Consider the following 72089-nt stretch of genomic DNA (forward strand, 5'->3'; position numbering starts at 1 on the left):
AATATCTATCATAATGGTGCAATATTTTTTTCATAATGTTTTGTACAAAGTACTGCTTTCCTGTACCTGATCTTGTTACATTGAAGATTTCTTCCCCTTGATAATTTTATCATTCTTGCACTCAATGCTTACATAAGGGTTGTAACACGGTTTAGTAGACACTATAATTATGTTGCAGACTTGATGGAAACTTTAAAAGGATGTATCAGTGTCTTGCTGATCATTAATATTTAAGTAATCCCCCCTGCCATCTTCCATGATTTTGCATTCGGTACTCCATGCCCTAGACTTTCAATAAAGATAATGGTATATGCGTAGATATTTTTGATGTGTCTGGTACTTTGATGACAAGTGTTTGTGCTAGAGATGCCCTGATTTTGTAATTATGATCTCTCTTTCTCCATGATCGGAATATATGTTGAATTCTCATGCACATATAACACTTAGGGATTAAGGTAATTATGGTGTGGAGGCTGTCTGCAGTTGCTTTTATGATGAAACTCATTCTTGGACCGTATCACTGTCATTCCATACAATGAGAAACTCTGCATTAAGATGCATGATAAAAACAACAGGCTGAGTGTTAAGAATGAGAAGTTGCGGAAGTTGGCCGAGGATTGGAGCAAGTGAGCTAAGTATTACGTTGCCCATAATAGGATTTTAAAGAGAGAAATCAACATGGCCAGGAACACAGGGGGAAAGAACCTAAACATTTCAATTAATACAGCAGGGCTCTAGGCCACAACCTTGCATTTTTTAAATTTTGAAATCCATCCTATGGTTTGGCTTGCACGAGGACGTGAAAGAAGATCAATGTGGGGGAGTGTTGAGCCTCCATTTTGCCTAGATTTTCATACTTTTTGTTGAATAACTCCTATGCCTGCACTGGGTGTTTATAGTCATTATTATCCTTTTTATGCATTATTGGCTATTATCTAGAGGCATTTAGAGGTAATGTGTTATTGTTACATGAATTCTCTTTGTATATATGATTTGATGTGAAATTATCACTAATAATAAGTTATCCTTGTGGCAGGTGCATAATTCTTGTTCCAGCAGTTTAGTTCTTGCTCCAACAACACAGTTCCCATTCCAGCAGTGCAAATTTTGTTCTCACCTCCAAGGTTTTCATACATCGAGCTGCCATGATGGAAAACAAGCATATGGGTATTTAAGAGAAGAGGGTCGATATGCTGATGTGTTCCTTGATCGCACCCAAGTCTTCCAGATAGTGCGTAAAGCGATGGTCAAAGTGCTCGGTCAAACTGCCTTTTAAGCCAAAGGTTGTTAATAGTATTATGGGAATGGTTCGATGTCGATTTTTGTATTTATGGGAAACTATAGATCAATTTGAATTTGCTCATCAAATCACATCTCCTTATTTTGGTTTAGAATCATTGTATAACTCCAAACTTGTATGCGTTGATGACCTTGGATCCAAATATCTGGGAGGAAACGTTGTTATAGATATTAAGGCTGTGTACTGTAGGGATATAGTTGTATTATGTAAATTTTATTTTGAGAGGCAAAAATCATTTTTGTTAGGCAAGGAAGGGAGGAGCCTGCTTGCCCATTGGGATGATCCCTAGAGGCAACCACTTGAGCGAAGCTCTGCATGATACTACACTGATGTAACAGGACTTCAAAATCAATACAAACTGGGCAATGAGCTGGGTGGTTTGGGCCCACCAGCCAGTTCGTTGCCCCATACCTCTTAGGATTTTTTCTGCATTATATTTTGATAAATGCATAATGTAAGTGTGATTTGATATAGCTCTATAATTTCATTCCACAACTCTTCCTTATGCTTTGATCATTTGATATTTGTAATTTCATTCCATAGTTCTTTTTCATTGCTCTGATAATTTGAGTTTGATTAATGATTTCATTGTTTTCTTGGAATGCATTTCTATGAAGACTAAGACAAAGTATAGGTAATGAATGTTTCCTTACTACATCTCTCATTTTTATTACAAGTTAAGTGCAATACTTGCCCTGATCTCATTTGTTGCATAACAAGGATACAATGGCTTATTAAGAGTTCTGGTTGATTTAACTCATCGTGTATCATTCATGACTGCCTTAAAACCATTATTTTAGATATGAAATTGATCCTCGCACTCACTCCTAAAATCTTAATAATCAAATGCTAAGATTAGCATGAGGAGAGATTGTAATCTTGTTTTATTGGCAAAGTGAAGTGCTCACAGAATTCTTAGAATGTCTTAAGGTTAAAAGTTGTGATTGATATTCCTTCATGCTACTTTAAGCAATACACATATCTTGTAGAATATTTCTGTGTTGAAGAGAAAGTACTTAATGATTTTATAAGATCAGGGTGAGCTTGAAAGCAGCAGGAAATGTATTTATCTTATTTGTTCCTATTGCACACTTTCCTTACAGTTGAGTATTGAATTGTCTCCAGAGAAGCAATGTATATATAGTCTAGATTCCTTTTAAAGCATTCAATGGTTTTCTCAGATTAGTTGGAATGAAGTTGCTTTATGCTTCCTAGTTTTATTTCATGCTTTCCATTTTTGCAACTTATTTGAGATGTTTTGAAAACTGAATCACATTCTTTATTTCTTGAATGGTTTGTCAATTTGAGTGGAATCTACATTCCCTTGTCCCCTGGACAACTGAGGTATACTTTCTATAGGAGTCACTCAACCCAGAAGAGGAGCCAGAAGTAGATTCACAGTGTGTTTACTTTTCTTTGAAGAATCTTGTTCCTTTTTTTGAATGATGCCTTTGAATTGTTTTCAAGAGCTTGATTTTTATTCCACAGATCCTTGAGATCATATTATGGCATTTACTGTGCTATGCCTCTAAGTTTACCCAACCGGATTAACAATTTAAATTTGGTGTAAATCTTGCATTTATACTGCTCCACACAATCTATAGGTCTAGGATACAAGACAGAGCATGAATGATTGAACACTCTTATGGAACATGACAAGAAGGATCACTATCTTCTCCCTTGAACTTTTATAACATCAACTAGCTCTTGCATCCATCATCTTAACCATTACAAGTAAATAGATGAAACAACCATGACATGAACTAGTCAATTAACCATTTCTTATAGCCAGCATAAAACCATGGAAATAACAGTGAGATAACAACCATTAAATCCACATATAAACAAATACAAAAGCAAGAGAACTTATCTTTTATTAACCATAGGCAAATCCGACCAGTTTGGAGACTTCCACGTACCATCCGACCGTAGACATGGCTTAACCAAATCTTTCTTTCAGCCAATCATCCTCGTGTCATATTCCAAGCATGAATGTATGATTTCATGGATAAACCAATCCAAAATCAACCAAGGGAATCCAGAGGTTAAACCACCTCCACCCTCACCAAACTATGATCATACCAAACTGGTGCTTTGATCACAAAACCGAACCGAACTTGGAATGCCATCCGGAATCCATCACTATCCTTGAGGAATTTTTTGTCTCCTTGTCTCTCAGGCTTTATCGCAATCTAATCATGGATCCCTAGGCCCTAAAAGGAGTCTATTATCTCGAGCTTTACCATAATCCACATTGGATCACTAGGCCCTAAAACAAGACTCCTCCCTCAGGCTTTACCATGTAGCTTGCCAAAACCGGTCAAAGGATTCTTAGGCCTTTGGGAATGAACCTTGAGACCACCTCCACCACGGATTCTGAAATTCATCTGACAAATCCAAAGCTCAAATCTGAGATAAACATCCCAACACACCATGGCATCCGTAAAAGGCAAGGTTAGGCTGAAAACCACTGTCATAACCTGACAAAACCATGCCACCAACAACAAGAGAACCATACACCAACATGCAAAGCCATGCATGTCAAAACCAGTTAGGAAATCACACATGTAGTATGCTACCTTCAAGTATTCCTATTGAAGCTGCTTGATCCCGCTCTTCCTTTCTTGATATTTTCTTTCCTTCCTTTCCTTTCATTGTCCTTCCCTTGCTTTTCGCTTCCTTGCTCCAAAACCTGAGCAAAAGCTTGAGCCAAGAACTTGCCAACATCCTCATAAGCCTTTTATCAATGAGGCCTCTATTTTCTTCATTTTCCATTATTTTCCTTTAATTTCCTCCTCACCTGCAACATGTGACCTTTCACCTTACTTTTCTCCTAATTTCCTTTATTTTCATAAATAAATGTGCCAAAAATGCCTTTTTTCCTTTTAATGTTTTTGCCATTGCCTTTGCTAATTTCTTTTGCCATAATAAACCGAATGAACACCCACACAAAGATGTCTTGCCCAACATTAAGCTTGGAATATATGTCCCTTACTCGTGGTCTTCTTTTGCCTTTGTTAACTTTTATTACTTGAAATTTTCACTAGGGTTGTTACAGAACCCTCCCCCTTAGGGACCACTGTCCTCGGTGTTAAACCACACCAAGACCTCAACAAAACCACTGAAAAGAAAACATACTGCCCATTGAGCTTTATAACTTATCTCGTTGCAGTATTTTACAATGAGTGACCTGCTCAAAAGCAAAACATCATGACATCATACTGCATACTGGAGCTTTATAACACAACTCATTGCAGTATTTACAATAACCACATATACACACATGCGCATTTTCTAGACCATTAAATAAAATGATACAATGCTTGTATCAATCAATAAGGAAATCTAGAGGATCACACCTCCACCCTCAAAAGTAGTACCAAGATTCACCTCCTTCCCAGGAAGTCTAGAATCCATTGTCACAGTCAAAGTTGCATCTAATGTCTAGCGTTATAATCCTGTGTCACTTGTTCTCTCATTGAACAGTTTCCGGCTCATTGTTCCAAGGTGCACTCCCAATGTGCATCTAATTCCATATAGCAATGCTAATGACCAAAACAAACATATCCCCGACCTTCCCTTCTCTGCTACAGAGTCCCTCGGGTAATCCGGTCACCCCCTTCCGTGCAATCACTCACCTTCCAAGTTCCCTGGCATCCCCTATCTTGGGCAATCCATCCCTTGGCAAGCCTTCCTCGCGTCGAAAGATATAAAAACCAAGGCATATACTTGAATCAAAACCATCATATCGGTCATAGCATGCTCATGGAAATCAGTGGACACTATTAGGTACCAATGTCCCACAATGGCCCTGCTCCTGAAGTTCTTAAACAACGTACTGTTGCATGTTCCAATTTGTTTTGTTGTTGCAAATTCTTATAGTCAATTTCAACCACCCAACTGGGCATGTTCATGCATTCTTGTTCTAAGCACATAATTTCCATTATATTCAAAATAAATTGAAATAACTTCACATCATACCTCATTGGTAGCTCATCAATAAGGTACACTTACAATCATGTTTACTTCATGTCACAACAAGTCAAACTAACATCTTTGACCAAATCATCATGTATAAACATATCACATCAGGTTAGCTCAAAACAAACCCATCATAGATCAAAATCATAAATCACATGTAATCAACATAGACCGAAATCGTAAATCACATGTAACCATCACAAGCCAGAATCATAAATCACATGCATAATAAAACTGAAATAAAATATTGATACTTATCCTTTAATCAAATCTTAGTTTCTACCTTTGTCCTTACTATGTACGCACTCCATATTGGTTTCCACACCTAACAAACACCTAGTGCCTTCTCCTCAACCATGTACACATACACATAGTGTGCATCACACACATACAACCAAATATGGCATACAACACCATGCAATACATGCATCTACACCTGACATACAACACATACGCCTACACCCAGTGTACAACACAACACAATACATACACCTGCACCCGATGTACAACACAATACATATACGTACATAGAGTACAACACAACGAATACACATGTCACTATACCCAACTACACAGTGCACATACATATTACCGCATGCCCTCAACACAACATGTATGACATGCACATAATACCACATGTACATCAGTACCACATGTACAACACGTACACAATACCACCTATACACAACACCATATGCATAACGTGTACACATCATCGCATGTACACGGAACCACATCTAAAATGTGTACACAACGCCACATGTACATTGTACCACCTATACAATGTGTACACAATGCTAGACGCACACAACAACACATGCACGACATGTACACAACACCACATGTACATAATACCATATGCACAACATGTACACAACATCACATGCATGACATGTACACGACACTACATGTACATAGTACCATATGCACAACATGTACACAACACCACCTACACACAACACCATATGTACAACATGTGCACAACACCACATGCTCATAGCACCACTTGTACAATCATTCACACAACACCATATGTGCATAGCACTACATGTACAACATGCACACAACACCACATGTACATAACACTGCATATCCAACATGTACATAGCATCATCTATACACAACACTGCATATCCAACATGCACACAACACCATATGCACACAACGTGCATATCCGACATGTACATAGCACCATCTATGCCCAACATTGCATATGCAATATTCACACAACACTATTTGTACTACCCTGTACATAAGATTGCATAACAACATGTACACACACTATATATACACAACACCATATGCACACAACATCACCGATGCAACATGTACAACATATACAATATATGCACAACAATAGTACCACACATCCAAAAACATACTGTCTCTACCAAGCAATCTTGCTTCCAGCGTCTCTCTGCCATCCATGCTTATCCTAGCATGTCGCACATCACACTGTTTTCATTTCGCTAATGTATCTCTCAGCATTAGCATGTCCATAATATAAACATAGACATAGTATAGTTGCATAATATCAATTCATATCCACATGATATTGACCTCAGAGATTTGTCAGGCTAGTCTTCCCACTTCATTCCTCATGAACCAGAAACCTCTTCATGTCATTCACCTGCATAAGCAATCATTCTTGCACAAGAACGATCCTTGATGACCTTGTGAGAGAGTGACATAGATATATAGATACATACATATATATAACATTAGAACAAAATGGTCATGATCTCGTCAAAAAATGACATACCTACCTACATACATACATACATATATAAACAAAGCATAATCATGATCATAACATAACTACTAGATAGCATAAGGTCAAGGTTAAGCGAACTCCCTTTATTTGTTCACACCATGCACAACATTGAGAACAATCATTCCCAACATAGGCAAGGCATCTGACACCTCAGATCCATTTACTTCACCTTTCCTGTTAACTTTCTCATGTTTGTCCTACCACCATCCATTTACACTAACGGACCCAACCAACTTAGCCGAATGTCATACTCTTGCCTTCAACTGCCTTTATGCATGCGTCGACTTCATATGAGTCTTACATCATTTGTTGGACTTCATTCAGTTGTCCCCAAACTCCACTAATTTTACTCTTTCCTAACTAATTCCAAAGACTCAAAACTAAAAAGGCAAGCACAAGAAACAAACAAGAAGAAAACCATGAAAACCAATAACAACATGACACCACAAACAAAGTGGCATGATCATGCTCTAGACATAGCAAAATTGCAAATCAAGCACAAGCAAATCACAAAAGACCAAAAGAACAAGACTAACCACAGACACCATGACTCAATCCCCATGGTTCCCGTGCTTCCACGGGAAAGCTCAACCTGAGCCTTCTGCGAGATTTTTGGCAATCTCCTTTTCCATGCAATCCCCTGCATCATACTTCCATAAACACATAACTATTAGTGCTTAGGTAAACATAAGAATACACCAGTTACCTTGTCTTGTTGCGCCAAGCACATTGCCTTGTGGCTGAACACGTCCATGCCATCTCTCAAGGGATTCCAATTCCCTTGACAGATTCACCTGTAACTATAGATTAGCTAATATACCTGTCAAATACAAGTTAGTGAATCTAGCACATATCCACATAATGTCAAACAAAGTCAAGGTTAAGAATATTTCATGTATGCAAGGCACTCATTCATTTGGAATTAGGGTTTCCAAACATAGCCAAAGGAATTCTTTTCCAATTCCTTTCTTTACCCTTTTTACCTTGTTGCAATCGAGGCTTACTATGTACTGCCACATCACCCAACTGTTATTTATATAAACACATCAACTATTACATTGGCATGCTAATATCAAGCATGTTTCCCTGCAACTGCTCACACATGTCAACCACATGTTCCAAATATCAGGACAATCCTTTCTATCAATTTGAAATCAACCTTTACCAAGGCTAACAATCATGTCATAATCCATAGTCAACTCATAGTCATTAGACATAATGCTACAATTGTCACCTATTACACTCAAGTACATGTCAACTATCTCAACACATATGTGTTAGTACAATCATCTTAAAACAATATCATTTGAACACATACTCATATTATGCAATTCAACAAATTTTCAACCAAATTACAAACATACCATGTTAAATAAATCAACTAGACAACATAATAGGCACCAAACATTCAAACACCAAATATATGACATAAGAAACCTCATACCTTAATGTATCTCAGGGGAGGCTATCTTGTCTACACAATCAATCCATACTAGTATGATATAGTTTTATGACATATCAAATAAAACATAAATAAGGTCATGATATACATAATAGTCACTCGCTGGCATGTCCACATCATAAGCTCATAAGCATTTATCATTCATACATAATAATCACATCTTCATATTCAGTCTAGATTAGTATGACATAATATCACAACATATCAACTCATACTTGAATGTCATAACCCTAACCATCTGCATAGGCCAACCCAATTTAGTATTATACATATAGCATCAAGATATTAATGTAATAACCATAATCATCAAGTTACTAGCATATAACAACAAGAAGTTAACCTATAACATACTTATCAATAACATCTAACATAATCATCAAACTAACTGTCATATAACAACAAAAATTTAACCTATAACATACTCATCAATAACATATAACATAATCATCAAGATATCTAACATAAAACAACAATAATAATGCATACAACCACAGGTTACTATCATTCATGACTATTCGACACATGTACATATAACTACACTAATCAACTAACATCTATCATGTATGTAGCCATAACATCAATAGAATGAAAAACATACACATACCATAATGCATATAACAATCCTTAACCTACATACCTGCATGCCCTAACATACAAACCTGTATGACAACGTGCTCTTGCCTCGAGGTCAAATGCTACAACTTCACTTTAATGATCTGCATCTTCTACTCTATCTCAGCCAACACATTAGCATCATAACATACTAATAACATCATGATGACTTAATTGCATGCAAGGACCTCACAATGCATGCTGGAACTACTATACATGCATAACTATAACCATAAAAATGCATGCATAATAACATATAGACACCGACATGCATAACAAATTCATATACAACTGACATGCATTCATGACTAAAGCATCCCAACAACAACATCATCAACCTTCACATGGCGACACTACAACCATGATCAACACCATGCAAATGCAACAAGAACATGGACTACAAGCATAAGGAACACATAAGCAACCAACATGAATGCATGACCAACATACAACCCATCCCGTCTGAGGGGTGAACCATGCTCTGATACCACTCTATAATCACCCTCCTCCCACATCTACCCAAGTAACTGGCTAATTGGGGTAAGCATACGATGAGAGGCTACTATGATATGATTCAACCTCCTTGGTGACCTTAAGTAAATGGAATCAACAGAAACACACCAACCATACCTTCCACATCAGCAACCACACCCCAAGGAGGCATCCTGCCCCTGGGTCCCACTGACTTTTTTGACCTCTTGACCTCTTCACGCTTTCATGCTATGGGCATGCCAGGATCCAGGGATCTCTAGACACTCTCACAAGCCTGCATGCCTATGTCCAAGGACTTTTCCCAACAGACATGTGCCAACATACGTGGGATTTATGGCACTTTTCTAGCCCATAATTCCGGCCGCTACCTAGAACTTGTTGTAACTTCTAGAATCCATCAAACACATGATGATAATACTAATAAACCAAAAATCAACTCCACGACTAGGCCTGACCATCCCCAACTGGGACAGACATTCTGTTAAACACTTAGCACAAATGAAATCTACAGGTCTAGGATACAAGATTGAGCATGAATGACTGAAAACTCTTATGAAACATGACAAGAAGGATCACTAACTTCTCCCTTTAACTGTTATAACATTAATTAGGTCTTATATCCACCATCTTAACCAATACATGTAAATACATGAAACAACCATGATATGAAATAGTCAATTAACCATGCTTACAACCAACATAAAACCATGGGAATAACATTGATATAATAACCATTAAATCCACATATAAACAAGTACAAAAGCAAGAGAACTTAGCTTTTATTAACCATAGGAAAATCTGACTAGGTTCGAGACTTCCACGTACCACCCGACCGTAGACATGGCCGAACCAATTTTTTCTTTCATCCAGTCACCCCCGTGCCATATTCCAAGAATGAATGTGGGATCTCATGGATAAAGCAATCAAAAAACAACCAAGGGAATCCAGAGGTTAAACCACCTCCACTCTCAACAAACCGTGATCACACCAAAATCGGTTCTTCGATCACAAAACCAAACCGAACTTGGAATGCCATCTTGAATCCATCACTATTTTTAAGGAATTTTTTGTCTCCTTGTCTCTCAGGCTTTACCGCAATCCAATCCCAGATCATTAGGCTCTAAACCGAGACTAGTCTCTCAAGCTTTACTGCAATCCACACCGGATCACTAGGCCCTAAACCAAGATTCCTCCCTCAGGATTTACCGTGTATCCCGCCAAAACCGATCAAGGGATTCCTAAGCCTTTAGGAATAAACCTTGAGACCACCTTCGCCCCGGATTCTGAAACCCATCCAGTAAATCCAAATCTCAAAACCAATATAAACATACCAACACACCATGGCATATGGAAAAGTCAAGGCTAGGTTGAAAACCACTGTCATAACCCAAAAAACCATGCCACAGATAACAAGAGAACCATAAACCAACATGCAAAGCCATGCATGTCAAAACCAGCTAGAAAAACACACATGCAATATGTTACTTGCAAGTATTCCTGCTGAAGCTACTTGATCCTGCTCTTCCTTTCCTAATCTTTGCTTTCCTTCCTTGTCCTTTTCCTTATCCTTCCCTTGATTTCTTTTCCCTTTATCCAAAACCTGAGCAAAAGCTCGAGCCAAGAGATTGCCAACTAATCCTTAAAAGCCTTTTACTAATGAGATCTCTATTTTCTTCATTTTCCATTAATTTCCTTTAATTTCCTCCTCACATGCAGATTGTGACCTTTCACCTTACTTTTCTCCTAATTTCCTTTATTTTCATAAATAAATGTGCCAAAAATGCCTTTTTTCCTTTTAATGCCTTTGCCAATTTCCTTTGCGATAATAAACCAAATGAGCACCCACACTAGTATGTCCTGCCCAACATTCAGCTTGGAATACATGTCGCTTACCCGTGCTCTTATTTTGCTTTTGTTAACTTTTATTACATGGAATTTTCACTAGAGCTGTTACAGTGAAATTATTTCTACATTTCTTGGACATCATGGGACCAAACCTGCTTTAGTTGGTAAAGGAATCACAAACTGCATGTAAGGTTTCGGGTGTTATAAATTCCACTTTCAACACATTGATTCCAAAAGTCTCCAGGCCATCATCTTTTATCAATTATAGACTATATCAATCTACAATATCATTTATAAACTAATATCAAAGACTATTGCTACTCGTATAAAATATACTCAGTCAAAACACATTACTCCATAACAATTTGGGTTCTTAAAGCATCGATAGATTCAAGACATTGTGGTTATAGCACAAAAAGGCATACATTCTATTAAGACTAAAAAGAGGGATGTTATATTATGAAAATTGATTTGATAAAAGCATATGATTGTGTAGACTGGAGATATTTGAGGATGGTATTACATAAGATTGGTCTTTCTTTGATGGTCATAGATTAGATTATGGCTTGTGTCACATCAGTTAATTTCAATGTTTTAATTAATGGGGTGCCTACTTGTTTTTTTAAGCCTCCGTGGGGATTAAGACAGGGATGTTCACTATCACCTCTGTTATTTCTATTGATGATTGATGGGATGAGCAGGTTGATTTATGAGGCACATACTTGTGGGACTTTCTTAGATCTTCAAATAAAAAAAAATATTTCCATTACCCACCTTATTTTTGTGGACGATGTTCTCATTCTGAGGAAGGCCTACATTGTGGAATGGAGGTACTTACACCAAATCATATATTATTTTGGGTATGCATTGGGTTTATACATGAGTAAATCAAAATCTTTGTTGATTGCAGTAGCACGGGGGGTGAACTATCTATCAGGGATTGTTAATGTTTTTGATGTGGCATTAATCCACTTGGATGTGGGCTTCAAATATCTTGGTTTTCTGAAACCAAATAATTATGGTGTTAAAGACTGGTGTAGGTTGACTGACAAATTCGAATGCAAACTATCATCATGGGCACATAGAAAGTTGACTCTAGGGGGTATACTAGTCCTTGTTCAATCTATCTTACAAAGTATAATTATTTAATAAATGCATCTATATTTTATGCCCAAGAATATCATCACAAGGATTAATTCATTTATTTCCAAGTTTTTATGGGTCAAATCCAAGGATGTCCACAAGATCCATCTTGTTTGAATGGAGGCAATTTCTATTAGGTATGAGGAGGGAGGATGGGGTTTAAAGGAAATTGAAAACAAGAACTACTAGTTAAGAGCATGTGGCATGCAATATAGGGTAATGAAATCTAGCAGAGGATTATTAAGGAGAAGTACCTGAGAAACTTATCATTTATGTGTGGATAAAGGACGGGGCCTGGGTTCCTAGCATTGCCTCTTACATACAAAGCAATATGATAAAAGTGAAACAATGGATGATTTGGCATTTGAGATGAGAGTTAGGATCTGGTATATTGGTGGAGGTAGGTCTTGACCTATCTAAGGTTTTCATGGAAACGATACATTACCTGTCACTCTTATCAGACACATCCATAATTTGGGTATATATTACTTAAATTAGATTTAGTTTTCACATGATCACAACAACCTATTGTTAGGTCCCTATACTACTAGTGTAACCCCTTATTGTTATTAGTGCAAGCCCCTTATTATATTGTTGTGCCCATGTAGTACCCATATTGTTATTATTGTGCCCCATAGAAGCCCACTATTGTTAATGTTGTGCCCTTACATTATTATTGTTATGTCGGCTCTGATTATATTATGACCCCTTAGACTCTTATACATAGAAAGGAGGTCTTGTAATTTCTATCATCCAAGAATTGTTCATTTTTGTAATGTAAAGAAGGTTTCCCCCTTGAAGAGGCTGATTTTTAAGTTTTTGATCTATCTTTCTATCTTTTTGTGAGTTGGTTTCATAACATTTGGTATTAGAGCTTTGGATTCTAGGATTTTGCTGCTCCAAAATACGTAATCGTGGAATTTTCGCTATAACTTTTGTTCTGAGATGTTTCAGAAGCTAAACAAAAAAGAAATTTGAGACAAAATTGTTTTGAACCTTGGGTCCGAATTTCAGATCTTGTATCACTATATGTTAGGAGACATGATATGAGGAAGTTAGGGTTTTTTCAAGCTCCAGAATTCCATCTCAAATAGGTCAGCGTGGAATTTTCTCTATAAAAATATTTCTACGCAGATTCAGACTCTGAAATTAAAACCCATTTGAGCCAAAATCTTACTGAAGCTTGGGTCTGAATTTCAGATCTTGTCTCACTATATTTTCAGAGATATGACCCAAGGAAGTTAGGGTTTTTGCAGGCTCCCAAATTACATCCCAAACAGGTGACCTTGGGAAAATCGTCATAACTTTATCTCTGAGTATCATATTGAAATTTAGTAAGAAGTTATAGAAAGAGGACAGACTGTATTTTCTGTGTAGCGTTTTCAGGTCTGAAGGTTGAAACAATGACACGTGGCACTTCGTACAAGTTCACTCTACTAAAAAAGTGTATAATCATGTCATCTTGGGAGATTGGGCATAACGCTTTCTTGGAGAATCCAATTTCAATCAGACTAGTGGCGTTGGAAAGATGACTCAAAGGGATATCACATTTCGTAATTTCAGACCTTGGAGATCCGAAATTTCAGAGATACCTCAGATTTAATATCAAGCTCCTATAAAGTGAAAAAAGGTGTATAGTTTTGCATAAGTTTGGTTTGAAAAATTAGTTTGAAGGGATTCAAAGGGCATAGTGAAGAATAATTATCATTAATTGATGCCTCGAAGAAAGAAAATGGTAACACCTAGTAAGCAACTTGAAAGCTCTAGCATGACTCATGAAGAAGAGGAAGAAACACAACATGATATATCAAAATTATGAGACCAAGTGCAAAAAATTTCACTCTCACAAAAAGTAACATAAGCTAAGATGGATGGTTTAAAGAAAGAGGTGGAAGATAATATGGATGGTTTGGAAGCTAAGATGGATGGTATGAAAGACAACATTGAAGATTGGAAGAAGGACATGGAAGGTTGGAAGGAAGGTTTGACAAAGTTGCTACAAGAAAGAATTCCTAATGGCAAAATGGTAGTAGAGAAAACTCAAAATGAGAAAAAAATAAATGTTAATCATAATTCGAAGAATGACAACATTGAAGATTTGAAGAAAGACGTGGAAGGTTTGAAGGAAGGTTTGATAAAGTTGCTACAAGAAAGGCTTCCTAATGGCAAAAAGGTAGTAGAGAAAACTCATGATGAGAACAAAATAAATGTTAATCATGATTTCATAGACTCTAACGGTCGATTGAAGACCCACCACGTTCCAAAGATCCATATGAAGAAGTTTGATGGAAATGATCTTGTAACATGGATACTACAGATGGAGCAATATTTCGATCTCCATAATGTGCAAAACACACAAAAGGTAGGCATTGCAACTTTATATTTGGAACCAAATCAGTTTGTATGGTATTGATGGCTTTGCTCTCGTAAAAAAATTGTAACTTGGGCAATTTTTACGGAAGAAATGATAGCACATTATGAGGATAAAAAAAGCAACATTTTTTTTAGCCAATTGATAAATCTCAAACAAAAGGGTTCAATGATGGAGCACATTGAAGACTTCCACAAACTGAATATAAGGGTAAAAGATATTCCAGAGGAACATAAGATTGATGTGTTCATAGGGACTTTAAAGGATAACATCCAACATGAGGTTTGCCTTTGGGAACCTGATTCATTGGAGAAGGCATTCAGGTTGGCAATAAAAATGGAAAGCAAAATTATTGCAACAAGGAAGCCTACCACTCACAACTATAAAGAGGGAAGTGTTGTTGCCCCTAGCCTTCCACAACCTACAAGGTTGACACCACAACAATTGGAAGAAAAAAGAGAAAAATGGCTTTGTTATATTTGTGATAGAAAATACATTAAAGGTCATAAGTGTGTTGAGAAGAAATTAATTTACAGAGATTGTAAAGAGGAGGAAGAAAAGGAACAAGAAACATCAAAAGAAGAGGATATACACCATGAACAAACCCTAGAGAAAGAAGAAATGAATCTGACCATATCTTGTAATGCATTGGCCGGAATTACCACTCCTCAAACTATCAAGATAGAAGGACATATCAAGAAGAAAAAGGTAATAATGTTGATTGATTCGGGCAGTACCCATAATTTTATTCATTGTAAGATAGCCAAGGAATTGAATTGCTTCCTATATCCAACACCAGAGTGTCAAGTGATGGTTGCAAGTGGAGGAACCATAAATTGCTCTAGAAAGTGCCATAATATCAAGCTATCCATGGGAGAATATGTATTGAATAGCCCAATGCTTTCCATTCCAATGGGTGTTGTTGGTCTTGTACTAGGAGTCCAATGGTTACAATCCTTGGGTATAATAGCTTTTAATTTTCAAGAACTTTTCATGAAATTTTATTTAGAAGGAAAGGAAGTTGAATTAAGGGGTATCATAGGGAAACCGAGAAAGATAATAAGCTCTAACAAAATGACAAAGCTTCTAAATAAAGAACAAAGAGGTGCAATTGCACAATTATGTTCGCTAGAGGTTCCCACATCGAAATCATATATTTCTCCAAATCTCCAAAAAGCCTTGGACAATCATTCCAACGTATTTGAGACTCCCAAAGGCCTTCCACCTATTTGTGATCATGATCATGCTATTCATTTGATTCCAGGAAGTGTTCCTCCAGACATCAAGCCTTAAAGATATCCATATGCCCAAAGGAGTGAAACTGAACGTATGGTTGCATAAATGCTAGAGGTTGGTATAATTATCCAACCAAATTCGATAAACGAAGCAAGTGATGAATGGAAGAATGATGAAGCAGGGTGGGAACCCATTCAAAAGTTCCAAAAGATCCAAGTTCACACAATATTGTAAGAACTTGTTAAGGAAGGAAAAATCATATTGGAACCTGAAGCAGTCATAGAATAGAGAAATCGACAGCTATGAAATCGATTAATTTCAAAGTATCTCATCAAGTGGAAGAACTTACCTGCTGAAGATTCCACATGGAAGGATGATAATTTTATATAGAAGCATCCATAACTACTCAAGCATTGAGGACAACAATTTTTGAAGGAGAGGGGCGTGTTAGGTCCCTATACTACTAGTGTAACCCCTTATTGTTATTAGTGCAACCCCCTTAATATATTGTTGTGCCCTTACATTATTATTGTTACGTCGACTCTGATTATATTATGACCCCTTAGACTCTTATATATTGAAAGGAGGTCTTGTCATTTGTATCATCCAAGAATTGTTCATTTGTGTTATGTAAAGGAGGTTGCCTCCTCGAAGAGGCTGATTTGTAAGTTGTTGATCTATCTTTTCTATCTTTTTGTGAGTTGGTTTCATAACACCTATATTCTTGTTGGATTTTCTCATGGAAATTAGATCTATTTAGGGAATTGGTTGAGTCTTGGAATAAGTATGTGAGTGATTTGCATATGACAAGTATCACTTTGATTCAAAAGGATGATATATTTGCATGGGACGGTAACCTTTTTCAGGACAGATCTCGGTGGCAGAGGCTTACAAGTATATCTCTCACATAAACCCGCCTTTTGAGAGTAAAGGGTGGTACAACAAAATATGCAAGTGGAAATTTCCACATAAGTTAAAATGCTTTAGGTCATTGTGGCTTTAGTGGTCCTAGCATATGTGTATTCTATAAGGAGGAGGTTGCGGATGTGGTCCACCTTTTCCTTAAAATTCCTTCCGTGATCTCCATTTCGTATGGTATCATGAATATCTTAAACATTTTTGTTGACTGGAATTCATCATTTATTGAGGCTTGTTTGCTGGATTGGATGTCAGAATAAAGAATTTAATGCTCTTCCACTTTACATTTTCTAGGTTTTTTTGGAGAACTAGGAATGCAAATATATTTAAAAATTGTACTCTGAGCATCAAATGTATTTGCTTGAAGATATGCACATATTTTAATGAAACATGGCCTGTAGTCTATGAGGGAACTTTGAGAAATATCCATCTCTCTAATATTTGGTGCAAATTTGCTATTGGTTTTTTCTATGGGCCGTCAAGTAAGTATATGTGTCATTGTGGGGCTTACATTGTTATAAATCTTGGTCATTATTATCAATTTTTTTGGAATAGTGGGAGAGGTATAATACTCGAGCAGAGATCGTTGCTCTTTGGGGGATTTATACTGTGCATGCTAGTTACCTATCGAGACTTTGGATGTCTTTGATGATTTGAAGGTTGTCATAGATTGGGATATGGAACGGTCAACTTTCAAGCTACCCAGGTGTACTAATTGGATGCAAAGAATTATGATGTTGGTGGGACTCTTCTAGGGGGTGACTTTTTCTCATATTTATAGGCAACATAATGGAGTTGCATATGCTCTTTCAAAACTGGGCCACAAATATCATTCCAAGGAGATAAATTATTGGATGGGGAAAATCTACTTCTCATAAGTTTTCTCTCCTGTGGCGGATTTACTACTTGATGACTACTATTTTGTGGGACATTCTGTTGTGATACTAGGAATACTATATTAGTTGTTGATAGATAGGCTCATTTTTGCTTCTATATTATCTATTATGTGAATGTTTTTTGGCATAGTGGTATATATCTAATTGAAGATATAATATATTTAAATTTCATATGTTGGGCATGCATTAATGATCCAGGTGGATATTGGTAGCCATCCACCTATCCCACCTAGACCACTAGTCATTTTCATTTGTTTCCTTGTTTATTTAAGCATTTACTATGTTTAGCAATTATTTGGATCCTGAACTTCCAGAGCAGTTTTGACCCCCTAAACGACATTTTTTTGAGGTCCGTTGCAGGGCTATTGCCATAGGAAAGGGCCTGTAGCAAAACCCGTAGTACTCGGAGATACCTTTCCAACAAGGTATCATACACGCTAAACAGAGATAATATGACCAAGTTATGACCCTAGGAAGTTGGCTGCCCAATGGGGCCCACAAACTCTTGGTGTTACATCTCTTGGGCTTAGGTTTTTGGTTATTTAGGGTTTTCTCATGTTTTTCAATAATAAATAGGCCCTTGAGCCTCATTGCAACATAGTTCAAAGGCATCTAGCCGCCACATATCTTCTTGGAGATAAGCTACCATTGCCCAAGCTAATCTTATTTCCATTCTGTTTGTAATCATATTTCAGTATTTGATATTAATGAAATGAAGTGTTATTTCTGTTGCATCTTTATATTTAGGTTATATCTATCATTTGTTGCGTTCTTATTTAAATTCGAATTAGTGGTATTAGAGTGGTCTACTCTTTCTCTATTTTTCTTTGCATGTCCCCAAAGAGGTCGAGATATAGGAGTTAGGCTCGAACTAGTCAAAACTTTGCAAGACCAGCCTCACAAATCCCAATGGACTGTCATGGTGGAAGAAAAGAAAGACTAGGGGGCAGGATATCTTATCAAAATCTTGCTCGAAGAAGCCCTCGAGCGACAAAGGAACGCGATGATGGACAACTTTGCCTAGATCCTTCAGCGACTACCTAGGGGAAACACATCTACTTCCAGTAGCTACTCTGGAAGCACTGCACCCTTTAAGGTACAACTTAACTTTAACATTCCCATATTTGAGGGTCAGATAGATGCAAACGTCATAGATAAATGGTTAAATAGGCTAGAATGATATTTTTCTATTCATGATTTTTCTAGCTAAGAAAATATTACTTTTGCGATTCTCAAAGCCGCCCCCACGTCAAGGACTGGTGTAAAATCTATTGCGAGCAGTAGGATGAAAGTATGCCCTCACTATTTTCGGCCGCACCCACTTGGGATTTGTTCTAGGACACCATCAAGGAGCAGTACTACCCTGTCGGAAGCTATGAGGATAAATACATAAAATAGACTACACTAAGACACAAAAGGGACTAAGACGTGCCAGAGTTTACCAATGTTTTTCATACCCTTCACACGAAGTTGGGTATCAAGGATTTTGAGAAACATTTGGTAATCAAGTACCGTGTCTACCTCCACAGGTACATCGAGGATGAGATGGAGTTCTTGGACATCTCCTCACTTGGCATGGCATACTGATACACTGTCAAGATTGAGTAGAAGCTTAAACAGAAAAAGCGAGACTTTGGGTCTATGAATTCGAAGCAAGGGAAAGGCGCCCCCAAACCGCAGAGCAAAGGGAAAAGCCAAGGCTGTTACACTTCATTTTGTTACCATGACAAATAATCATCAAAATTGGATCTCTCACCATCCATCCAAGTGTCATGAAGCACTCTTTGTAAGTCAACAACTTATATATCTTGAATAAAGTGGAATTTCTGGATCTCTTGGTACAAAACCCTGATTTTGAGCATCTGCGTAGTTTTTCTGAAGAAAAACCGCACATGTTCAGTTTCTTCTACTGTAAAACTATGCAGAACTGCACTCTGTGTATGAACAAAAATTGCGCAGGTAAATCAATAAAAAGTAAAAATAAAAAGTGAGATCTAGAAGCATTGTTGGGAGAATCATTCCCAACAGAAAGCCTCGAACTCATGTTTATTCGAGCCTAACCTCATTTTTGATGGAACTGATTCCCATTCTTCAAGGAGCCCTAATCCCTCTTCTAGTGGATCTCATCCTTGGACTAAGGATCTTAAACTACTTCCTTTTGGCTTATTAATCAAGCCATAGGTGGGGGAATGGAGGGAGACTGCTGAGAGTAAGTTTATGTTGGAGTAACCAGGTTGAAGAGCTTATCATTCTTATAGAGGATTGGGATCAATGGGAGGAGCTTCACAACATCAAGGCACAGGTTTTGTAACTCCTTTATGTTTTTGATATTAATACAAACAAGCATTTCTTCTCACTTCATTATTTAATGGACTAATTGATCAATTTCATGGATGGTTTGTGATTATTTATATTTCTCCATTGGAATGATGTTTGTTACTAGTCTCCTTGATCACTAGTTTTAATTATTGAATCATTTATGCTGCATATGCCTTTGATCCTTTGTTGTTTCCATGTGTGCAGGTCTAGATTCAAGCATAGAGGAGCTGCACTGAAGCACAAAGAGGGATCTTCATCAAGCATGTCATAATAAGGTATGAATTTCCTTTTCTCACCTTGTTAGCTTATGATTCAAGAAAAGATAGATTCAAGGAAGGAATTAGCTTGATTGTTTGTTTGTTTCTAGTTTCCTTTTAGGATCTACGGAGATTGCTCTTGTCAGTAAGAGGAATTTATCTGCGTAATAAATTGCCGACCATATTGGGGAACATTCTCCCCATCTACCGTCAATTGACAAAGTGATGATCTAAATCCAAGTACAGTCAATCCCACTCTTCCATTAGAGGGTGAAACATGTATCACTCGGGTTGATGGTTTGTTGATCAAGTGGTCAAATCGATTCCATCTTTGATTTATCCCACTCTCCCATTAGAGAGTGAACTTCATACCGCTCATGTTCTTCATGTTACTTCAGATTCTTCTACACATGGGGGCATTTCATTTGTTGCTTTTAAGCCCCATCCAAGTAATGAGGCTATTTCTTTTGATTGGAGTAGACTGACAAAACCTCGTCTTCCTTATTCCACCCCTTTCCAAATCATTGTAAATGCTTATGGTGAGAATGTGCATCGCACAAATGTAGATGAAGGTGATTCTATCAGTATTTTATCCTTGACTGCTTGGGTTCCCCTCAGCTTGTGCCTGTTAAACAAAATATGTTAACTTTTAACAGAACTGTTAGTAAACCTTTAGGGATACTTCCTAAGTTACCTATTACCTTGGAAGGTAAAATTGCCTATATTGATCTTATGGTAGTCCAAGATCCCTTAGATTTCAATTTGCTCCTTGGGCGAGGCTATGTCTATGCCATGAAAGTTATCGTATCGACACTCTTTTGTGTGATGTCCTTCCCTCACAATGGAAACATTGTGACAGTTGATCAGCTTTCATACATTGATCTTGCTTCGACTACCAGTCATTCGACACCCCTGAATGTTCCTTATATGGAAGTGGTACCTACCTTGCCATGGGTTAATTATGTGGAAACCTATCCCATGTTTTCAGTTATCGATGCAAGCAAGCCTCTCACAGTCTAATCAACTTATTTTAACTTAGATCCAGTAGCTGACATGGTCAAAACATCAATGGGGGCATTTGAATACGATTTTCTTATCCCTATTGATCCCCTTGACATGTGTTCCTTCTAGAGGATTGTTCTTCCATCTGATGAAGACCTTTTGGAAGCCATGATCAAGGGGTGTCCCTTGTCATGTGTTTCTTCCATATGGAAGCCATGAATAGGTTCCATGAGGATAGTTCTTTTACTGTGTCAACCTCATTAAAAAATGAAACAACTCTTTATGAGGATGGTTCTTTTACTATGTCAACCTCGTTAAAAAATGAAATAGGTCTCATGAGGATAGTTCTTTCCTTGTGTCGAACTCATTAAAAAATGAAATAGGCCTATTAAGGATAGTTATTTTACTGTGTCAACCTCATTAAAAAATGAAACAGGTCATTTGAGCATAGTTCTTTTCCTGTGTCAAGCTCGTTAAAAAAATGAAACAAATCCTTCCCTATTATCATTGAGTCTTTAACTAGATCTCATAAATGTTAAAGTCGAGTCTTCCTGATCTTGTAAACAAGCCTTCGTTTCATCTGCCTATTAGTAAATGATAGTATACTTAGGTGAATGAAATGAAGCTTGGGGGGCATGTGCCTATGTAATTATGCTAGGGGCATGAAACCATCCTCTAGCACAGTTTTCTCTATTTCAAGCTTGTGTAAAAATGAAACCAACCTCAAGCACAATTTTTCTTTGTTTCAAGATTTTGTAAAAATGAAACTTATCTCGAGTCCATTTTGGTTATTATTTTTAAGACTCATTAAACTCATGAAAATCCCAAGCTCCTTTTGCTATCTTTTCATGCTTGTAAAACGTACATGAAAATGTCGAGTTCTTTCTGTCTTTTCCTGCTCATTAATTAAATTGAAAGTTAGCAAGAAGAGTATATTTTTATCACTTTTTCAAACTTGTTAAAACTTACGAAAAATAGAAACCATGGAGTCCTCTTTTAAGCCCTTTTCCAGACTCTTAAAACATGAAAAGATCACCGAGTACTTGATTGTTCGAACTCGTAAAAGTAAATGAACAATCGTCCACTCAGTATAAGTTTACACCCTTTACAAACTGAACTCGATTGTTTACGAAAAAGTTATACGTTGACCAGACATGGCCAATAGAGTTCTCTCTTGTATTATTTTATCATTTTTCAGACCTGAGAAACTAAACTGAAGAAAAATAACCTGATGGAGTCTACTTATGTTTTTCTTTTGACTTTCTTCGGGCTCGTTAAAATTTTACAGTAAAAGCACTGAATGAGTTTCCTTTTTGTCTTTTTCAAACTCTTTAAAAGAAAATGACATCGAGTTACTCCTTTACTGGACTCATAAAAACTAAACAGTATAGGACTTGTTAAACATAATGAGACCAAACCATTCCTTCTTAGGGTTCATTAAAAATACTTTGATGGAATCATCTGAAGGATGAGCTTACAGTTTAAGCATATGTTACCCTCCTCGAGTTTGTAAAAAATAAAGAGGTACTTGCTAGTAATGGTGGGGGAAAATTGAGAAAGAAAAATTTGTTTCTTGTATTTCAGGCAGTATGTTGATCTTGAACATGACACTTCGTCACATATCTGTTTGGGTTGGGGAATCCATTTGTCTCACAGTTAATCAAACCTTATTGAAATTCTTCAGTTGGTTTTGGGTATTATTGTTAAATCAAATGCTGCCAAGTCATTTTGTCGTGTCGCCAATATGTTCAAGAGAAGTCTAAACCTAAGTTCAAATTACCTTGCAATTTGTAGCCTTTAATCGCATCGGCCATCCCTGAAGTCAATCTTTGCAAACTGTTCTTCAAAACTTGATATGAGTTTCGTGTCATAGGCTTTCCTGCGACAGGTCGCTTCCTATCGACTTCAGCTCATTATCTAGGAAGTTGATCTAGGAACCTTCAGTACCTTGAAGCCTACATCCCTTAATGACAGGCTTCTCACCTTCGACGACTGGTTCTCATCATTGGCATTTGATCAAATGATTCTATGATTTTTCGACTTCAATTACTTATTAACACTTTATACATTGTACTAGAAGTACCTTGAGAACCATTGTCATTATTGGTGGTTTCTCTCGCACTTGTTAATGGTTCACACCATTGATTGATAATTAAGTGGTTTCTGCCATGTTCGACTTCAAGACATTCATTCGTATGGTTAGATTTGTACTATGGATCGAGAGATGGAGATCAAGACCCTAGATCTAGTTTCATCCATCCAGGCTGTGAGGAAATTTTATATTCATGATTATGTAGACCCATTTGTGACAGATGGATGCGTCCATACTGTGTCTACTATCTATATGATTTTGGTATTTCCATACTGTGCTTTAAGGCTTTTATGTTATGAATATGGGAATGCCTACCTCAATGATGATTATTATATTGCATTGTAATCCTTGATTGATTGTTGCAGGTTTCTAACCATGATCTCTGATCTAATCCTTGATATGATAAAGTACTTTAGTCCTCAAACCTTTCTAACTTCGCACTTTAGGGGGTAATCTGTTACACTTAATTTTGTCACCATGACAAATAATCATCAAAATTGGATCTCTCACCATCCATCCAAGTGTCATGAAGCACTACCTTGCAAGTAAACAACTTATATACCTTGAATAAAGTGGAATTTCTGGATCTCTTGGTACAGAACCCTGCTTTGTGTAGTTTCTTACGTTGTAAAGCTGCGCAAAACTGCACTCTTTGTCTGAACAAAAATTGCGTAGGTAAATCAATAAAAAGTGAGATCTAGAAGCATGGTTGGGAGAATCATTCCCAATAAAAAGCCTCAAACTCATGTTTATTTGAGCCTAACCTCATTTTTTATGGAACTAATTCCCATTCTTCAAGGAGCCCTCATCCCTATTTTAGTGTTGCAGGTGGGAACACCCCAGGGTCTTGGGTTGAAAACCCCAATAGAGCGGAGGACAAACAACAACAAGAAATGCTCAGACAAACAATTTAAATGCTTATACTACTGAACTGGGAAGAAGTGACCTTACCCGGAGGTCCTATGTTTGGGTAGATCCTGCAAGGTTCAAACCCTCTGCTTCCTCTGATGCCTTTGAAACCTGTAAATTATCCAAGAAAAATATATACAACAACAGTAACATAAAGCATATTCATTATATATACGTTAGATCATATAAGCAAATGAACGATTACACATTAATATGAGATTTATAAACAAATCACAACATGTATCAATGCATAAACACAATAAATATCAGGAACAAAACAACATTTCTTTATTGATGTAAGCTACAAGAAAGGTGGAAAACTACAACTTGAGTCTTCCTCCAGCGCCAAGCGGAACCGTCCTGTCCCGACCTCACCAATCTTCCTCCATCAACATACACAAGGATATCACGAGAGGGATGAAGGATATCTCAAAATGGGAAACAAGAGTTTCCTAAAGCTTGGGGAGTGTAGGAGGCACAGAGATTTCTTCAGACTCGATTAGGGATCAATCAACTATAATATCAATATCTCATCTCTTCTCCACTTAGGCCTTCCCATGGAGGTTTATTTATACTTCTCCAAATTAGTTTTTTTAACCGTCCTCCGAATCCGTCCTGTCCCGGCCTCACCAATCTTCCTCCATCAACATACACAAGGATATCACAAGAGGGATGAAGGATATGTCAAAACAGGAAACAAAAGTTTCCTAAAGCTTGGGGAGTGTAGGAGGCATAGGGATTTCTTCAGACTCGATCAGGGATCAATCAATTATAATATCAATATCTCATCTCTTCTCCACTTAGGCTTTCCCATGGAGGTTTATTTATACTTCTCCAAATTAGTTTTTTTAACCATCCTCCGGATCCGTCCTGTCCCGGCCTCACCAATCTTCCTCCATCAACATACACAAGGATATCACAAGAGGGATGAAGGATATCTTAAAACAAGAAACAAAAGTTTCCTAAAGCTTGGGGATTGTAGGAGGCACAAGGATTCTTCAGACTCGATCAATGATCAATCAACTATAATATCAATATCTCATCTCTTCTCCACTTAGGCCTTCCCATGGAGGTTTATTTATACTTCTCCAAATTAGTTTTTTTTTTGTTTTTTTGTTTTTTGTTTGTTTTTGTTTTTGTTTTCGATTTTTTGTTTTGTTTTTGTTTTTTGTTTTTTGTTTTTGTTTTTGTGTTTTTTGTTTTTGTTTTTGGTTTTTGTTTTTTGTTTTTGTTTTTGTTGTTGTTGTTGTTGTTGTTGTTGTTTTTATTTTTTTTTGTAGTTGGCCCACGGGCTATAGTAGATGAGTAATAGGTAAAACCTGTAAACTCTGCGCGAAATTAAGGAGATTTATTATTTTTAAGTGTTTAGCACATATATGCAGGTTGGGTATATGCTGATCCGTGTGTACACGCTTTTAACACAGGGAAAATAACGTATAGGAAATAAGACATTGTTTTTTAGATTTTGGACCAAGTCTGGAAAGGAAGGGTTGCCCTAACCCATAACCAGATCATCAAATCTACCAAGAGTGGTAAATGTTGCTATAACATATGCCCCCTAATATATGATGTCAGAAGGGGTACATGTGGCCGAAATGTATTAAGTGTATAGAAGGAAACATGTCGAGACCGAGGAGGAGTTCACTAGAATATAGCCTGCCAAGCTAGTGAAAGAGATTAGAAAGAAATTGTTGTTTGAGGCGGGCATACCCATGCTCAGAGATAGTAAAGCATGTCTGCATGTCAAGTACAAAAGTGGATCCAATATGCAAATAAGTATAAAGGAACTGAAGATACATAATGGATCATCTGATCATATCCAAGTAAGCACATGTCTAAATATCACATATAAAGAACTGATCAATGATGCTGAAGTATGGAGCTGATCACTGAAGTCATAAAGCTTATCCAAAAAGTACTAAGTCAAATGGTGGAATAAATGGTACTATATTGCAACTCGGGTGCCAACATATAGGATGTTGTTGTAAGGAACTGCAACATATAAGGTGGATGATGTCAACTAGCAGCAATAGGAGCAATTGACAAGTGAACCAAGAAATGTTGATGAAAACCCGAGGCCTTCACCGACTGCCGTGGTACATTTATGCACAAAGGGAATAAATGATCTGAAGTCGACCATGTGAGAAATCGTTTGATTACTGGTCATTGATGTATACCGTTAACAAATGCGAGACTACTCATCGATAATGATGATGAGAGTCAAGGTACCCTGTACAATCTAACAAGTGCGAATAAATGAGCTGTAGTCGAACACTTGGAAGAATCTATCAATCAGGAGACAATGATGTTTCCCCACTGTCGATAGCGAAGGAGTCTGCCACTAATGACTGCAAACCCTAAGGTACTGCCAAATGGACTCTAGATCTCGTTCCCAGAGCAATGAGCTAAAGTCAATGGGAAAAGATCTGCTAGAAGGAAGGCATTAAGGCATCCTTCATCAATCTAGCACGAATGTAACTCGTATGCCAATAATATGGAAGGAATCAGACGAATAAAGATGTAGTAACCTAACAAATCATGTTCCCCATGTACATAAGATGTAGCTAGTGCACAATAGAAACCCTTTGAACCAACCAATAATGAAAGCTGACATAGAGGCGAGGAATCCACCAATAGGGTCAAATGGAAACCAAGGTACTACACGAATCCCAATGTGTGATAATGAAAGCTTATGTCGAACACAAGGGAAACCACTTAGTCAAAGACCCATGATACTAATTGATGTTGAGCACAAGGTGACCTATCAATAATGAAAATAGGGCCAGGGTGCGGCTCTAGATCTGCTTTCAGAGCAATTTGTTGTAGTCGATAAGAGTAAGACCCGCCAGCAAGAAGTCAATGGAGACCTTCTCAAACTGGCACGAGCAAAGGACCAAATAACTGATGTGATAGCGAACATCTCTTTGACAACTAAGGATGGCCGACTAAAAATATGTCAAGAGACACCGCAGAGAGGCTGACTCAGGTTTACTTCCCTTAAACAAAAGCATGATTCAACTGTGACTCCATGGCAACATATGATAACTTTGTATAAGTTTTTCATGCAGGAGGCACAAGCAAACTCTTTATATGATTGGAAGAGATAACCAGTCAGAGGAGTACTAACTCAATAACAAGGTTAAGGCTCTCCTAAGTCAAACTAAATACCATCCCAATGGAGGAAAGACTTATTTTTTGAGTGCTTTGTTCAAGGGCAACACAACTGACTCGAGCTTCCATCAAATATGGAAATAATGTCCCGTTCCCGCTCTTTTTTTTTTGGAATATATAATTTTTTTTTTGTCTTTTTTCATATTTATGAAGCCTGAAAAGGAATAAAAGAATGCTATAGTATAGTGGAAAGAATGAGTGTTGAAAAAGCATATGCTCTAGTTCCTGGGAGGGGAACATTCCTATACTCAATGCAAGGTGGTGAAATTGGTCAATGACACTCAAAGGAATGTTCTTTCCATGGGTAAAAGGTGATGTCAAGTTGAAGAGACTAAGTGATTGCAAGGTTGATTTCGCAGAAGACACGGTCAAAAAGCAGCTTAAACACGAGTCCAAGTGAAGCCAACTTAAGGCCAAGAAGTGAAAATAGTCAACATGTAATGCAAGAATACAACTCAACACAAAGGAGCCTCTAGGGTATAAAGCCAGAAAATAGTGAAGAAGAAAGAGAATGAGTCTCCAATGCACAAGTCATGGCAGTACTAAAGAGGACTCCCGAGCCTACTCAATATAGAAGCATAGGCAACATATGTCAGCGAGGATATAACTAAGATTCCCATGTAAAGGTTGGTTCTACCATCATATCATGATTTTATAAGTCAGTGAGTGAAAATGGTTTGTGAATCAAGACATGATGGGGTCGACCCTATGGCAAAAAATATCGCAGTATGGAGGCCAGTATGAAAAATGTAGCGGAAAGTGATATTCCCTAAGCTATATGCCAGTGAGAAAGCGATACCTGCCATGACGGGTCTATAGTCATGGAACCAAAACAATTTCTCAAAAAAGTCTCCAAAATATCCTTGAAAAACAACCCATTCCCAACACTCCAAGCCAAAAGGTAAAAAAGTCCATAAGATAAAAAACAACTTTAGAAAAAATAATTTTCATTTTTCAACCTATATAAGGACTTTTTGACTCACAATTTTCTCATTTGTGTTTTGATCAAGGAGCAGTGGAGAAAAACTCAAGCAAGCTTCCTCTGTCAAATTCAATTGTTCAAACTGCTTCAAATCTTCTAGGTAACCCTCTAATCATACTTGTTATAATTTTTTATGCTTTTTAGATGTTTTTTCATAAATTTGACTATAGGAAATTATTTTTAAAATTTCAACTCTGCGTACATGCGGTTTGGATACTGGTAAACCGCGTATACGAAGGCTTTATACGTGACTGTGTAAAAAGCGAACCCGTGTGTGCGCGAGTTTAAAATTTCAAACATGGATTTAATGATATGAAACATCAACTCTGCATACACGTGGTTTGGATACCGGTAACCCGCGTATACGAAGGCCTTATATGCGACTGTGTAAAAAGCGAACCTGTGTGTGCGCGAGTTTAAAATTTCAAACATGGATTTAATGACATGAAACATCTTTTCTTGCAGGATGACAATTACCTGGCATGAAAGAGAGAACAATGCCATTGATAACCAAGTAATGGAGGATGTGGTTTGTTAAAATTCTTCAAAATGCCAAACATGAAGGTGAATACTCGATTGCTTGAGTTGCCGATTCACTACTGGAGTGCAGAAGAAGATGCATTCGTGATTGATCAGATGCCCTTAAGGATCGAGATATAAGACATTTATTTCATTATAGGTCTTTCCCGAAGGGGGGAGAGAGTGCACTCAATTGGTCGGACGAGAGGTAGTCTCAGTGTAGAAGACTACGTTCGTATATACTTTCTTGACAACCTTGAAAAGGTTGGAAGTCAGATTCCAATTAACTATGTAGGGAGTTTATCATTGAGAATCCTACTATTTACCATAGCCAGGGTAAATGGTTCTGCTGCTCTACATCAGGCTTCACGTGTTTCCACGAGCCTAACAGTGGATTGCCTCACTACTGTCTTTGATTGGTGTACACCTCTGCTCACCAACATGAAGAAACAACTTACTTCCATCCAAAAGGGTCAGACGAAGAATTTCGGATATGGAACTATCTTACGTTCCTTTTTTTTTGAGAGAGTACTTGGGGTTCGTCCTAAGGTATTATCTACCATCAGTAGCCCGAGAGCTCCACGGATGGGCAGATGGGTTGACTTGATGAAACACCTAGGGGGCATGAGGTCCCTAGGACGACTTTTGATGATGAGTTTTTCCTTTGGTGGGATCAACAGGTCATTGCAGTCGAAGACTACCCCTATGGCAAAATGGATTTTTGAGGAGATTCAGATCTAGTATTGCCACCAGACAAAGCATGGGGTGACATAGGTATAAATTAATTTTGAATTTTTGAATTTTAATAATTTTTTTGTATTTTCAATATAAATGAATTAAAAATCTTTTTGATGAGACAAGAAACTTACAAAATTATTGATCACGTTTCAGATGTGGGACCAATGAGACCTGATGAAATTCCTCGACATAGGCGTCGTGGAAGAGATTTTGAAGGGGCCACAACTGAGACTGAGAGAGTGCTCCATGCAGTTTAGAGAAACTTGGTGAGTTTGACTCACCAGGTACCCATGGTGGCCATAGAGGACTTACTAGAGGAGATGCAATGGTTCGTGGTGGGAGTACCACGGGACTGGGTACGACTATTACGATGGGTGGCTAATGTCGTCGTTTTCTTTCTAGCTATTCATCCTGAGCAGGATCGTTAAATAGATGATCAAATATTTTTGTGATTAGACATGATGATGTGCATAAGCCAAAATTTTGTAGGGAATTTTGTCCCGATTTTTGTATATTATTTTGGACACAAAAACTCTATCTATATACAGATGGTTTTATGATCATCATATATACAGATGATACTTCGATTATTTTTTTATGTTTTAATGTGATGAATGATTTATATGCCAATCCAATGCTTCATTAGCAATAGAATCTGCTAAGTAATTTTCTGATCGTGGAATGTGAACAAATGTGATGTAAACAAATGATCTTTGCAATAAGCGCACTCTCAGAAATTGGCGATACAAATAAGGATCTCGTACCCGATAGATGTTATTTAGTTGAGATACCACAATTGTGAATCTAAATAAACTACTAACGAATCAATATCAAGAGATATCGCTTCAGATAGTAAATTAATAACAACAGTATATTCAGAAATATTATTTGAAGCGGGACCGATACATACTCCTCTCGAAACCATCAACTAGCCAGATGGATAATAAATCACCCAAGCCACGGAAGCAAGGTTTCGGGTGTGTCTACTGGCACCATCGGCGAACCCTAGATATATCAAATTATCCATCAATACCTGCCAAAGAAGATCAAAAATATTGACATCACTAAAACTGATAGATAGATATGTACAATCATACAATATATACAAACAAGTAAATGCTCGGCCGAAGCCTAAGCAAAGTACTTCTTAAGGTAGAGCCCATTTATGGGCTTCGCCAACTTGTTTCCTTCAAAATCAATCAATTCATAGGCTCCCTTTTTCAAAACTCGCTTGACAATGAAGGGACCGTACCACATAGACTTAAACTTTCCTGCACCCAAGGCATCTTTGTCTTGATCGTAGACCAAGACAAGGTCGCCTTTTGATTTTTTTTTAGGATGGACAACTTTATCATATTAAGTTTTTACCCTCTTTTTACGAGCTTCGTTTATTGTGGCGGCATCTCAACGCTACTCATCAAGATGTTCCAAATGAACAAGACGTTCTTCGAGACTAGAAGTCTCAGGAAGAAGTTCAACAACTACTTTAAGGGAAGGAATTTCACATTCGACAGGAAAATAGATTCCAACTTGTAAACCAATTGAAAGGGAGTAAAACCAGTGGCAGTCTTGACCGCCATTAGGTATGTGCCAATTGGATCTAGCTTTGTAAGGGATTTGTTCACGGCTTCGACGTGCCCATTGGCCCGAGGATAATATGAAGATGAATACTCCTCTTGAAAACCCAACTTGACATCCAATTCAGACATTAGTTGATTTTGGAAATGACTGCCATGGTCAATGACAATTTCTTTAGGAATACCGCATCGGGAAATAACTTGATTGAAGAGAAACAAGGCTGTTGTTTCACTGTCATTCTTGAAAGTAGGCATAGCCTCAACCCACTTAGTAAAGTAGTCTACAACCACGATGATATACTTGTGATTTCCTGTCGAAGGTGGATTACAAGTAGTAAAATCAATGCCCCACTTTGTGAAAGGATCGACAGTGATCACAGGGAAAAGCGAAGCTAGAAGTGCGTGCATTTTCTGAGTATAAACCTAACAAGGATGGCATCTCTTGACCACTTTAATACAATATTTGAAGATTGAAGGCCAAAAGTAGCCTGCTCGCAAATTTTTTTGGGCTGTAGCAAGCCTAGATAAATGACCACCATAAGCTCCACTGTGGCAATCATTAAGCACTGACTCAACTTCTTCCAATGTTAAACAATGTCTAAGGATTGAATCAATACTGTGATGATATAAAGTGTCACATATAATAATATAATTTTTAGTGAGGTGACACAATTTTCTACGCTCGTCCTTGGAAAAAGCAGGCGGAAACTTCAAATTCTGGAGATATATAATGATATCTCCATACCAAGGATCTTGCAAGGAAATAAGAAATAGATGTTCATCAGGAAATTTTTCTTTGTGAACGATTTCTTCCTCACAAGGCAGCTTTGAGATCAAATATGAAAATACTAAAGATTTATTAGATTTAGCTGACATGAATTCGAGGTTGAATTCTTATAAAATGACAATCCATCTATTATATTTTCCCCCAATCACTCGCCTACTGAGAAAAAACTGAAATGGATTGATGGTTGCTAAGACGAAAGTTTTTCAAAGTAGAATATAATGTCGAAGCTGCTAGATATCATGAACAACTGCCAAAGCTAATTTCTCAATGGGAGAATAGCGTGTTTCAAGACCAACCAAGCCTCGGCTCAGATAGTAGATTACATGCTCACACAAGGTATCATCTTCCTGAACCAGAACCATACCAATAGTTGATTATGTTGCAACGAGATACAAGAGGAAATCTCTGTTATAATCAGGTGGACTCAACAAAGGAGTAGAGGTTAATGCTTTTTTCAAAACATCAAAAGATAGTTGCATGAAATCATCCCATAAAAATGGGACCCCTTTCTTAAGCGATCACATAAATCCTTTTGTGATCTCGACTTAATTGGCTATAAATCTCCTCAAGAAATTTGCTTTTCCTTAGAGACTCTGAAGTCGACGTATGGAAGACGGGGGAGGCAACAGAAGTATTGCCTCAACCTTGAAAGGATCTACATGAATCCCCTCCGTTGACATGATGAATCCCAACAACTGACCAGATGTGACTGTGAAAACTCACTTATTCAGATTCAATTGGTTATTGTAAAAACAACATCATTCAAAAATCAACCAAAGACGTTGAGGATGATCAATTTTTAGTGAGGTGACACAATTTTCTACGCTCGTCCTTGGAAAAAGCAGGTGGAAACTTCAAAGTTTGGAGATATATAATGATATCTCCATACCGAGGATCTTGCGAGGAAATAAGAAATAGATGTTCATCAGGAAATTTTTCTTTGTGAACGATTTCTTCCTCACAAGGCAGCTTTGAGATAAAATCTGAAAATGCTAAATATTTATTAGATTTAGCTGACATGAATTCGAGGTTGAATTCTTATAAAATGACAATTCATCTATTATATTTTCCCCCAATCACTCACCTACTGAGAACAAACTGAAATGGATTGACGGTTGCTAAGACGAAAGTTTTTTGAAGTAGAATATAATGTCGAAGCTGCTAGATAGCATGAACAACTGCCAAAGCTAATTTCTCAATGGGAGAATAGCGTGTTTCAAGACCAACCAAGCCTCGGCTCAGATAGTAGATTACATGCTCACACAAGGCATCATCTTCCTGAACCAGAACCATACCAATAGTTGATTCTGTTGCAGCAAGATACAAGAGGAAATCTCTGTTATAATCAAGTGGACTCAACAAAGCAGTAGAGGTTAATGCTTTTTTCAAAGCATCAAAAGATAGTTGCGTGAAATCATCCCATAAAAATGGGACCCCTTTCTTAAGCGATCACATAAATCCTTTTGTGATCTCGACTTAATTGGCTATAAATCTCCTCAAGAAATTTGTTTTTCCTTAGAGACTCTGAAGTTGACATATGGAAGACGGGGGAGGCAACTGAAGTATTGCCTCAACCTTGAAAGGATCTACATGAATCCCCTCTGTTGACACGATGAATCCCAACAACCGACCAGATGTGACTGCGAAAACTCACTTATTCAGATTCAATTGGATTTTGTAAAAACAACATCGTTCAAAAATCAACCAAAGACGTTGAGGATGATCAATTCTCTTTCGAGAACGAGTGACTAAATCATCAAGATATGCTTTGATAATGTGCTTGATGTCATGAAAAGCATATGACATGGCCCGCTAAAAAGTAGCTCCAACATTTTTTAGGCCAAAAGGCATCTTTTTGTACGCAAATGTACCCCAAGGACAAATAAAACTTGTCTTGTGTTGATCTTATGGACAAATAGTAATTTGATTATAACGAGAGAATCTGTCCATAAACAAAAAATCTCATTACCCACACATTCATCAATAATATGATCAATAAAGGGCGTGGGGTAATTGTCCTTAGGACAAGCCTTATTTAGGTCCCTAAAGTCAATGCATACGTGAATCATTCCTTGCTTTTTATCTACAGGGACTAGATTAGAGACCCACTCAATTAAAGGAATGGGGTATATGAAACCTTCCTTAAGTAGCTTCTCGACCTCAACTTTGATAGCCACTGCTTTTCTAGGGTTAATCGGTCAAAGTTTTTAACGAATAGGTTTTGGATTTTCGTATGTCTTGATCTCATGCTGGACTATAGATGGATCTATTCCAGGCATTTCCTCATAAGACCAAGCGAATACATCACGAAACTCTTTAAAGAGATCGGTATAAGTTTGAATTTCTTCAGGGGAACAATCAGCTCCAATGAAGACATTTTCAATAATGTTGGGATTCCTAGAGATGTTCACCGGTATAGTTTGTGAGATAACAAACATGTTACCTTCGGCAGAACACTGTGATGGGGAAAAAGGGTTTAAAACTGCATGAACGTCACTAGTAGAAGGATTGGACAAACTTGACAATACTTCCTGCAATTAAGGGAGGAAATACAAATGATGATGCAAATCATTCCATGGTATTTCAACACCCATCATTTCTTCTAGAATTGCTTCTTTAGATGGTAAGACAATATATAAGCAATCATGAGCAGAAGTCGAATTGAGAGTCCAAGCTGGAGCCACATCTCCATCCAACTCCTCTCGTGAAAAAGGAGTAGGATCAGAGTCTGCAGAGTTAACAATAGACTGATAAGCAATTTCTGCTGTAGAAATAGGACATGTCATTCCACCTACCTTCCCCTAACCTAATGTGGTGGTAGACGAGGGTAAGGGTCAAGGGCCCGAAAAATAATGAGTTCTAAAGAACTCTCTTCGAAAAGGTCCCTTGGAGGATGAAATAACATTAATTCTAGCTATAGGAGTAGGAAGATCAAAAGTACCCATTAAGGAAGAGTACATTCCAACTCCTAAATTCTCTATAGGCTACTTGGGATTGTCCACTAATGGAATAGTAGACTCAGAAGATGCGTGGGAGTCTCTCGGAGAATAATTCATCTGATCAACCTTTACAATTCTCCCTTCATGAGGAAAACAAAGGATGCGAAATAATGATGATATAATGACATCCATCTCATAAATCCAATTCTTGCCTAAATGGAGGTTGTAATCTAGATTTACATCGACTATCTCTACTTCAATATTCACCACCTTTCCCCCAACACAGATGGGAAAGGCTGGGATAATCCCGTGCGGCCTATGAGAATGACCATCAAATGCTGTCAACAAAGTTGGTGAAGGAACAAGTTGAGGCGATCTAATAACCTTCCAACATAACATGAACATTACACATGTGGAAGCTCCCTCATCGATTATAGTTCGAAAGATATTGGTCTTTTGATATGTAGACTTTATCTGGAAATCCATATGATGTGGGAGTCTTTTCTTGGTGTTTGACATATCGAATGTAAGCACAAGAGAATTTTTTGGATCAACTACTCCGATCGCAGTGAGTAATGCACTCCTTTGTGCGGGGCATGATTGGAGTACCTCTAACACCGACATAACACAAGGAATCTGAGCTAGATCTTCTACAATTGAGTAGTTATGGGCTGCCCTAGCATTAGGGTTAATGGTTGATCATTTTGTGGAGCCTTTCGACATCCGAGGTATAAAATCAACAAAGGGTCTCTCAATATGGAGTGGCTTTGAAGCATCGGAAGCAAACTTAGCCTTAGATGACTTTGGTTCACCATAATCACGTGATCACATAGCAACACCGATATGTGAACTCATCATGTAGACATTTGATGTATTATGCCCTTCCCGGTTGCCCCCTGCGGGGGTACCAGTACTAGATTTCACACCAGCAAGTAACTGCTGCCCTTGGGGAAAAGGGTTAGTGAGGATAGCTTGTGAGCTAGAAGACCCCTGTTGAACTAAAAGCATTAAGCATCTTGAATCTTAGTGAAAAGATGAGTCAAATGATATCCATTGCACAACTTACATGGAAATTTTACTTTTTTCTTAGACTCTTTCCTACCCGATCCAACATCATTGCCGGGTTTGTTTGCGTTGCCCTTCCCATCTGGGTTCTTTTTCTTACCTCATCCTTTTTTCTTCCCATCGGATTGTTGGTTTCCTTTGGGGTTAGAAGTTTGGACAACATTTATTGATGTAGGTTGAGAAGGCACAGGTGTTGATGGCGATGCGTGCATAGAAGAAGCAGTTTGTAAAGACAACTGCTGCAATTGATTTAGCAGGTTAGCCATGTTAGCATTGATCAATGCAACTAGCCCGTCAGCATGAGGACCTGGCTTCGGCTTGGCTATATCAACCTTAGACCTAGGAGCGTCAGGCATAATTTTTTGAAGAACCCCATATTGATAATATATAAGTTCTAATTGTTGGGCCATAAAAATATCTTGTTCTTCGGTAAACACACCGAAGAGTGACACATCCTTAGAGATCTCAGGTTGCAAAGGTTTAAGAAACCATTCAAGAAGGAATTATTGTGGAATATAAACTTTAATGAGCCTCTTCCTCCTCCTCCATTCTTGGATGTGATCTGAAATGTGGGTTGCCTGATCCTGGTGAAAATTAGCCAATAACTCAGTTCTAACATCATAGCGGACATGCAACTGAAAATGGTTCAAAAATATTGTAGCCAAATCGCCGAAAGAAGCGAAGGTGCCCCCTGAAAGTTCAATGTACCACTTAGCTGCATTTCCAATTAGGGTACATTGGAATAATCTCAACCTGATTCAATCATCTATCATGGAGTTTGACGAACACCATAAGTGAAAAGTTGTTACATGGTCACCTGGATCTTCACCAGTCTTCCCTTCAAATTTAGGTATGTTTGAGGGAAGTTTGGTTGAAACTGGATGCCAAACCGGGTTACATCTAATTGGATCATTAGTTAATTTAGAAATAGCTAGCAAGTTTAACGTTGCCAAAAAAGGTAGTCACAGAGGACGTTGAGGACTCCACTCGGTGTGGGCGGAATTCCCAATGTTCTGAAAAGAATGCCCTAGATTTGCAAAGGCACCAGAATGCCTGAAGTAATTCGTAGAGCCACCAGAACCATAAGGAGTTCCTTACGATCCAGAAAAAACAGGAGTTTGACCAACTCCCGTTGAAAATTTTTTGTAGCCAGTGAAATTTCCCCCTAGAGAGGTGTTAAAAGGAGCAGAGAGCCCTTGGTAAGGGTTCCATGCATGAGCGTAGGGAGAAAAGTTATGGAATGAACTGACAGAAGAATATGACATATTCCCCTATTGGTCGAAGTAAGATTGATTCCCGGCTCCAAGTCCACTAATTGCAGGGTTTGTCCAATCTTGAAAAGGATTATAAGTTTGACCCGTAGAGGGAAAAGGTACCAATCCTAAAGATGGGTTGGAATGTGGTATATGACCACTCCCAAAAGGAAAACCCTGAAAAGAAGTTGACCCACTTGCCATGGAAGTCATGGATGTGGAGGTAGCTGATGGAATACTTAACGGAACCGAAGGAATAACGCTGGTCGACATTCCAAAAGGGAAAAAACCAATGCCAGAGGAAAAATCTTGAGTACCCCCACTCGAAGATGGAATGGAAGTAGAGCCAAATATAACAATGGTAGGAGTAACAAAAGGTATGGAAATTGTTCCTCCTCCTTGTACGAATACAGGAGTTTTCATACTAGTAGCACTCATGGTGGACACCATGCTTCCAGCAATGGTCATCGAAGGAAAATATTGAAAGAAACTTGGGCTTGAAGGCCTGTTGGTCGGAGTCCCGACGTATAATAAAATGTCCGGGTGATTGGGAGGAAGAGGAGAATTGGGAGCCAAAAGAGACTCTTGAAGCTCTTCGACCTCAATAACGTCTTCCGACTAGAAGAGGACTCTTGAAAGAACTGGAGTGTTCCTCTCCAACTCTGTACTTGTACCAGGTCTATCTTGTAAATCAATAACTCCAACTAGAGGATCAATCTCTGATGCATCTGCTACCACTGATTGAAAATAACTGGCAGAATTTCTCCTACACCTTCGAGGAGAAGGCTCAGGACTCATAGGTGAAAGCCCATGAAGCCTCCTAGACCGACGAACTAGTCAATCAACCACTTTTAATTATTTTTAAGAAATCTAATTAAAGACTCAAAAAAGTTATAAATCTAGGCCAACTAGGAGCAAAGATCACTCTCTAAAAATCCCTAAAGATGCAGTCAATCAAACTACTTTCAAGTATTTCTGCTCCAGGTGATGAGGATCAGACACCAAAATATAAGAAAGCGTAAAAACAAGGACCTTTCAAAAATAGTCTGGGGTAATGATGGCCCAGGCCTACTAGCGAAGGTAACATAAACAATTACGCTGACCTCTAGACAACAGCCTTTGCCGGTGCAAGCGCCCAAGCTTCACAAGGGTACCCTCCAGAAGTAATGATGAATGTGATGCAACGTCTACCTCAAGTGCCATGGGATTCCCCTCCACAGCCACCTATGTGATCCCTAGGAAAGGCAACTATGGGCACCAATTCGTATCAAAATCTGGGTGGAACAATCGTGAGGCAGGATCCAACAAGTAGGAGAGGGGGTATCTCTCTTCCTTGTCTTCACTCTCCCTCGTGCTTAACTCCCAGTCACGGAGCTTTCTCGGTCTTTCTAATGATATTGGATTTCACTCGTTATTCAACTTCTATGTTTGATAATTTGAGCGGCCTTGGAGAGTTAACTCTCCACTCACCTATTCCAAGGCCCTAAAGAAATTAAACTTGTTGGTGTTCGTTAATGACAAAATAGAAAAGTTCTAGTTCTTTTTATTAGATCGCTTGATTTTAGAGGGTTGTTCTTTAAGTCAAGGGTATAGCGAGAGTGAAACTGATGATGTTTTCGACGCAAAAGAAACCAATAGAAACTTAAATATATGCATGCAATTATTTTCTTTTGATGAAGAGGGATTTCTACTTGGTTCTACGAAAAACTTATATAAGCAAAATTATTTTCTTTTCTTTTCATAAACACTCCACACACACTCAAAATCTAAAAAGACTAAGAATGCTTATGATGCAAACTAACCTAATGCAAATTTAAATGATGATGCAAGATCCTATGAATACTCACAACATAAGCGAAAGTGTTTCTTTATAAGGTCAATAAGCCAACTTGACAATGAAGAGGGCACAAAATTTAAAAACAAATTTCCCTCAAAACCAAGCAAAACAAATTGACAAAAAGATCACAATTGCTAAAAAAAAAACAAAAGAAACCAAAGAACCAAAGGCTTGGAAAGAAAAAGAAAGGCAAAAGCTATGTTTTTGTCTTTTTTCTTTTAAGGAAACTAAAGAAACTTTTGAGGTCACAAAAAGAACTACTAAATTCCAAAGATCAAGAAACAAGCACAAGGAGCCCTTATACCTTGCAAGTTATAAAACTCATTAATAAATGAAACTTGAAACAAGAAGGACTACAAACTCGCACAAACTGACCCGAATAGTAGTAAAAGACTTCAACAAACTGATAAAATGTCAAGAAATAAAAACTCTCAAGATTTCCAAAGAGACACTCAAAATGCACGAGCAACGACAAGGCCAAACAAAAAGGAAAGCAAAGCAATACAATTTGAAATTCGGGTTATAAACAAAATCAAAACCAGATTCTTGTTCTTGAAAACCAGAACATCCAAGAACTTTAGACAGAAGCCTTGAACCCAAGACACAAACCAAAAACTTGCTCCAAAAGAAATCCTAGGCCAACTAGGCTTTTCACTAAGAAGGAGATTTGAAAATGAGAACTTGCAAGAGAACTGAGTTCTATAGATAGTGGATGACCAAAAAATAGCAGAAGTCACCAGGCAACAGACCTAATTGAGCAAAAAGATTTTGAAAAAACAATCCAAAATTATGTATACATGACTGTGTAAAGACACAGAGGCGTGCACACGCATTTCAAACACAGGAAACTCGCGTATACACGAGTCTACTTGAGGAAACTAGCGTGTATATGTGACTGTACTCCAAGAAAAAAATGTATAAAAGACTCAATCAAGAAAAACAAAAATCAAGGCATGATCCAGAAGATCAGACTTCATGCCTGAGAAGCTAATAAGTCAAATAACAATGTAAATTAGGCAATCAAGAAAACAAACCCTAATTGAGAACCCAAACTAGGAAAAACAAGAATGTTTTCCCCAACGGAGTTGCCAATTCTGTTGTGGGTGGGAACACCCTAGGGTCTTGGGTTGAAAACCCCAACAGAGCGGAGGGAAAACAACAACAATAAATGCTCAGACAAACAATCTAAATGCTTATACTACTGAACTGGGAAGAAGTGACCTTACCCGGAGGTCCTACGTTTGGGTAGATCCCGCAGGGTTCAAACCCTCTACTTCCTCTGATGCCTTTGAAACCTGTAAATTATCCAAGCAAAGCATATACAACAACAGTAACATAAATCATATTCATGATATATACATTAGAAAATATAGGCAAATGAACGATTATGCATTAATATAAGATTTATAAACAAATCACAACATGTATCAATGCATAAACACGATAAATATCAGGAACATCATTTCTTTATTGATGTAAGCTACAAGAAAGGTGGAAAACTACAACCTGAGTCTTCCTCCAGCTCCAAGCGGAACCATCCTTCGGATCCATCCTTTCCCGGCCTCAACAATCTTCCTCCATCAACATACACAAGGATATCACAAGAGGGATGAAGGATATCTCAGAACAAGAAACAAGAGTTTCCTAAAGCTTGGGGAGTGTGTTAACACCCAGGTTGTTCCGTATGACTCCCAAGGGAATACGGCCGGGGTAACCACTAACCAAGCTTTGGATTATAGGTCCTAGCCTACCTGTAATTAGAGAGGGCTCTCTCTTTAAGTTTTAGCTTTGTTTCGTAAAGATTTTAGGCTAGTTATGGGTTTAGTTTTTTGTTTAAAGTTTTGGTTGTGAACTGTTGTTGTGAGAAGGGCATGAAATGTTTGGGAGATGTTAGTCCATTGGGCATATGGAGTCAGAGATTTGGGACAGTCCTGGTGCCTGTAATGGAGAAAGTTTTACTGCAAGGCTAGATGACTATTCTTGATATAAATTCTGATTAGTGAGTGAAACAGTGGGAGATGGAATTACAGACAGTGTGATAACAATTTGAACAGCAATTTCTACTTAGTAGCATACATGAATTACTAAATAGAAACTGTGAAAGATTCAGGGTTTATTGGAGCAGTTAAGAATTCCAATTAAACAACTGAGCCTATAGAAAACATTTATAGCAAAGAGAGATTGAAATCAGGGTGTCTCCATGGACAAATCCTGAGCTATTCTTTTTCTCTCCTCCTAAGCTTAGATTAACATGTGAAAGATATGAGTGAAACTGATAATAAACATGAAAAGAGATAGAGAAAACTTATTATATCAAGACACAGCACTAGAATCCTGCAGCATTCAGTAGTTCCAAGACAGCAAGCATCAGTAAGACCAATTTCTGCAAACCCCAAAGCTTTTCTGTATTATTTCTCCAGAGATTACAGCCGAGTTCTCTTTCTTCAACAACAGAAGTAAACAACAACCCAAATGAACTGCGTGGGGGAGATTTTATACAAAAATATCAAGTAAAATATCTAGAATGATAGTTATTAAGTAATAACTATCTCTACCAACTTTGTACAGTGTAGTTATTACAAAATTTAAAGCCTGTAGTAAAGGTACATAACAACTGTTTGCTGTTAGTCGGTTTGTGATGACTTTTGGGCCCAAGGGCCGGCTGCATTAATTCTTGGACAGCTCCTGCAGATGACGGCTGTTGTAGATGACACGTTGCGGCTCTGATGCCTTTGGGATGCTGACCTGTAATCTTTGACCTGTGGTTGCTGATCTGTGACTTCTTTATTGATTCTCTGCTTGCTGTAAAATGCATTTGATTAAATTATTTTATCAAATCACAACAAAGTCCTTATCATATCTGTCCACCATTGATCAGTGGACATCTGATGCCTTCACATCTTGAGGAGTGTCTCATCTGCATCTGTATATTTGTAGTAATTAGGGGGGACTTCAAATAGATGATTGATTTCATGTTCTATATAAAACAAATTTTCTAGTTTATCGTACAACTCTTGTCCTGTGAGCGGCCCAGTTCCTTCCGAAGTGCTAGATGAGGTAGTCAACTGATCAGTGATGTAGTTGTTGACTCTTTTTGCATATTGCTCATGAGAAGATAGCCTTCCTGCGCTGTTTAGTAAACTGGGGAGTCCCCTGTCGTATAATGCTGTGATCTTGGCACCAAAAGCATTTACTTCTGCTTGAATATCCTGACATTTTCTTTCTAGTGCCTGTACATAGTTTCTGAGGGTGAGTACCCTTTTGATCAGTAAAATTGTATCAGTTCTATCTCTGATACCCAGGTTTGCTAACTGTATGCCAGTTTTGTTGTTCAACACATTGATCATTCTAGTAGCTACATCTGGCATACTTCCTAGAGAAGCTCTGGCTTTTTGACTTTCTGCATAAGCCTTGCCCAACAAATCCATTTGCTCATGGATGGTCTCTATATATTGCCATTGGTCTGTGATTGATTGACCAATCTTTAACCATATGATTTTCTTGAGCTCTGTTATTGCTTTGCCCATGTTCATCTCTTTCTCTAGCTCTTTGATTTTTCTTTCCAAGGTCCTTACTTCCCTTGTCTTTTCTGCCACCTGTTGCTTGGATTTATCATGTTTCTCATTAAGTGTGACCAATTTCTCCTTGGCTTCATTCAGCTCTGCCATCTGGGATTCTAGGACTTGAATCTCATTCATCAACTTCTGCATGTCCAGGCTTGGAGCCTGCTCTGATGTTGGTGCTGGTGCTGATGTTGATGGAGCTGTCTCAACTGTCTGTACTGTAGGAGGAATGACAATTTGAGGGGGTTCCTCAAGGTCGATTACTTGCTGAGGGGGCTGAGATGTTTGGCCTCCTTCTTTCTGTTGTAGGGCTGCCTGCAGTGCAGCCTCTGTTTCTACCAATTTTCCCTCTGTCTGGACAAGTTGTTTATGGAGTGATACCAGCATGGATGCTACATCTTGGTCCTGCCTTTGCTGGGCAACCTCTTCTGTTTGAGGGTGAAGGGTTGCTGGGATCTTCATCGTCTTTCTTAAGGCTGCAATGTCTGAATCCCTTATCTTTAGCAGCTCCTTTATAGCTTTAGGGTCCTTTGGATCATGCCCAAGCTCTATGATTATATCCTCCAAAGACCTTATCCTATTGTCTTTAGCCTGGGAGGATGCCTTTTCTAACTCCAATTGTGCAGTGGTATTATTCAAAGAATTCTGCAATCTATAATTTATCAATGTTTTGTCTGCTAGAGTAGCATACACCATCTCACCCGTCTGTTTATGCAATTCAATTTGGTCCATTGGGTGGATGTCCTTGGACAAGATTTCCAAGTTTGTTCTTATATAATCAGCTGCAGACTGTGGCTGCAGCGCTGTGGGCATGAAATGGCTCATTATCATTTTTCCCTCTTGCACATCATATGCAGACATCAACCTCTGCTGGTTTGTAGGAGCCATTTTCAACAAGAGATTGTACAGCTGTAACCTCACTGGCTCATTTCTGGTCTTGATGTCTATGAATTGTTTCTTTATGCTAGACTCACCCTTTCTTTGTTGCTCTGAGGAGCTGACCTCTCCTCCAAGTATTCTTTGCTGCTCTTGCTGTAGTGAGCTAGCTGATACCTCTGTGCTGGGGGGACCCATCTGTGTTTGACCAAAAGGCATCTCCTCCTCTGAAAAAGGATTGAGCCTTTGTCTCTTTTCCCCTTGCTGTGATGTTGCGGTGCTAAGGGGAGTCTGTTCCTCTCTATCTCTCTTCTTACCCCTCTCTTCATTGATAGGGGTTTGGAGCACCGAAGTCTCCACTGTAACATTCTGTACTGGGGCCTCCTTATCTTGCATTTGCTCATCATTAGGACCAGGAGCCTCTGCCATTTCTTCCTGCTGTTCAGGATGATTTTCAGGCTGTTCTTCTTGGTCTTCTGGCTCTTTTTCTTGGGCTGATCGCTGCTCTTCAGGGGCCTCTTGCTGTTCTGTTTCCTTGCCTGTATCCTTGGCTGAAGTCTCTGCTGTAATTGGGGCTTGGTCTGCCTTTTGTGGAGCTGTGGATGATGAGGCAGCTGCTCCCACTTGAGTGCCTGGAAGAGAAAATACCTGTGAACAAAGCTCTAAGTCAGCCAACTTTTGGAGATTTCTTATTCCTCTTTGAGCTAATTCTTCTTGTGTAGTAGCCTCTTCTAAGGTGCCTTCCTTCCATTCTAGTTGATTTGCATATTTTTCTATGTGAGGCAACCTTATGTGATCATAACTGGCCAGCCTATATTTGACCCTTCTTAAGCTTATGAAATGATTGGGGCCATATGGTGCCCAAAGGAAGCTGGTTTGTAAGCCAAGGCCATTTAGCATTCTATCTGCCTCTTGCCAAGCTTCCTCCCTTTTATTGTAGATGAAGGGGCCTAATTGGTTTCTGACTTTAAGCTGTGCTTTCTTGCCCTTGCTTGAAAAATGGAGTACATCAGCATTCCCAAATTGCCTGAAATACTCAAGGGCAAACAATCTCATAGGCACATATCTGGGCAATCTGTATGGGACCAACTCACACCCATATATTCTGATAACTGTGTGGTTTTGGTAAAAATACCAATCCCCAATGCTGTATACCTTGGACAACTGTAGAATTCTCTGCATCTCATCAGTTAGTCTTGGAGGAGGTGAGCTCAGAAGCAGAGACATGGCTGGGTGGATGAAGAGGTCTATAAACTCACAATAAGTGTAAGGGGAATAAGACCTACGGTGGAAAATAGAGGACCAATAGACCACTGACCTTGGATTGCCTTGTGCATCCAGTCTTTTCACAGGAAAAGGAAATTTCTCATGCTGATAGTATAGGATTAGATGATAGATATAGGAGGTGTATCTGAACACCCTCTCTCTTTCCAAGTCTATCAATTGCTCATGTATTTTATTGGAGATGTAAGTGGCATAGTCATAACATAATTGGCGACTCCACTGGGGAAAGCATATTTTCAGCTGCTGTTTATTCTTAGACAGTGGTTCCAAAATCTTAAACAGTCCCTTTAAAATAGTTCTAAAAACAGCCCCAAAAAATACCAAAAAACAGTTCAGAAGCTGGCTCCTAAGAAGAGAACTAGGCACACCAGGTCAAATCCTGACCCAAATCCCCCACCTGTTTTTGATAATCCAAATCTCATCCCTAAAACTCTTAGGAACCAGAAGGAACCAGAACAATCTCCTGAAGCTAGCCCTGAGGCAGGTCAGCAGAGTTTTATTCCAACCCCCGCTAAGCCATCTATTCACCTCCATATAAGTCATTCTTCACCCTCTTCATCATCCACTTCACAGAGCATATTGTCCACACCCAACACACAGACTGCTGTTGTTATCCCTGTTGTCCCACTTATTCTCCCAAATATGGCTAACCGTTATGCTCCACTTCAGTTACCTGGTAATCCTGGGGCTATGCCTCAGGACTACCAAAGCAAGGTTACTTATTTTGATGGGACCGGTACATACACTGCTTTACAGCATACTAGGAAAATGCAAGATTACTTTGAGAACTATGAGATAGATGATGATGATGTAAGGATGAAAATTTTTGTCCAAAGTTTGACAGGTGAAGTAAGAACCTGGTTCAGGGCCCTGACCCCAAATTCAATAGCTGATTCGGGTGCCCTTTATCAGTCCTTCTTAAACCGATGGGAAAAGAAAAAGGACCCTCTGCACATTCTATCTGAATATGACACCATAAGAAGAGGCCCACAAGAAACTGTCCTGGACTATTGCACTAGATTCAATACTATCTATAATGCCATACCTCAAAACCTTAGACCTCCACCTGATCTAGCGCTGATTAAATTCCCTGATGGCTTTGATGCTGATATGGCATATCAACTGAGAGAAAGAGCCCCTGCAACTCTAGCAGACATGCAAAACATAGTTGTTAGTGTAGAGGCAAATCTAATTGCCAAAAGAAACCAGGCCAGAACTGAAAGGAGAACTACTTTCAAAGAAGAACCTTCATCATTTGAGCAAAAGCTAGATGCAATCATCAAAGGGATGGATAGACTTGGAGACAGGGTAGAAACCATAGAAAGAAAATCATCATGGGAAGGTCAAACAAGCAATATTAGAAACCCAAACTTCAGAAAGAATCAAAATCCTAATGTTGGTAGGACTGATCCTGACCAGCATGTTAGACCTCCTTTCCAAGAAAATTATGCTGAGACATCTACTTCTAATGAGCAAACAGATGACACCCACATCAATTTGATGGGTTTGAACAATGAACAGCAAGTTTTCCTGACTCAAGAAGATCAGGAAGAAGATGAAGTAAAGCAATTTCAAACAAAATCAGGTGAGTCTTTTGACTTTAAGCAAGGATATGATACAACTGTTTTTGAAGTTCATAAACAGTACAAACTAAGAAGTAGAACCATAAATGTGTCATAGCCTGAAAAAGTAAAAGATGACCAACAATCTAAGAAAGCCACCATTTCAGAATCCAAAGACAAATATGATCCTATCACTAATGAAGTCACAATGGAGGATATCACTGAAACATATGCCTCAAATCAACAGCCATCAGTTGCACTTCCTTTACATACCAATTCAAACAACCCTCCTCAAAAGATGGGTAAAAAGGACAAACCCCAAAATCAGACACAGAACCAAGAGGACCCCTCTAAAAGGTCAAATGACAAAGAAAAAATGGTCAACCAGAATGCTAAAATTCAAACTGAAAAACCTTTTGACTTTGAGTCTGAGATTGGAAAATTGAAAATAGCCATACCCCTTGCTGAATTAGCCAAACATGACATTTACAAACAACAAATGAAAAAGTCCCTTCAATTGACAAACAATAAAGATGATGTTAATGTACTGGATGATACCCCAGAATTACTTTTTGGCCCTGAGGTTGATGGAAAAACAGCAGGTAATGGAATTTTACCTTTTTATGTCAGCCTGCATATCCATGACAAGATACTACACAATGCCATGTTTGATTCTGGGGCATCCCATAACCTTATGCCCAAATCTGTGATGGAGAGACTGAATTTAGACATAACAAGGCCATACAAGGACCTATTTTCATTTGACTCTAGCCAAGTTAAGTGTTTAGGTTTGATAAAGGATTTATGTGTTTCCTTGGTTTAATATCCAAATAAAACAATTTTAATGGATGTGGTGGTTGCTGATATCCCACCAAAGTATGGAATGTTATTATCAAGATCATGGGGTGCTAAACTTCAAGGCTCCCTTCAATTAGACATGTCCTATGCCACCATCTCTGTCTTTGGGCAACCAAAGAGACTATACAGAGAAACACTCATGAAATACATGGTCAGCAGTGAAGAAAAACCTCAAAACTTTCCCATATATGCTGTCCATTCTGACATAGACTCCTATATTCTCTTCAATGATAATACAGGTCCTACAAATGATGATGAAACCAAGACACTCAAACAAGATCAACATATAAATGAACAAACTGCTGCTCTAGAAATAATGGTTGAGCAATCAATAAACAAAACTGTTCAAGAAGAAAAACCAAGTGTAAGCCAAGATCTCAAGTTGTTGATGCCAAGTCCCATAATAGTTGACAATTCTTCCCTTAACCGAGAAGTCCTCTGGTTTATTGAATTTGATGGGTTAGTCAACAAATTAGGGGTAGGAGCAGGAGTTTGGATACATAACAAACAAAACAGTCATGCAGAGGGCCGAGCCTATAGGTTAAACTTCAGGTGCACCAACAATATGGCAGAATATGAAGCTCTTTTACTAGGCCTCAAACTAGTAAAATCCTTACAAGCCACAAAAGTTTCAATCCTAGGAGACTCAGACCTAATTATCCAACAAGTAAAGGGAAATTTTGTCACCAATGACAAAAGACTGAGATCTTATAGGTCTGCTGTTGCTGAAATACTAAATTCATTCACTGAATTTCAAATTACCAAAATTTCTAGAACCCATAATCTTCATGCTCATAGTTTGGCCACATTTGCAAGCACTTGTAAACTACCTTTTGAACCCAAGCATTGCTTTACAGCTGAGATAAAACATAGACCTTCTGTCCCAAACAATGTCGAGGATTGGCAAGTGTTTGAGGATGATACACAAATAAATAATTTCTTGACTTTGCAGCAAGAATTTTCGGGACTAAACATTGATACAGAGGCTGCAAGTGATTCACAAACACTAGGTGAACAGCACCAAACAAATATTTCACCCAAAACAGCAAACCAAATGCTACATCCAACGATTTTTAACAAAGAAAACATACAAGAAATTAAACAAATCAGTTGTGAGGAAATAGCTGAGGCTGAAGCTGAAGTTATACAATTGAAAGACAATTCTCTTCCAACAGGCCTTACTCCTCTGGAAGACATTTTTGACTCAAATGATATTCTTAGGAAGCCAAAAATGCAGCCCCTCAATGCTGCCATACAAGAATGTAACATTGGAACTGTTGAACAACCCAAAATAATAAAATTGTCTGCTTCCTTACCTCCTGAACAAAAGCCCAAATATGTTGACCTTTTCAAAGAATTCCAAGATGTCTTTGCATGGAGCTATGAGGATTTGAAATCATATGACACCTCTGTCATTCAACATACTATCCCCCTCAAGCCAAATCAAAAACCCTTTAAACAAAAATTGAGGAGAATCAATCCTATGCTTCTCCCATTAATGGAGCAAGAGGTACAAAAAATGTTTAAAGCTGGCATCATAGCACCAATCAGGTTTTCTGATTGGATTTCAAATTTGGTCCCTACAAGAAAGAAAACTGGTGAAATAAGGCTTTGTGTTGATCTAAGGAACTTGAATCAAGCGTCCCTAAAAGATAATTACCCCTTACCCAAGATGGATCACATCTTGCAAAGAGTAGTGGGGGCCTCAAGAATTTCTTTACTTGATGGATTCTCAGGTTTCAACCAGATCCTAGTTCACCCTGATGATCAGGACAAAACAGCATTCACAACCCCATGGGGAACCTTCAAATATGTCAAAATGCCTTTTGGGTTGAAAAATGCAGGAGCTACCTTTCAAAGAGCAATGGATATTGCTTTTGCCAAAGAGATTCATGATTTCCTTGTGGTTTACCTAGATGACCTTACACCATTTTCAAAATCTGACCCTGAACATTTGAAACATCTAAGGCAAATATTCATAACTTGTAGGAAATATGGAATTTCCTTAAATCCCAAGAAATCCCTGTTTGGTTTGGAAGAAGGCAAGTTATTGGGTCATATTATTTCAAAGCATGGTATTAGAATTGATCCAGACAGAATACAGGCCATTCTACAAATGCCTCATCCAAGAAATGTAAAAGAATTGCAAGCCTTCTTGGGTAAGATCAACTTCCTAAGGAGATTTATCCCAAACTTGGCAGAACTGATCAGATTGCTTAATAACATGCTTAAAAAGGATTCTAAGGTAAAGTGGACTGTGGAAGCAAATCAGGCGTTTGAAGGAATCAAACTAGCCCTCACCCAAACCCCAGTCCTGACAAACCCTCAATTTGATAGAGACTTCATTATATTTTCCTTTGCCTCCCAACACACAATTGCTGCTGTCTTGTTACAAAAAGATGATCAGGGGAATGAAAAACCTATTGCTTTCTTTAGCAGAGCACTAAGAGATGCACCTCTCAAATACCAGATCATGGAAAAACAAGCTTATGCTTTAGTAAAAGCCATCAAAGATTTCAGAATTTACATCCTATACTCTCATGTCATTGCCTATGTACCAAATGCTATTGTCAAGGATATTTTGACTCAAGAAAATTTAGAGGGTAGAAGAGGAAAATGGATTGCAAACATCTTAGAATTTGACATTGAGATAAGACCTACAAAACTGATAAAGGGCCAAGGTAGCCTTTGAACAATCCTCTTGGTATTCTGATATATGTTATGTGTTGCAAAACCTGTGTGCTCCCCCAGGATTGTCCAGAACTAAATGTGGGTTCCTAAAAATGAAAGCTACAAGATTTTGTGTCATGGATGGCAATTTGCTTTGGAAAAACCATGAGGGTATATTGTTAAACTGCTTAATTGAGAATGAGACTAACAATGTCATGAAAGAATTTCATGCAGGTGATTGTGGTGGACACTTGTATTGGAAGTCCACTGTGGATAAGATACTGAGGGCTGGTTACTATTGGCCCACTTTGTTCTCTGATGTTAAAAATTTCACTACCTCATGCCATAAGTGTCAAATGTTTGAGGGAAAGAGAAAGTTACTGCCACTTCCTTTGAGGCCTATTGCAACAGAGAGACCTTTTCAACAATGGGGCTTGGATTTCATTGGGGAAATTCATCCCTCATCTTCAGGCCAACATAGATGGATCCTCACAGCCACAGACTACTTCACCAAATGGATTGAGGCCATCCCATGTAGACAGGCAAATGATTCAACTATCATTCAGTTTTTGGAGAATAACATATTGTCCAGATTTGGTTGCCCCAACAAGATAATAACAGACAATGCTGCTGCTTTTAGATCCAAGAAAATGGTGAACTTCTGCCACAAATTTCATATTACTTTGGGTCATTCCACTGCATACTACCCTCAAGGAAATGGCCTAGCTGAATCATCAAATAAAAGCCTTATAAGCATCATAAAGAAGGTGTTGGAAGAAAATAAGAAAAATTGGCATAAGAAGCTTGTGAATGCCTTATGGGCAGATAGACTAACAACCAAGAGATCCATTGGGGTTAGCCCATATGAGTTAGTCTATGGATTAGAAGCCAAATTTCCTTCATCACTAGGGGTTCCTGTTATGAAACTACTTCAAGAAAGTCAAGCTGAGCCAAATCACATGCAAAGAAGGATCAATCAAATAATATGTTTGCAGCAAACTAGAGACCAAGTTTATAGCAGAGTTCAAGTTTTACAAGAAAAGTTAAAGAAAGCTTTTGATAGAAGGACTAAGGCTGAAGATTTCAACATTGGTGACAAAGTCCTCAAGTGGGATTCAAGAAGGGAAGATAAAGGAAAACATGGAAAATTTGATTCTCTTTGGAGAGGACCATTTGTTATCCAAGCAGTGCAAGGAAACAACACTTACTTCCTAAAAAATCTGGATGAAACTCACTTGGATGAAGGTCCTGTCAATGGCAGGATGTTGAAGCACTATTTTGACTACTTCCCATGCATATAGTTTGACTCTCCCTTGTACATTATAGGGTGTATATATTACTTTCTTATAGGGTGTATATATTACTTTCTGTTAACATGTAGAAAATGCAGCTTCCCAAGTTTTGTAAGTTATCAGCAAAAGGCAAATAAGTTCAGAGATCTACCAAGATGGGAAGGGCACAATTTTGAGATTTCAAGGAGGAAAACTCCAAGTTTTGGTAAAAGAAGTCAAGGGCCAAGGCATTCTGACCTGCTGTTCTTGGTCTTTCAAATGGAAAAACCATCCCCATGTGGAGCCACTGTTAGATACCTATACCAATAGGTTTCATATTTCATGATTGGCAAAGAAAGTTCCAAATATGCTCTGCTTTGGTGATGCAAAGATCCCATATTTCCAAGAGAATGCAATATGTGTACATAGCTTAATGTTGACTGAATTTTTGATGGATGGTCCAACAGCCTAATCTGGATCATGCCATGTTTCAATTTCTTGTCATAAGAATAGAGAAAGAAGCCTGTCCAAACTGCTTAGTCTTGGCAGGACAGTAGTTAGGTAGAGAATTAAGGTTCCCAACTGTTTAATCTGGGGCCTTGGAGGTAATAAGGTTAGTTGTAGATAGAAAAGCAAAGAAAAAAGCAAAAAGAAAAGAAAAGAACAATTCAGGGTTTGCTAGTCCAAGTGCACCCTCTATGAAGAAACAAAAAATGCTAGGCATTAGAGTGGGTAGGTAGATGGGGTTGCGGAAGTGTCAACTCTTTTCAATTCTGTTGGTCTAAAGCAAGAAGACTTCATTGGATAGAAAAGCTCCCCTTCTCTATCATTTTTGCAGCAATACAATGAAGCATGTCTAACCCCCTGATTACCCCCATTACACTCATTACTAACATCCCAATACTACCTATGCTCATGGAAGAAGTCAAAGTCTTTTGTTGGTTCTTGTTTCTTTAAAAGCCACATTTCTTGTGTAAAAATTCTTTTCATTTTGATCTACTTCCTAAACTAAGTTGATTTCATATAAAACTTAGTGTTTTTTCCCCCTCATCCACCTTTTCCACTCATATTAACTCCTAATTTCTTACTACTTAATTCCCTATGTTTCCCTTTCCCTATTACTATAACACCATGGTGTATAAAACCCCAGCAATATGTATATTCCCTTCCCCTTGGCATTATAGCCATATGTCCAAAGTCAGGGATTAAATTGACCTCTGGTCAGTTTAATAACCTAAGCCCTACCCCTTTTTTCCTTCCACAACCCTCTGAAATGATTTACCCACTTTATTTTGCAAAACAGCCTTGTAAAAAACCCAAACGACCCCTTTTTAACCCGTAACACTATTAAAAACCCGCATAACCCACTTTTTATAATGTTCCGCCGGGCGCATATTTCAAACAAATAATAATATTTTATTTGCCCCGCCTGATCGTATCGCCCTGACAACTTGCCCTCCCGCCAGCCGTCGGATCTGGGCTTTCCCATCCGACGGCCCTCATCAATTTCGGAGCGGCCCCGATGTACTGCCGTTAGCTTCCGAAATTTGACGTCCGCTGACGTATGGGCAAGGAGACGCGCCGCTATCTCACTGGATCGGGCGGCCCTCTGACATTCCCGCTTCCGTATGAAGGGCGGTCCGATATCATACCGCTTACCGCTTCCGGTTTTCCGCTGTCCTGTCATGCCAACGTCACGCCACCTCACCGCCGCATCAGCGCCCCCGCCCGCCATCGCTCCGAGCTGTCACACCACCTATGCAGTCCCCGTGGACCACTCACAGGCCGCCACGTCACCCGATGACATCATGCTGATGTCACCTGACCCTGACCCCACCTGATGACGTCATGCTGACGTCACCCAAATTTTCACGCCAACCCCAAAAAGTCCATATTTGGCTGAATTTTGCCATTTTTGCGCATTTTTATGTGTTTTTCTGCTCTGCCTCCTGCAGGTATTTTCACCTCCTTTGCTGCCGCACCTTGCCAAGACCGTTCAAGAGCTGCTGCCACCCAGAATTCAACTGCAACCAAGCTCAAATACCACCATTAAACCAGGTATTTGTCAATTCCCCAGCTGCGCACTCTGTTTCGTCCTGCATTGTTAAAAAACCATTAAATTTGACCATTTTCCCTGGAGAAATAGGCCTGCTATGCCTTAAAACCAATTCCATCAGTTTTTAACCGGCCAATTGTGCCCAATTACACCCCTGTTGCTCTGAAACGGGCTGTAATTCAGCAAATTACTCAACCTACCGCGCAGGACGGTATTTCTCCCAAAAATAGTCGAAATTTAACCCAAATTCGATTGTAAAACATGGATACACCAGTAGCACCTGTTGCCCTGAATATTGCTCCATTGAATGCCCCTCAGAGAGAGTTGGAGTGGAAACCATTAGCAGACAAAGATTACCAAATATCAGAGGAAATGCTAATGCATAGCAAGTATCACATTCACTTGCTAAATGAGTTGAAAATTAAGCATAACAGTGGACTTGATGTATTGGGCATTTGGGACTCTTTCCTCCCCATCTTCAAGCTCCCTCAGGTCAATGTGTTTCCTGACCTAATCCATCGGTGTGCTGCCTGCTATGACCCCACTCAGAGGGCTGTGCTTGACCCTTCAGGCTCAGTTGTTTTTTATGTCACCCCTGCAGCCATTAGAGAGACGTTGAACTTCGAAACTGATAAGAAATTAGTTCCTTTATCAATGATGGATCTGATAAAACAAGGAGTTAAACTGACAGATGCTCAAATCACCAAGATAAATCAAATGTTCGTCAAGTCTACCTCTGAGACCATGAAGTACCCTCCCATCCATTATGTATACCTAAATCAATTGGGCACAGACCTTGCAGACATGATTAGTCCCATATTGGGCTATAATTCAATAGAAATTGTTGATGAAACTGTGCTGGTGATGATGGCCATGTTTTCCCCTGGTAAGCCCCCAATCTGTTATGACTATGCCACTTACATCTCCAATAAAATACATGAGCAATTGATAGACTTGGAAAGAGAGAGGGTGTTCAGATACACCTCCTATATCTATCATTTAATCCTATACTATCAGCATGAGAAATTTCCTTTTCCTGTGAAAAGAATGGATGCACAAGGCAATCCAAGGTCAGTGGTCTATTGGTCCTCTGTTTTCCACCGTAGGTCTTATTCCCCTTACACTTATTGTGAGTTTATAGACCTCTTCATCCACCCAGCCATGTCTCTGCTTCTGAGCTCACCTCCTCCAAGACTAACTGATGAGATGCAGCGAATTCTACAGTTGTCCAAGGTATACAGCATTGGGGATTGGTATTTTTACCAAAACCACACAGTTATCAGAATATATGGGTGTGAGTTGGTCCCATACAGATTGCCCAGATATGTGCCTATGAGATTGTTTACCCTTGAGCATTTCAGGCAATTTGGGAATGCCGATGTACTCCATTTTTCAAGCAAGGGCAAGAAAGCACAGCTTAAAGTCAGAAACCAATTAGGCCCCTTCATCTACAATAAAAGGGAGGAAGCTTGGCAAGAGGCAGATAGAATGCTAAATGACCTTGGCTTACAAACCAGCTTCCTTTGGGCACCATATGACCCCAATCATTTCATAAGCTTAAGAAGGGTCAGATATAGGTTGGCCAGTTATGATCACATAAGGTTGCCTCACATAGAAAAATATGCAAATCAACTAGAATGGAAGGAAGGCACCTTAGAAGAGGCTACTACACAAGAAGAATTAGCTCAAAGAGGAATAAGAAATCTCCAAAAGTTGGCTGACTTAGAGCTTTGTTCACAGGTATTTTCTCTTCTAGGCACTCAAGTGGGAGCAGCTGCCTCATCATCCACAGCTCCACAAAAGGCAGACCAAGCCCCAATTACAGTAGAGACTTCAGCCAAGGATACAGGCAAGGAAACAAAACCGCAAGAGGCCCCTGAAGAGCAGCGATCAGCCCAAGAAAAAGAGCCAGAAGACCAAGAAGAACAGCCTGAAAATCATCCTGAACAGCAGGAAGAAATGGCATAGGCTCCTGGTCCTAATGATGAGCAAATGCAAGATAAGGAGGCCCCAGTACAGAATGTTACAGTGGAGACTTCGGTGCTCCAAACCCCTATCAATGAAGAGAGGGGTAAGAAGAGAGATAGAGAGGAACAGAGTCCCCTTAGCACCGCAACATCACAGCAAGGGGAAAAGAGACAAAGGCTCAATCCTTTTTCAGAGGAGGAGATGCCTTTTGGTCAAACACAGATGGGTCCCCCCAGCACAGAGGTATCAGCTAGCTCACTACAGCAAGAGCAGCAAAGAATACTTGGAGGAGAGGTCAGCTCCTCAGAGCAACAAAGAAAGGGTGAGTCTAGCATAAAGAAACAATTCATAGACATCAAGACCAGAAATGAGCCAGTGAGGCTACAACTGTATAATCTCTTGTTGAAAATGGCTCCTACAAACCAGCAGAGGTTGATGTCTGCATATGATGTACAAGAGGGCAAAATGATAATGAGCCATTTCATTCCCACAGCGCTGCAGCCATAGTCTGTAGCTGATTATATAAGAACAAACTTGGAAATCTTGTCCAAGGACATCCACCCAATGGACAAAATTGAATTGCATAAACAGACGGGTGAGATGGTGTATGCTACTCTAGCAGACAAAACATTGATAAATTATAGATTGCAGAATTCTTTGAATAATACCACTGCACAATTGGAGTTAGAAAAGGCATCCTCCCAGGCTAAAGACAACAGGATAAGGTCTTTGGAGGATATAATCATAGAGCTTGGGCATGATCCAAAGGACCCTAAAGCTATAAAGGAGCTGCTAAAGATAAGAGATTCAGACATTGCAGCCTTAAGAAAGACGATGAAGATCCCAGCAACCCTTCACCCTCAAACATAAGAGGTTGCCCAGCAAAGGCAGGACCAAGATGTAGCATCCATGTTGGTATCACTCCATAAACAACTTGTCCAGACAGAGGGAAAATTGGTAGAAACAGAGGCTGCACTGCAGGCAACCCTACAACAGAAAGAAGGAGAGCAAACATCTCAGCCCCCTCAGCAAGTAATCGACCTTGAGGAACCCCCTCAAATTGTCATTCCTCCTACAGCACCAACATCAGAGCAGGCTCCAAGCCTGGACATGCAGAAGTTGATGAATGAGATTCAAGTCCTAGAATCCCAGATGGCAGAGCTGAATGAAGCCAAGGAGAAATTGGTCACACTTAATGAGAAACATGATAAATCCAAGCAACAGGTGGCAGAAAAGACAAGGGAAGTAAGGACCTTGGAAAGAAAAATCAAAGAGCTAGAGAAAGAGATGAACATGGGCAAAGCAATAACAGAGCTCAAGAAAATCATATGGTTAAAGATTGGTCAAGCAATCACAGACCAATGGCAATATATAGAGACCATCCATGAGCAAATGGATTTGTTGGGCAAGGCTTATGCAGAAAGTCAAAAAGCCAGAGCTTCTCTAGGAAGTATGCCAGATGTAGCTACTAGAATGATCAATGTGTTGAACAACAAAACTGGCATACAGTTAGCAAACCTGGGTATCAGAGATAGAACTGATACAATTTTACTGATCAAAAGGGTACTCACCCTCAGAAACTATGTACAGGCACTAGAAAGAAAATGTCAGGATATTCAAGCAGAGGTAAATGCTTTTGGTGCCAAGATCACAGCATTATACGACAGGGGACTCCCCAGTTTACTAAACAGCGCAGGAAGGCTATCTTCTCATGAGCAATATGCAAAAAGAGTCAACAACTGCATCACTGATCAGTTGACTACCTCATCTAGCACTTCGGAAGGAACTGGGCCGCTCACAGGACAAGCGCTGTACGATAAACTAGAAAATTTGTTTTATATAGAAAATGAAATCAATCATCTGTTTGAAGTCCCCCCTAATTACTACAAATATACAGATGCAGATGAGACACTCCTCAAGATGTGAAGGCATCAGATGCCCACTGATCAATGGTGGACAGATATGATAAGGACTTTGCTGTGATTTGATAAAATAATGTAATCAAATGCATTTTACAGCAAGCAGAGAATCAATAAAGAAGTCACAGATCAGCAACCACAGGTCAAAGATTACAGGTCAGCATCCCAAAGGCATCAGAGCCGCAACGTGTCATCTACAGCAGCCGTCATCTGTAGGAGCTGTCCAAGAATTAACGCAGCCGGCCCTTGGGCCCAAAAGTCATCACAAACCGACTAACAGCAAACAGTTGTTATGTACCTTTACTACAGGCTTTAAATTTTGTAATAACTTCACTGTACAAAGTTGGTAGAGATAGTTATTACTCAATAACTATCATTCTAGATATTTTACTTGATATTTTTGTATAAAATCTCCCCCACGCAGTTCATTTGGGTTGTTGTTTACTTATGTTGTTGAAGAAAGAGAACTCGGCCGTAATCTCTGGAGAAATAATACAGAAAAGCTTTGGGGTTTGCAGAAATTGGTTTTACTGATGCTTGCTGTCTTGGAACTACTGAATGCTGCAGGATTCTAGTGCTGTGTCTTGATATAATAAGTTTTCTCTATCTCTTTTCATGTTTATTATCAGTTTCACTCATATCTTTCACATGTTAATCTAAGCTTAGGAGGAGAGAAAAAGAATAGCTCAGGATTTGTCCATGGAGACACCCTGATTTCAATCTCTCTTTGCTATAAATGTTTTCTATAGGCTCAGCTGTTTAATTGGAATTCTTAACTGCTCCAATAAACCCTGAATCTTTCACAGTTTCTATTTAGTAATTCATGTATGCTACTAAGTAGAAATTGCTGTTCAAATTGTTATCACACTGTCTGTAATTCCATCTCCCACTGTTTCACTCACTAATCAGAATTTATATCAAGAATAGTCATCTAGCCTTGCAGTAAAACTTTCTCCATTACAGGCACCAGGACTGTCCCAAATCTCTGACTCCATATGCCCAATGGACTAACATCTCCCAAACATTTCATGCCCTTCTCACAACAACAGTTCACAACCAAAACTTTAAACAAAAAACTAAACCCATAACTAGCCTAAAATCTTTACAAAACAAAGCTAAAACTTAAAGAGAGAGCCCTCTCTGATTACAGGTAGGCTAGGACCTATAATCCAAAGCTTGGTTAGTGGTTACCCCGGTCGTATTCCCTTGGGAGTCATAGGGAACAACCTGGGTGTTAACAGAGTGCAGGAGGCACAGGGATTTATTCAAACTCGATCAGGGATCAATCAACTATAATATCAATATCTCATCGCTCTTCTCCACTTAGGCCTTACCATGGAGGTTTATTTATACTTCTCCAATTTTTTTTTTTGGGAAACAGTTGGGCCACGGGCTATAGTAGGTGAGTAGCAGGTAAAACCCGCAAAATCTGCCCGAAATTAAGGAGATTTATTATTTTTAAGTGTTTTAACACATATACGCGGGTTGGGTATATGCTGACCCGCATGTACATGCTTTTAACACAGGGTAAAGTAGCGTATAGGAAATAAAACACCGTTTTTAGATTTTGGACCAAGTCTAAAAGGAAGGGTTGCCCTAGGCCATAACCAGAGCATCAAATCTACCAAGAGTGGATCTCATCCTTGGACTAAGGATCTCAAACTACTTCCTTTTGACATATTAATCAAGCATAGGTGGGGGAATGGATGGAGGCTATTGAGAGTAAGTTTATGCTGGAGTAATCAGGTTGGAGAGCTTATCATTCTTGGAGAGGATTGAGATCAATGGGAGGAGCTTCACAACATCAAGGCACAGGTGTTACCGGGAAATCTAGTGTCTGTTCAGAACTGCTAGTCCCACTAAGACGGGTAGCTATCTTAGAAACAAACAAATTAAAGTCACTTGTTTTTCCTTTACGAGAGAGAGATGAGAAAGAAGCAGAGAGTACCAACCTCAGTCCTTCACTTGGTTCCTTGCTTGTTTCCTTCCCCTTTGACAGAATCCCACCATTGCTTCCTTACTTGTCCCACTTCAAAAAGCACCTGTAGAGTCACAACAACATAATACCATCAAAGCATAGAGATCTATCACTGTAAACAATTTAGGATCAGATATATATTGACCATACAAACGCATATATCAACACAATATCCAGAGATACACAAGAATATGGAGGAAAAATCAAATAGCTTTATTGATAAAAGTAGTAGAAGAGAGGACTACAACCACTTGGTCTTACCCAGCGCCATCCTCCCAACTTAAAAGCCCTCTTCACCTCATACAAAGCAAGATCACCCAACAATGTCTTCAAAGAGAAACCAGCAGCACCTCTTTGCAAATTACCAAATTCCAACCTTTGGATCTTTGGGATGAGGGATCCATTTATAGATATTTACAGGGGGTGAGTCAGCTTCTGTTAGGCCCCTATACTACTAGTGTAACCCCTTATTGTTATTAGTATAACCCACTTATTATATTGATGTACCCATGTAGTGCCCATATTGTTACTATTGTGCCCCATAGAAGCCCACTATTGTTATTATTGTGCCCTTACATTATTATTGTTATGTCGGCTCTGATTATGTTATGACCCCTTAGACTCCTATATATGGAAAGGAGGTCTTTTCATTTGTATCATCGAAGAATTGTTCATTTATGTAATGTAAAGGAGGTTTTCCCCTCGAATAGGCTGAATTCTAAGGTGTTGATCTATCTTTTCTATCTTTTCTTGAGCTGGTTTCATAACATTTGGTATCAGAGCTTTGGATTCTAGGGTTTCGCTGCTCCAAACAGGTCGTCGTGGCATTTTCGCTATAACTTTTTTTCTGTGACGTTTCAGAAGTCGCAAAAAAAACCCATTTGAGAAGAAATCGCGCTGAACCTTGGGTCTAAAGTTCAGATCTTTTCGTGTGATATTTGCAGAGATATGCTCTGAGGAAGTTTGTCTTTTTGCAGACTCCTGAATTACATTCAAAACAGGTGACCTGGGGAAAATCGTCATAACTTTCTCTCTGGGGATCGGATTGAAATTTCATAAGAAGGTACAAAAAGAGGACGAAATATAGTTTCTTGTATGCATTTCTCATATCCAAAGGTTGAAACAGTGATTCTTGGCACGTCGTACAATTTCGCTCTACTGAACTAGTCTATAATCAGGTCATCTTGGGAGATTGTGCATAACTCTTTCTTGGAGAATCCAATTTGGATCAGACTGGTGGCATTGGAAAGAGGACACAGAGGGCTACTTCAGGTCACAATTTCAGAACTTAAAGATCCGAAATTATAGAGTTACAGTCGTTTCAAGGTAGAGCTCCTAAAATCAAGAAAAATCAAGATGAGGAAGTTTGATGGCAAGGATCCAGATGGAGCAATATTTTGATATACATGGTGTACAATTGTTACAAAAGGTATGTATTGCATCTTCATATTTAGAACCAGATCAATTTTTATGGTACAAAGGGCTTTGTTCTCGTAAACAACTTGTTACGTGGTCAATTTTCACGGAGGAAATGATAGCACATTATGAGGATACAAAGAGAAACACCTTCTTTAGAGCAACACCACAACAATTGGAAAGAGTAAAAGGGCTTTGTGACATAGTGGAAAGCAAAATTACGGAAACCAGGAAGTGTACCACTCACAACTATAAAGATGGAAGTGTTGTTTCTCCTAGCCTTCCACAACCTACAAGGGTTACACCACAAAAATTGGAAGAAAAAAGAGAAAAAGGGCTTTGTTACAATTGTGATAGCAAATACACTAAAGGTCATAAGTGTGCTGAGAAGAAATTATTTTACAAAGAATATGAAGAGGAGGAAGAAAAGGATCAAGAAACAACAAAAGAAGAAGATATACGCCACGACCCCACCCTAGAGAAAGAAGAAATGAATCAAACCATATCTTGTAAAGCATTGGCAAGAATTACCACTCCTCAAACTCTCAAGATAGAAGGACATATCAAGAAGAAAAAGGTGCAAGAAGTGAAATATCACATCGAGAAAGAAGAAATGAATCCAACCATATCTTGTAATTCATTGTTCGAAATTACCACTCCTCAAATTATCAAGATAGAAGGACATATAATAAAGAAAAATGTTCAAGAAGTGAAATATCACATCGAGCATCAAGAAATAAATCCGACCATATCTTGTAAAGGATTGGAAGAAATTACCACTCCTCAAACTCTAGAGATAGAAGGACATATCAAGAATAAAAAGGTTCAAGCAGTGAAAGATCACATCGAGCATCAACAACAAGTTCTCCAACTTTTAAAGGATAACGCCACTTCGGTGCAAAATCAAACGAAACAACAGGCACTTAAAAAATGGCGACCTTACCGAATGGGAAGATTCTTCAAGGATGAGGATGTCGAAGCATTATTTTGTGCTATTTATATTATCCAACCAGATTGGATAAATGAAGCAAGGGATGAATGGAAGAAGGACGAAGAAGTATGGCCACTTATTCAAAAGGTGCAAAAGATCCCAATTCAAACAATATTGCCAGAAATTAAAGAGGAAGGAAAAATCATATTGGAACGTGGAGCAATCACAGAAACAAGAACCTGACAGCTACGAAATCGATCAATTTCAGAGTATCTCATCAAGTGGAAGAACTTATCTACTGAATATTCCACATGGGAGGACAAGAATTTTATACAAAAGCATCAAGAACTACTCAAGCGTTGAGGACAACGCTTTTTGAAGGAGAGGGGCATGTTAGGCCCCTATACTACTAGTGTAACCCCTTATTGTTATTAGTATAACCCACTGATTATATTGATGTACCCATGTAGTGCCCATATTGTTACTATTGTGCCCCATAGAAGCCCACTATTGTTATTATTGTGCCCTTACATTATTATTGTTATGTCGGCTCTGATTATGTTATGACCCCTTAGACTCCTATATATGGAAAGGAGGTCTTTTCATTTGTATCATCGAAGAATTGTTCATTTATGTAATGTAAAGGAGGTTGCCCCCTCGAAGAGGCTGAATTCTAAGGCGTTGATCTATCTTTTCTATCTTTTCTTGAGCTGGTTTCATAACAGCTTCTGGGATTTTGATTAGTGTCATCTCTCTGATAGTTATTGGTTCCACTTGGAGATTCATGATCTCTTATTCATTCTTGGGCGAATTCAGGGAGGCAAGTGTCAAACGAGCAGCTTCTAGAAGATTCTCAGGGTCTCCACCTAGCAAATTTCTTGTGCGATTTGTCTACTCTCGCTCATCGTACCCTATAGAAGGGCTTTCTAGTATGAATCACACTTTTTGCATGTGGCAGGTGAGATGCATCGCACCCTTTGCACTGGGCAGTCTGTATGGTCCTGCTTTGACCAATTCTAAGTGGTTTTTCATGGAAAACTTCTGGGAGATGATGTAATCAGCTGACCTTGTTCCTTTAGGGTATGAAACAACACTTTTAGGGACTTAGAAGCCCTTGGTTTATGGACATATGTGATTGGGGTTGTAGTGCCCAAATATGCCTATAATAGTTGCCCCCTAAAGCATGAGGTCGTAAATCTTTTGATGTCGGGTGAAATGCTTTATAACGAGGATCCGAGGTTTTTCGAATTGGAAGGTGACCTGTAATAAGATACAATACAATTATCTTCATAATATTTTCATGATCTAGCTGAGGTGGGCATTCCCATGCTCAACTTGATAAATTCATTTTCATGTACATAGGACAGACAACCGTTTGTGTGCAGACTGATGATTCTGGTAGAGCCATCATCCCTTAGTTTGGATGATTATCTGTGCAACAATGATGTACATTTGATGTCTTTATTTTCGTGAATATATTGCAGTGCGGATGGATGAAACTAGATCTGGGGTCTTCAAAAATCGTTCAATCTTCGCCCGAAGGTACAAGTCGATCCATGTGAAAAAGATGTTCTGATGTCGAACATGGAAGGATATCGCCTGATTACCAGCCAATGATGTAAGCTATTAACAGGTGCGAGAGGAATCACCGATGATGATGATGACCCTCAAGGTACTGCAGTACAATTTGCGTGGTGCGAATACATGAGTCGATGTCAAACACCACGCAAAATCTTTCGGTCGAAGGCCATTAATGTAAACCTGTCGCCGGATGTGAGAAACTTTCCATTGAGGCATGCAAGCTTCAAAGTACTGAAAGGGTTGTTCCTAGGTCGGCTTCTTGGATAATGAGCTGATGTGGACAAGAAGTGACTCATCATAGGAGGGCATTAATGGATCCCACATCTATGACATAGAACGGAGCAAATGATTTTATAGAGGTGAAAACGATCTGATGATACAAGGTTTAGGGTGGCGGTCATGAAAGAATGAAGCGTGAAGGTATTGCAGCGGATGAGACACAAGCTGGGTAGGTGAATCCTCTGAGCGACTTCTCTTGAACATATCGGCGACACTAAAATGGATTGGTAGTGTTAACCCCAAAAGTGGATGGTACGGTGGACCAATGGTGATATGACCGGTGAACGGAATAACCCAAACCTGACTCAATCATGGTGATGGAGTGAAAGTGTCATGTTCAAGAGCGACCTGCTACCAATAAAGTTTCTTCAAGTTTTCTTCCCAATTTCCCCAGTCATTTCTTACCAGTACCTCTTTATTTTTGTCAAGCTTGAGGAGGATAACATATGCTTGATCTATAATTTTCCCTTCGGGCAAACCCGTCGCTATGTTTTAACGAGCCTAGCGACAGTGAAACTCGCTCTTGTCTGAATGGACAAGTTTGTCGCTATTGTTTTAACGAGTTTAAACAAGGATAACTCGGTCCTTTTCAATTTTAGAGAGTCTGAAAAGAGACAGAAAGGAAACTCCACTATTCCTTTTTCGTAATATATGTTATCACTCAGGTTGTTCCCTTTGACTCGCAAGGAAATACGGCCGAGGTAACCACAGACCAACTTTGGATTGCAGGTTCTAGCCAACCTGCAATTAGAGAGGACTCTCTCTTTTAGATTTAGCTTTGTTGAAAAGAATTTTAGGCTAGGTTTTGAGTTCAGAGGGTTTTTGTTTTGTTTTTGGTGGGAAAATTGATCTCTTCAGACAGAGAGGCAAGGCATAGGCTGGGAGTTTCAAACCATTGGGCGTGGAGTCGAGGAGGAGAACTACTGGTGCACTTCTTCAGTCACAGGAGAGGGAAAGTGGAGCCAGATAGCTGCGCATGAAACAATATTTCAGGTTTAAGTGATGGAAAGAATGCTAAGTAATGAGAGGCAGTTAAGAATCTCTCAATCAGCTTAACAGATGGGGTAACAGAGCTCTACCTAGGGGCAGTAAAGAATCCCTAGATAATTGGCTAGCACAGGTGAATCAGGGTAAATATGAGCAAGGGGGAATTCACATTCATAACCAATTCATTCAGAGGAAAACATAAAGAAACAACAGAAATTGAGCATAGAGTGTATTTAAACAAATTCTAAGCTATTCTTTCTTTCTGCTATCTAGATAGTGGTAAACAATAAACAGAGGTAAGATGCACTTATTGCTTCAGACTGCAGCATAAGAATTCCATCTTCATATCTCCAAAAACATTCATTTACAACAGACAATTTTCTCTCCAAGCTTTCAACAATCTTTGATTATAGAAAAACCCAGGTATACAAGGCGAGTCTCTAGTGAAAATTCTCAATTGTCCAACCCTTGTAACAATGTCGAGGGCGATATATATAGGAAGAAAAAAACTCTCTACAACTGCTTTTATTACAACTTGACCTAAATAGGTCTGAAAGAAAGATGATTACTTGACCTAATCCTATCCAGAAATAAATGCAAAAAATATCTCGGGCTGCGCTCAGGGCTGCCTTACCCAAACTGAGTAAATGATGTAGTCCTTGGTGGCTTGGTGCAGTGTTTTCTGCAATAAATGTGTATGGGTTTCTGCTTCTTTGCTGTCGGTCTGCATTTAAAGCTTTAACTGTGATTTGAGGGCAAGGATGGGCTTACGCCTCTTGATTTGACTTTCTGGGGGGCTCATCAATGTTCAGGTGCTTCGAGTCCCTAAAAAATATTGACTGATACTCTTTGGCTCTTCTTCTTCCTCTGATACTCTTTGACAATAAACTGGGCCGCTGTTTTCCTTTGCTGTGGGTCTAATCACAAATTAATGGCCGCTGTTCCGCTCTGCTTCCTCTAGAATTGTCTTCTGCTCCTTCCGGCAAGCTTCGCGTAGAAAAATGGGTCATTCGATGCCTTTTGGGCTTCTTGGGGCTGCAAAATGAAAAGATTCCTAACGCAAATCGCTCATCAAAAACTGCCTCAGAAACTGATTCCGGGGCTCCGAAGTGCGATTTTTGCTCCTTCGTGCCAAAAAAGTGATGATGACGTCAGCATGATGTCAACGATGGGACCTCGTACGGCGGGTGATGTCAGCGATGATGTCAGCATGATGACGTGGCGGGATGACATCAACATGATGACATCATCACGTACGGACGGTGATGTGGCAGGTACGTTGGCTCTGATGATGTGGCATGACACGTGGCGGGTGACTCGGCAGTACAGTGGTAGGAGGCCACGCAGGCGGATGACGTGTCATGTTGACTAGGCAGGGAGGTGACGCAGGTGGGTGACGTCACAAGGGAAATGGCGGTAAGTGGTTTTGGGCGCACCGCCTTAGCGCCTGGGTGGTTTTGGAGGGAGGGGTTCCGCCAGACCCGAGAGCTTGACGCGTGGCGGGAGTACGGCGGTAATACCGCCCATCTCCTGGACGCTAAGCTTCGGGCGGTTCGGGGATGGGAGGGCCCGTCAGTCGTAGATCTGCGGGGCGGAAGATCCAATGGTTGGCGGCGATGGTGAGTCGGCGGGGGTATACGGGCAGGGAATATGCGCGGGATATTCTGAATTTAATAAAGCGCGCAGGTGGGTTTAGAATTAGGGAAAGGCGGGGTTTGAATTTATATGGGCGAGTTAATGTATTTGCGTTCGGGACTTAGGGTAAGGGGTGAAACATGGGTTTAAAATGAGCGCGATTAATATTTAATGTACAAACTTTGGGTTAGGGGTGGAATAAAGGGATTTTTGAGGGTTTTAGGGCTAGGGAAGAGGCTGTTAGCATGACCAGGTGTCATCTAAACCCTGTTATGACTCGGATGGGCTAAATACAGCCCCAGGTGGACCATTTTTTCCCAGACTTATAAAAATATGGCTATATTGCCAGGGAGGGGATATTTTACATAGGGGGATTTTTATATACAAAGTTTTAGTAGGGGAAGGGGGAAAACTGATAGGGAGTTACATACTAGAGTTAGTAGTTAATATGGAGATGATAAGCAGGCGCCAAGGTCAGGGACCTTGGGCTAATTTTGGGGAAAAGATTTTGAAAAGAAATAAAATCCTTGAGTGAAGCAGATCTTCACCAAGGCAATCTGATGCGGAGGATGATGGAACTAAGAGGAATCAAGCAGATCTTGACCTCTTTGGGGAAATTAGTAAGTGACTTAAGGAATTAGAAGAAGGGGGAGTTAGTGATGTCCACCTTTGAGCTCCTTTGAATGAAAACTGCCTGCACTGTGATCCGGAAAAATATACACTTAGTAACACAAAATTGATCATAAGTCATCTTTCTGCAACCTCTCAGCTACCTACCCAGCCTACTCACCTAACATTTTTTCTTCTTCTTTTTTGGTTTGGGTGCACTTAGACTTGCAAACCCAGTTTTACAATTTTTCTTTTGGACTGCCCTCCTATCTAAATCTACACTTATTTCTGCCAAGGGCCCAGATTAAGCAGTTGGGTCCCTTTGATTCTCTACCTATCTACAAATCTACCAAGGTTAAACTGTTTGGTCAGATTTTATTCTCTATATTCTAAAACAGGAAATTGAAACCTAGGGAGACCAAGATTAGATTGTTTGGATCTCCCTTAAATGAGAACTCTTCAAAGCTGGAACTACTTATCAAAATTGGAATACAGCAGTGGCACTTGAACTAAGCATACTTCATGTCAGCTTGTGGAAATATGGAACACTGCAGCCTGCAAAGTATGACATATTTGGCATGTAAAAATGTCAATCATGAAAAATGAAATCCTGTTGCAACAGGAGGCTAACAATATAATCCCTTAAGTCCGAAAAAGTATAAAACAATGCGAAAGGGATGACTTTTCAATAGCTTTAACGATCCGAACAAGACAAACGCTCGATATTTTTGTGTAATAATCCCTTAGGTCCAAAAAGATTAAAATCTAGAGCAGGGATAACACTTCCAATCACTTTAACGAGCTGGAGAGGCCAATTGCTCGGTAATCTTTTCATATTTTACGAGTCAGATGAAAAGAGCTTAAAGGAGACTTTTTTTTTGAGGAACGAGTGATGTTTTCAGATAGCAGCTGGTTCCAGGCAAGGTTTGGAACTTTCCAATCATGGCAGTGTAAAGAAGGTGGCTAATAGGATCACTCGTCGCAGCTGGTCCTCAAAAGGGGTAAACAATCAAATGGAGGCGAATGATTGGATAAAACAGAGTGGAGGTGATGGTAAGAACACGACCAAGGCTCAAAAGCTGATGATAATCATTCACAATGGTTATTTATCGGAGGTGGCTTCATTTTTTAATGAGCTTAAACTCTGGTGGAACATATGCTCATTGCTAGGTTTAATTTTTAACGAGATTGAACTTCGCGTAATACTTCTTATGATAATGGTCCTTGATATTCGATTCACCATTAACACTATGTTCTTTTGATGGTCGTACTACCTGTTCAATTGCTCCATCAAATGATTAGAAATGAGGGCATATGCTTGAAAAATGAGTTAAAAACCCAATACCCTACTTAAATTACGTGAAAGGTAACTTAAAAATAGTTTTTTACCCCTCATTTTACCATTTCATTTGGAGTTGTGACTGTTGGAGCTCTGGAGGTGCTTCCCCCTTGATTTTTCATCAACTAAATTCAGGAGATTCTGTGGACGATTTTCGGTGCCGTCTGAACCTGGTAGGAGCTAAACCTGAGCTCTTCAATTGCATTCTTTCCTTTTTGAATTCTGAGCATGTTTTCCTGCTTTTCTGGGCCCTTGGGGTTTGAACATTTCGTTCTGCCCCCATTGCACCTAGTATACATCGATAGGTGTGATGCATCCCAGGCTTGCCACTGGCCAGTTAGGATGCATCTCACCTAGTACACAGCTTGGGTGCGATGGGCGCAAGGAGGAAAATTTTTGCACTGATTTTTCATGGAAATTTTGCCTATTTTTTGCCAAATCAGGATCCTAATTCTTCTCTTGTTTGCAAAAATGGTTGTTACATGGCATGAATGCGAGCATGAAGAAGAGGACATGGTTGCCTACATGATCCGGGTACGGTAACTGCATTGCATAATTGTGGCTTGCTCAAGTTCTTCCGCATGTCTAGCATGAGGCAACAAACCAACTTGTTGCAATATTTTCTCAATGCATGGGATCCTACCAACCAAGTGTTCCAGATAAGAGGAAAATCCATCCCCATGATTGAGGCAAATCCATCCCCATGACTGTTGAGGACATCTATTTCTTGACTGGTTTATCGAGGTGTGGCGCCACTCTCTCACTATCAGGTTATGCCCGTGGGGGCGAATCCGTGAGGGATTATATTCGCCAACACTGTAGAGAAGGATCTCAGTCGAGCAGGGATGGCAAGATCAGTATTCGAGATGTCACAGACCGGTCCTTGAGGACTATTTTATTCACCTTTACTAGACTAGTTGGTAGTGCGACCCTTCACTTGAACAATAGGTCCTATATGCAGTACGCCTTGGAATGTCTCGAACCCAAGGTATTCAACTGGTGTGATGCAGTACTTCCAGTGATCAAAGAACAGCTTACCAAGGTGAAAAACAGAAGATCTAATAACTTTGGCTATGGTTCTATTTTGACCACTTTCGCCTTGGAGAGGATCCCACTGATGCAGCCCCAGTACATCTCACTCGGCCTACCACCACCGACTGAGCCACGGATGCAGAGATGGGTTGACCTTATGGCCAGACATGCTGGTCAATCACAGGTTTCATTCTCTGATGCTTTCTTCGAGTGGTTCAACCGTCAGCAGATGGCTTATGCCGAGTATCCATATGCTGGGATGGATTTCCGGGGTGACCCAGATTTGGTGCTGTCGGCTGGCGAGCAGTGGGGTGTCATAGGTAAAAATCTCTGACCATATCTCTATTTATTGTTTTTATAATGTTCTTTTGTTTTTCAAATGTTCATCAAGACTAATCAAAACTCATGTGCTTATGCAGATATTGGGCCAGTGCGACCAGCAGTGCGTCCGAGAGCAGCAGCTGTCGTTCCAGCAGGAGAGGCTGTAGGGAGGGCCATTCTTCGCGACCTAGATGTATCCGAGACCCTTGCAGTGTTGCAGGATCAGATCGAGGGTCTCACCCTTGGTATTTCGGACATGAGGACCGATGAGCTGCCTCTGAGATTACAGCGCCATACCACTGGCGTGCCGAGCCGATGGACTAGGCTCTTACGCATGATTGCACAGGCGGTGACTAGTTATCACCAGCACCATTATATTAGGTGCCCCTTTACATTTTGAGTTTTTGGGTCATATGACCGATTGTCTTGGACATAGAACACTATGTACAAACTATAAACAATCATATATATATTTTTGATTTTCGGAGTTTTATTTTGGTTAAGTTATATTATCCTGATGGAGTTATTGATAAAATGCTTTTCTTTTACAAATGTTGCAAATGTCTATCTAACACATAATTTGCTAATGAATCGGTTAATGTGTTTAAGTTTCTGGAAATATGTTGACATTGAATGGAATCAAACTGTCTTTCCAAAATATTGATCCTTAGGAACATGCGATAGATAGCTGGATTCCGAACGGAATAGATGCCTGTAAGCTGTAGAATGACGAGCTGTGAGTCTAGCCTGACGACAAGTCGGCATATGCCATGCGCGATGGCATCAGAGAGGAGTTCTATCAACGCGCTATATTCAGCAATGTTGTTCGTTGATTGACCAATACACATCCCTCTGAAACTCACTAACTCGTCGCTTGGATCAAAGATGGCCCAAGCTGCAGAAGATAGGTTCCGCGAACTACGACTCGCCCCGTCGGCATATCCAACAAATGATTCCAATAGGTTCGACATTTGCAACAAAATGTAAAAGTGGATTACCTAACCAAAACGATCACTCTTAACGAAAACAAAAATGTAACAAAAGCATATGGAGAGGTTACCATGCCGAGTCAAGCATAGTAACGCTTAAGGTACAACCTGTTTTGGGGTTGCGACAATGGAATCCTGTCATAATCTACTAGCTCGTAGGCTCCTTTTGCTAATGCACGCTTAACAATGTAGGGACCCATCCACAAAGATTGGAACTTACCTGCTCCCAATTTATCGGATTCCTGATCGTAAAGTAAGACTAGGTAACCTTATGAGAAAACGCGGGGCTTGACATTCTTGTCAAATTGTGCTTTGACCGGTTTCTTATGTGCTTCATTAGCCAAGGCGGTGTCACGATGGGTTTCATCCAGTTGGATTAACTCTAAGAAACGAGCTTCTTCCTTTGAAGTTCCAGGGAGGAGGTCAACTGCGAGCTTGAGAGACGAAATTTCGCACTGAATTGGTAAGATCGCTTCCAGGCCATACACCAGCTGAAAGGGCGTAAATCCGGTCGCATTTCTTACCGGTATGCCCACAAGGCTGAGTACAGGATTAGGTATTGGATTTTAGGGATCTGTGGTTTGTGTTTTTTGAATTTTTGACCGGAGAATCCACAGTAAGAGAATTTTTACACCAACGTTTCAAATCCCAAATGGGATCCATCATCAGGGTTAAGAGAAAGATGATAAAAGAAGAGCAAGATGGAAGAAATAGGATTAGGTGCCAATTCTGTTTATGGACTCCAATCATCCTTTGCAGCATGCGTTTCAGGACTTTGTTGATCGCTTCAACTTGCCCGTTAGCTTGCAGATAATACGGAGTAGAGCTGTCGTGGGACAGTCCTAATTTGGCAGCCAATTCAACCATCATGTGATTGCGGAAATGCGATCCATGATTTGTGATGATAGCTTGTGGAATGTCGAACCTGGCGACTACATGGTTGAAAAAGAAAAGAGCGGCCGTTTCGCCGCTGTTGTTTAATGTAGGTAGTGCCTCGGCCCATTTCGTAAAATAGTCAACTGCAACTATGATATACCCATGCCCCCCCGGCCGAGGTGGGGTTACATTGCATGAAATATATGCCCCATTTGGCGAATGGCCCAACAACAACTACTGGCTGCAGAGGTGCGGGTGGTATTCTGGTTTTGCGGTCGAAGATTTGACAAGCATGGCAACTTCTGACTGTGATTATGCAATCTTTGAAAATTTTTGGCTAGAGGTATCCTGCTCGTAAAATCTTTTGTGTCGTAGCATAACCAGATTGGTGCCCCCCACATGCGCCTGAATGACAATCATTCAGGACTTTTTCAGCCTCCTCATGGGTGAGGCACCTTCGCAGAACAATATCGACACCACGACGGTAAAGTGTATCACCGACGATCATGTAGTCTTTTGCTTGGTATCGAGTATGTTGCTCTTCTAAGCGAGAGGTATTAGACCTATATGTTTGGGTTTGGAGATATATGATTATATCTCCATACGATGGAT

This window comes from Pinus tabuliformis, chromosome 5_2 (assembly GCF_031772625.1).
Source record: "Pinus tabuliformis cultivar Carrire ecotype Pingquan chromosome 5_2, CPIR1, whole genome shotgun sequence".
In the NCBI taxonomy this organism is placed as follows: Eukaryota; Viridiplantae; Streptophyta; class Pinopsida; order Pinales; family Pinaceae; genus Pinus; species Pinus tabuliformis.